Here is a 60,948-nt window from a genome sequence, read left to right on the forward strand (position 1 = left end):
GAGTCTGGGGTCTAGTCTCTGAGCTCCTTGTTATCAACCTCTGATGGGATGGGTATGATATGTGATGCAGTGAGCAACTGTTAAAGAGCGTGCTTCACTGAGACATCCCATCAGTGCACGCACACCTTTTGTACACACAACAGGACACTCAGATGCTTTTTCTTTCATTTCCTCAATACTTAATTGATTTTTTCACTGAAATTTCAGGTAGTTAACATACGGTGCCATATTGGTCTCTGGAGTAGAACTCACTTGTTCATCATTTACATACAACACTCAGTGCTCATCACAACAGGTGCCCTCCTTAATCCCCATCACACATTTAACCGATCCCCCCTCACCTCCCCTCTATCAACCCTCAATTTGTTCTCTATTGATAGCTTGTTTCCCTCTCTCCTTTTTCTTCTCTTTTCCCCTTCCCATATGTTCATCTGCTTTCTTTCTTAATTTCCACATATGACTGAGATCATATGGTATTTGTTTTTCTCTGATTGACTTATTTCACTTAGCATTTTTATTGTATTTTACTGAAGTACTGGCTCAAGATGAAATGGACAAAGAAAAGAAATCAGTCCTTCCTGCAGGTGATCTGTGAAGCACTGACTGAGAAGCTGTGCTCTTTCCTGAGACGTTAAGAAATCTTGCTCTTTTCTACAGCCTTGGGGAGGCAGGAGTGAGAGAGAGTAAAGACACAGTTCCATACCATGACCTGGTTTTCTTTTGGTGGGTTTCTCTCCTTGTACAGGTTTCCCAGCTTTTAGCTTTGTCTTTCTCCTTAGAATCATTGTTTTTGGCTCTTTAGCTTTTTTTTAATCCTTCCTGTGTATTAATTTCTCCTGTTTGCTTTTAGAGGTTTTAGTGAGTTTCAAGAAAGAATATATGTGTTGAGACTCAAAAAGTTAATTTTAGCATTTACAAAATAGATTCCACAACAAAATCCATGTCAGTATGGCTAGAAATATAATAGTGAAGTATTTGAAATCAACCCAATGAAACCATGAGAAGACCTGTACACATCAAATAAATCATGAGCATGCATACTAAGATGGCTTAATTACAAAATTAAGATAACATCTATAATATACTCTTATAAATAAAAATATTTCATAGGAAAAATAGAAAAGTGTAAAATGCAGTGGATTCTAAAAATAGAACTTGTACCAGTCACAGTCTGTCACTAACACACATAAAAAACTATAAATAACTAATGGAACTTTTAAAATATTAGCAAGGAAATAATTATAAATAAACTATAAAACAAATAACTATAAATAAATATAAATAAACAAATACTTGTTTCTAAAAACCATTTGGTCAATAAATGGCAACTGGAAACACAATATGAGGAAATAAGAAAGAACAGAGTGTTTTAATGGGGATGGCCTAATCCGTACTTACAGAGATATGTGGTGTTTTAAAATGCCTTCATTTGTCAATGACTAAGAATGAGAGTAATATAAAAAGACTTAATCTAAAATCTGAAAAATGGGAGACAAAAAAAGAATAGAGGTAACAACTTTTAAATATAAGAGCATTATTGATGATTATACATTTGATTTCTTTAGGGATTCATTTATTTGAGAGAGAGAATGAGGAAGAAGGCACAAGTGGGGGGAGGAACTGAGGGAGAGGGAGAAACTGACTCCTTACTGAGCACAGAACTGGACATGAAGCTTGATCCCAGAACCCTGAGATCAAGACCTGAGCCTGAGACAGATGCTTACCCAACTGAGCCACCCAGGTGCCCTCGATGATTACACACTTTAATTTGAAAATCTAAATAAACTTAACAGGAGAGAAGTAGTCTCATTTTGCATTCAAGAGAATACTGATGGGCTCTAGCATGTGCAGAGGGCCTAAGCAAGAAAACGAGGTGTCTGAATTTCAGGTCATGTAGATCTGGGGAAAGGTCTCAGTGGTCGTAACCACCTCAAACATCTGTGAGCCAAGATTGGAGTCAGTGGATGATACGAGAGACAGAGAGGATGATAATCATAGAATGACGAGCATGCACCACAGCAAAGGGAAAGCAGCAGGTACCGGGTCAGTGAAGGTGGGGTCCATGAGGAGTACTGAGGAAGGACCTTCTGTACAGGAGACATATGGGGCAAGATGATCACCAGAGTCAGTCTCTCATAAAGTACCGGCCTGATGACCACTCTGAACTGGGTCGCTCCCTCTTCTGAACACATTCCATGTGGAACGCCAAGGAGACCTTTCCTCCAGCCTTTCTCCAGGGACTGGATGGTGGGTTATTTTCCCCACTCACTCACATAGCATACCTCTATGTTCCATAACAAGTAATTTAAAGGGGTAGTTGGAAAAGGCACCTAGAGGGATCATATTCAGAGAATTGGAAGACTTGAAAGGTCCTGATAAAGATGCACAAAGCTCTGATTACCATGAGCTACGCTCTGTGCAGTTGTATATTTTACACGTATTTTCTTTCAAGTTATGCATAAGATACAAACAAAAACCCTGTGAAATAAAAAAGGAAAATTATACTACCTTTATGTAACACATGTTAAATTCTAGATTAAGAGACCAAACATGACTTCCTAAAAGTCATGACTTAACGAGTATGTAACACATGTTAAATTCTAGATTAAGAGACCAAACATGACTTCCTAAAAGTCATGACTTAACGAGTGTCAGGCTGAAACCTTCTGATTCCTTAGTGCATTATGACTTCCATGTCATCTCTCATGTCATCTAAGCCACCTTCAGACTCAAGCACCTCCTTTTAAGCTGGACATAACTTTAAAGAAAGAGCACAATCACAGCTTGGGACAAATGAGCACAAGAATGAGCCGGAGATACAGGTTTTTAAGAGCCTTTGAGAACCCCAAGTCAAGAGGAGGAAAGGATAAGGAGGAGAGCTGCAGATGCTATGCTATCCCCCTTTCATCCTTACACCAGCCTTGAAAAGACACATTGTCTTTTCCTATTGCCTGCCTTATGTAAGAGAACATTTAGACCCTGCAATATCACACAAGTGGTCCAAGGCTGCACATTATACTGACAGATATTCACAGACGCTATCATGACTTGAACACTTAGTGACATATTCCACTCAACGTGTGGGGACTGTTGAAAACAGTCCAACTATAAAGTCTTAAGAGAAACCACAGTCTTCCCAATCATTTTCTGAATGGCCAGCTGTACATCTTTGTTCCTAAGCCTGTATACCATAGGGTTCAACAGTGGGGTGATGATGGTGTAGGTCACTGTCACCAGCCTGTCTTTACCTGATGAGGATTTGGCTGAGGGCCGCAGGTAGATGGAGGAGGCACAGCCATAGTGGACGATGACCACAATAAGATGGGAGGCACAGGTGGAGAAGGCTTTTTGCTTGCCATCAGCAGATGGGATCTTCAGGATGGTGCGGACAATGAAGCCATAAGAGATGTAGATGAAGATCAAGGGCACAAGAAGCACCAGGACACCACAGATGAAGATGACCAGCTCATTGATGTAGGTTTCAGCACAGGCAAGTCGGATGACTGGGGAGATGTCACAGAAATAGTGGTTGACCTTGTTGGAGCCACAGAAGGGAGGCTGAAGACCAATGTCATTGCCACCAGAGATATCAGGAAGCCACTGACAATACAAGTTGCTGCCAGCTGTGCACACACCCTCCAGCTCATGAGAACAGGGTAGCGCAAAGGCTGGCAGATGGCAGTGTAGCGGTCATAACCCATAACTCCCAGAAGCAGGCAGTTCGTGATCCCGAAGCCAAGGAAGAACACCTGTGTGGCACAGCTGATGAAGGAGAGTGTCCTGAGGACAGAGAGCAGGTTAATAAGCATCTTGGGCAGGATAACAATTGTGTAGAAGACTTCCGAGGTGGACAGGACACAGAGAAAGAAGTACATGGGCGTGTGGAGGCTGCGTTCTAGGCGGATGACGGAGATGATGGTGGAGTTTCCACTCAGGATGATCAAGTAGAGGCCAAGAAAGAGCACAAAGAGCACAGGCTGCAATTCGCCAAAGCTGAAGAAACCGAGCAGCAGGAACTCAGTGACCCGAGAAGAATTGGCCATGGAGGGTGGACTCCTAGGGACAAAGCCAGTGTGATCTCGTCCAGAGATCTTGGGATGGAGGGATCAGAGAGACTTTCCTTCCTAACGTAGCTGCGTTGTTGGCTGTTGTGAGTGAGAACAGGTGGCAGGAAAGAGAAAGAAAAGCATCACAAATTGACCAAAAATTTTCTTTAATTAATATGGCACCCATGGTGCCATTTTTTCCGTAATAATCGTAGCAATGAGTTTGGGGTAAGTGTTCGCACGAAGGGAATGGTATTTGCTCACATAAAGCCTATCTTCTAGCCCCCACTCCACTCCTCCAGATTTACTCAGCCTCCACTTAAGTCTTAGGTAATCTAATATTTTTTTAAAAACTTTATCTTAACTAGGATTTCCTGTGGGCATAGTTTTATCCCTATTGCTAATACATATTTTCCATATGCAACAGCTCCAGTGTCTGAGGATTCACCTCTGAGGATATGCCCTCTTTTGACACATTCCTCATGTAGGGAAACAGCCTTGATTGTCTTGGTGTCTCTGCCATTGTCAGCGTGCAGCTCCTGATTATTACTAACCCTTTACCTCATTCCCATGCCCTCACTCCTGCATTATCTACAAAGTTGAGGCAATCTCACTCTGTGTCTCACACTTTTTCCAAATGTACCTTTCTGCTCATAACTAATGGTGTATTCCTTCACATGTGCTTTAGCATGGAGAACCTTTGAACAATTGTGTCATTGTTATCCTACCTTCTAAATCTGGGAATCATCCATGCCTTATGCTGTGGTTGTTGTCTTTTTCTCCTTGTAATGGGACCTTCTGCAGATTCTCAGTTAAAGCAAGAAGTGCACATTGAGTCCCCCCTATAACTTCTAAACTGTCACTTTCTCTTGGGTTCCTTAGAATCTCATTGGTCACTAGCCTTAAGCGTTTGTCTTCAACTTCACAACTTCTCAATCACCAGACATACTGCAGTGTCTCGTCTACACCACGTGCCTGAAAGCTTGCTGAAGAAATAAGTGACCTATAATCCCAGGGTTTCTTCTAAATTATTTCCGACCACCCCAGAGGTTTGAGTCCTGAGTTTTTCCAAACTTGTTCCCTTAATATTCATATACCATGTAATTTTAGCCCTCTGCTTCAACATGTTGGGATAAAACAATCTCTCTAATGTCATTCTCTACATGCAGACACAAAAGATCCCTTAATAATTTCTGCTTTTCTGGGGCACCTGAGTGGTGCAGGTGGTTAAATGGCCACTCAGGTCATGATCCCAGGGACCTTGATGGAGCCCTGTGTCAGGCTCCTGCTCAGCAGGGCAGCTGGTTTCTCCCTCTCCCTCTGCCCCTCCCTCATTTGTGATCTCTGTCTATCACTCACTCTCTCCTAAATAAATAAAATCTTTTTTAAAAAGAATATTTGCTTTTCTGACTATTTCATGGTTTCCTCCATTGTATCAACTAGCCAAACTTTTGCATTTCAATTGAAATAGCACTCTGTGAGTCTAAAAGACTTTTGCAAATAACATCACTTCCTCTATCAGTGCTTACTCTTTTGCTTAGACTAAGGTAAAGCCCAATTTGAAATGGGACCAAAATCAAGAGCTTTCAGTCCTATTCTGGCCTGAAGTGCCTGTCTCCAAACTTTATATGTAAGGAATACACACCGTGCATTGGACTGGAGCAAAGTCCTCACCAGTGCTCCTCCAGAGATGTCATCTCCACCTTTCCAGTGTCCTGGTCTCTGTCCTTTGAGTTTGTTCTTTTATAGGACCTTCCCTGGGAAGAGCAGTGACCTGTTATGCAGGGAGGGTTGGGGTTTGGGAAGGTAAGAAAGGCCCTTTTTCTGGGTGACCCTTATATGACCCTCCCCCACAGCACTCACAAGTCATTACCTACTTTTTCAGAGTCAGCCTTGGAACCTATGCAGGAGTGAAATTTGAAAACAAATTCAGTATAAAAAACTTTGGCTCTCCTGAACCCAATTGGGGATGCTGCATAAACTACTTGGTGAACAGTAGAGCTTAGGATGGAGGATGCTCCGGAGTCAGAGAAAACGGTTTGGAAAATAAGGAGTGGAGGCGATAAATAAAAGGGAAAATTGGGCAATTTAATTGTCTTCTTAACAAGTGGATAAAGTAAATTGATTTTTCATTACATTGCTTAATGACTTCAACAGTGCAGGTGAACCTAGTTCCTTAAGCTGGTTAAAAAGACAGCTAATTTTTAAATCCCAATCACCTTTACAGCATCCTTTCTAAATCTCCATCACCCAAGAATTAACTGAAACACCTACAGTTCTATCCATACTTTGCCTTTTAAGGCTTTATGCTGAGAAAGTGCATGTGTAGGAGACAGAGATATTGGGGAGAGGAGAAAGAGATAGAAAGAGAGGGAGAAAGGGGAAGGAGAGAAAGAGAGACAGTGAAATGGGGAGACAGGGAGAGGGAAAGGGAAAGGGAGAGAGAGAGACAGAGAGAAGAATGGAGAGAGATTTGGAGAGAGATAGGATGGGGGGAGAGGTTGGGAAGGAGACAGAGGTAAGAGAGGAAGAGAGAAAGAGAAAGAGAGAGATGTAGAAGGAATTATCAGCCTCTGTATTCTGTGCCCTTCATCAGGGCTCATTAAACATTTACTTTTTTTTTTAAAGACAAAGTTACTGAACTTTCTCTAATATGTACAGGGAGAGTTTGCTGTTTCTAAATATTTAATAATTAGTATGTTTCAAGCTTGTTTCCTATGTCTTTATCAAATTCTCAACTTCGTATATCCAAATTATATTTTCTTGATTGTATCTCTAGTATTCTTGAAAAACTCAGGAATAAAGACCATACCTTATTCCCCATGCATCCTCACCCTTCATCAAATATTTAAATTAATGAGATATAAATGCTTGAGGAATAAATAAGCCCATGAATGATTTAGAAATGATCCCAAATAGTTCCCTTTACAGCAGCCAGGTTCCCTGTGCATCACCATGTGCCTATAAGGGGAAACAATGGCTGAGTCTCTATCCATTCCATGTTCTCTATACACTTCATTGTCTTTCTATCTGTTTATCTATCTATCTATCTATCAATCATCTATCATCTATCTATCATCTATCTATCGAAGGGAGGAACAGCAGATGGATAGAGTAAAAGAGAATCCTAAGAAGACTCCCTGCTGAGTGTGGAGGCAGACACAAGATTCCATTCCAAGACCCTGAAATCATGACCTAAGCCAAAACAAGAGTCAGATGCTTAACTTACTGAGCCACCAATGATGCACCCTCATTTTTTCCTTTCTATACCTAATTCTGTACTCCTCCTATGAAGCAATGGAGTTTATTCTGTGTCCTTGCCTTCTTGATGACCTCCATCTGTACCCCCACTGATTCCACCATCCAGTTGTCCCTTCTGACATATCATATTCCCCACTTCTGATAAGTAGATAACTGACACATGAGAAAACTCAAAATGTAAATTTTGCCATACAAGAAATGCTTGGATGGTCATTATTCTTCTCAATTAGGAAATCAAAATCCTTAAATCAAAATAAAAATTTTATAATCCTTCAAATCATAGAGCTTTATGCAGTGACATGCAGTCCTCTTTATTTTCAGACACTTCTGCAACGCTTCTATGCAGTTTTCTAGGTGAGATTTGCCAAAATTGTCTTGACAAAAAGAAAGAAGAACCAGAGTTCTCCTTTCAACTTTTTCCTTACATAAGGAAACTGCCTACATGACTCCACAGAAAACTATCACCTGTGCCTCTTCTCCGTGGACAGTTTAGCTAACATCTCAATGAGCATCATCAAGGGTGCTTTTCCATCCTGCCCTGGCATGACCTCAATGCCTTGTTGGTAACCGAGATCCCTTCCTCCATAGGGAGCTAATTACCATATTGTGCCCAATGCTTGTCCATAATTTCCCCAATTAGCAAGTAGACACACTCAGAGAGTTTGTTGGCCAAAGAGAAGACCATTTCTCATACACCATGGGGATTAGTCAGTTTTCCCTTCAACATTCTCTGGGGAAATCATTGAACGCTGGAAGTTTTCTGGGTATCATTTGTTAAACCAAATGACAATGGAAGGGCCCTCCTTAGAGCTTCCCTGTCTAATGACTCTAAATTTTCATCCTCAGGTTGGAAGAAAATGTGAATTTTGCATTCTCATTTCTGACATCTGTAAGAGGGGAAGTAGAAATAAAGGACAAAAATATTGGAATGGCAGAGGCAGCATAAGTGTTTCAGACTCATGGGAAACATACTTATTCCTAGAATAGAATGTGAGCATGATTAGTACTTGTTCAATAAATATATTAAAATATTTTAATAATAAACATATAATTAATAAATTAAAGTTAAATAAAAATGAGGTTATGGAGGAAAATGAGGAGATGCCCTAATATAGGTAGGTTTTAGCTGAGTCATCTCCTTTGGTAGAAGGTCCTCCTGCTTTCAGATTGCATATGTATTTCCTCTCCCAGTGACTGAAGACACTAGGGCCAAAAATAGGGCAAATGCTAGACACTGATGGATATGATTCAAAAGGCTAAAAGGAGAAAGATGGGAAATCATGCCCAGCACTCACAAACCAAACGAGCAAGTAAAGGATCTTGATATTTGACATTTTAACATTCAGACCTAAATGGGTCCTTGGGTGGCTCCATCGGTTAAGCTTCCAACTTATGGATTTGGTTAAGATCATGATTTCATTGTCATGATTTCATGTGTCATGCGACTGAGACCCTAATTGGGTTGTGCACTCAGTGGCAGTCTTGGCTTGAAGTCTCTCCTTCAACCCCTCTCTTACAGGCATGGGAGTGTATGTGTGAGGGTGCATGCTCTCTCTAGAATAAATAATTTTAAAATCTCAAAAAAAATGATTCAGACCAGGAGTATAAAATGAACAATAAAAGACAGTAAGAAAAAGTTATTTTAATGCTAATTACTATAATTATCAATGAAATTATAATCGATATGCACTTATATCCCCTCAAATAACAGAGGTGCCACCTTCATAAGAAAGAAAATATAGAATGTTTGCAAAGAGACACACTAATGAGTAACTTTCATAAACCACTCTGCTCAATCAGGTCAGGAAGAAAAATATAGTTAAGAATATAGAAGGTCTAAGGCTCATAAAGTGAAGCATATATGGTGAGTATTTATTGGAATTGTGTTCTAATGAAAGAGGACACATGTTCTTTTCACGGCACATGATGTATGTATGAATATTGGCTGTGTATCAGGTCTCAATAAAAACTGGAACCAAGGTCACAAAGTGGTTAAGAATACAAACAATCATCCTTAATCCCAGAAAAATAAGCTATTAATGAGGACCAAAGTAAAGAAAATTTTAAAATCTATTAAGTAATTGTTGGGTCAAAAGGAAAATACAAAGCAAAATGCAATAAGTTTCACTAGATAATATCAAATACAATACATGTAGCGAAAATAGTTGGGTTAAGTTTAAAGCAGAGATGAGAGGATATTTCATGTATGTATAAGCATATATAATATATCTTAAGTATATATACATACAATACTTTAAAAATTAGTTTGTAGAAAACATCAATATGTTAAATAGAACAGCAAACTAAAGGAAATTTCATAAGAAAACTAACACAATATACAGAAAACTATTTTATATATACAGTAGAAAACATCAATTTTACAGTAGAAAACATCAATATATACAGTAGAAAACATCAATATGTTAAATAGAACAGCAAACTAAAGGAAATTTCATAAGAAAACTAACACAATATATAGAAACTATTTTATTTACATAAAAATAGTAAATAAAAATAGTACAAAAATAAAATAAAAACATGATAATAAAAATAGTACAAAAAATAGTAAATAAAAATAGTACAAAATTTAAATAGTACAAAAATAAAATAAAAACATGATAAGGGAAAAAAAAACTAGAATGCATCCATTCATTCACATCTACCTTAAGCTCTTCGACAACAACAGACAAAACAAACTACCACAATATGAACCGGAAAAATATTTAAAGCATAACTGTACATGGCATACAATGCCATAAAAGAAACTTTTCTAAGAAATTTTCAAATGTCAGAATACATCATACATATTCCACAAAGAATTTTGAAAGCCTAGATGAATCAATAATCTTGTAGAACACTAAATTCCATATTTGATCCACTAAAAATAAAATAGTTATAGAAGTCAATTTTCTTAGAAGAAAGAGAGGACATTACCGCAGGGTCATGCCTCAGAAAAGACTGTGCCTGGATTATTTCACAGAATTTCAACACATCTACAAACATGAGATGATGCAACCCAACATATAATAACAATTCAATAAACCCTTCTTTAAGTAAAAGAGAAAACCGCCTTTCAAATTTCAACTCACATACCATAAAAACACTTGTGGCTATGTCAATAAAATATAAAAACTTTGAATGTTTAGAAAAAATAAGTCACTGCAGGAAAACATTAGAGACTGAGCTTAAAGATAATGACAGATTCTCTGAGTAGTCATAAACAACACTTTGACTGTATAACATGAAATATTTACTTCCTACAAAAGTGCAGTTAAAGATCTTAGAAAACAAACAATTGGGAAATTTCTCGAAAGCATCAGAATGTTGTAGTGGCTCTGTGTTTTAGTAGGTTGAGTGTCTGATTCTTGGTTTCAGATTAAGGCATGATCTCAGGATTTGGGATCAAGTCTCAGGTCAGACTCTACTCTGGAAAGAATCTGCTGGTCCCTTTCCCTCTGCTTCTCTTCTCTCTCTCTAATGTGAATAAATATAAAATGTTAAAAAATTATTGAAATGTTAATAAAAAATTAGGAAAAGCTGACAGAGGAAATAACTAAAACACTAAAGAAGGAGAGACTATAGGCATACAACTGATACAATCAAAGTGACATAAAAGGCATACATTCACTGACCAGTTAAAAATTCATGGTAACAAATTAATTTAGTGAAGAGGATACGAAGTCTGGCCCATTACTCTTCGAAAGACTGCCTTGAATTCCTGGTTTCTCAGGCTGTAAATCATTGGATTGAAGAGTGGAGTGAGGATGGTATAGGACACAGATATGAGCGTGTCCTGACTTGAAGAGAAGCTGGATTTGAGCCTTAAGTAGATGAAAGAGGCACAACCGTAATGCACAGTAACCACAATGAGGTGGGAGGCACAGGTGGAGAAGGCCTTGTACCTGAGTGAGTGTTGTTCGTTTTCCACACATTTGTGAATTTTCACTTTTTCTTATTGTTTCTGATTTCTCGTTTAATTCCATTGAAATCAGAAAAAAATTTTGGAATGATTTTGTCCTTCAATTTATTAAGAATTATTTTGAGACATACTGAATGATCTATCTGGGAGGATTTTCCACATGCACTGGAAAAGAAAGTGTATCCTTGGCAGTGAGGTACAAAGTTTTATACGCAGGCCCCCTGGTCCTATGGTGTTACTCCATTCTTCTGTTTCCCTGCCAACATTCTGTCTGAAAAGATCCTTTTACGGAGGGTGAGGCACTGAAGTCTCATGTCATTATGTCATTGCTGTCTGCTTCTCACTTCAAATCTGTCAATATTTGTTTTTTCTATTTTGGTGATTTAATGTAAGATGAACATTTTTTATAATTGTGATATCTTCCTGTTAAATTGACACTTTTATCATATACAATGACGTTTTTTTCATTTTTTTTGGTAGATATATTTTTTATTGGAGTTCAATTTGCCAAGATATAGCATAACACTCAGTGCTCATCCCATCAAGTGCCCCTTTTTTGATTTGTAGTCAGTGTTGGTTTTGTGGGGAGAACCAGCCCTGTCCTATTGTTGGTTATTAATTTAATGGATTATCTTTTTCCACATCTTTACCTTTAGTCTATGAGCATCATAAAAGTTACAGAAAGTGTCATAGAGACAGGATATTGTTGGTTATTCTCTTTATGTTTTTGTTGTTGTTTTTTGTTTTTGTTTTTTCATTCAACCAGTCTGCCTTTTCTATGGGACGACTTATTTCCTAGACATTTAAAGTAACTAGGCAAGGACTTATTCTTGCCCTTCAGTTCATTGTTTTCTGACAGTTTTGTAGTTGGGTTCTTCCTTCTTTTCTTCCTCTCTTGCTGTCTTCCTATGGGTACTAATCTTTATGGAAAACAGGGTCACAACTACACTACTGGGGGTGGGGGGGAAGAGTACATCTGGAACCTAGGAGGGATGGTAGGGCATGTTTCATTACTTCACATACAAAGGCACATTTTGATGGAAACAAACTCACTTAATGAAAATTGCCAATGGCTAGAGCCTTAGGAAATGTACCCAAGTTCAAAAGAATGTTCAATAGGTGAAAAAAAAAAAAAAAAACACAAATAGCAATGACAGTCTTATAATGAATTCCAGAAAAGAGGATTGCGGTAGTTCTGTTTTATTTTCTTGGTTGCTTAATTACATATATCTTTTCACTTTGAACCATTTCCCTCCTCTCTTAATATGCTAGGCTCTATTACATGTGTTCCTTCATAATTCAATCATGAAAGAAGACCATCAAAGATCTTAACGTAGGGCACTCTGTGTCTCCTTTTTAGGAAGATGGATGCAGATACTCATTGTGTGAGGCATATTAGCATCATATTAATTACTACTGTTTGAAAATGTGAAGTTGAAAAGAAAGGCATGTATGGATGTTGATCATCCAAGCATGAAAATTGTGTTGGTCATACTTTGTTGAGGGTACATATACATACACTAAGGGTCTCTCTGCTGTACTCTACTATAAGGACAGAAATCATCAAAATCCTGGCATCTGTCCAGATTCCTTGTGTCAGGGAGCAACTATTCCCCTCTCCTCCAAGGTCTAACTAGCTGGATTAAGAAATGGACATGATGCAGGTTAACAGGAGAAAGTCAGTTAAAATTAGCAGGTGACCATAGGGAGAATTCCCATAGACATGGAATTCCAAACACAGTCAAGAAAAATGGGGTATATATGTCTTTCTGATCTAAGGAGAAGGGTGGGGCTCTGGGAGCAGGGGAAAGAAATGGACTTCATAGGGCAGGAGTAGATGTTTGGTAATTAGATGTTTGCCCTACCGTGCAAATGCCTCACTCAGATGAAATGTATATGCTAATAACCCTTATTTTGGGAAACACCCCCAATTTGGATTCTTCTGTGTGGTGAAGGGAAGATAAAAGTTTGTCTTGAGCTTAGATGCTTGATGTGGCATGGACCTGCTGCGATCCTCTGGGGGAGAGTCTTGCCAAACTGGGTCTAATCTATGTTTGACCAAGAAGGGCAATTGTCCTAGAGTGCAAGAGTGTGGCTGGCCAGACAACCAGTGTCTGTGTTGGTTGCCCTCAGCAAGTGTCTCTGTGCTTTTGCTGAGGGTGGGTGAAGGAAATGACACCTCTCAGCAACTTTGTCCCTGGAGAGACAAGTCTGCAAATTCATCTTTTCACACATTTGCTCCAAAAAAGAGTGGACAGTCTCTCTCTGTGCACCTTAGGTGATCCTCAGATCACACCATCTGCCCTCTGGTGACCAGCTGCTTTCTCTGCAGGAAGACAGCTGCACACTTGGAGCTCTATCCCAGCTTCACTGAGGGATCTATGGAGTTCTATCCCAGCCATGCTGAGGAATCCTAAACTCCAGTCTTTGAGAGCCACTAGTTGCAAACTCTAGAATTGAGCCTCCTGCTGTGCTCCTTCCTGAGACATTAACCAATCCTGCTCTTTCCACAGCCTCAGGGGAACCTGATGAGAGGAGGAGGTGCAGACACAGTTCTGGGCTGTGACCTGGTTTGCTTTTGGTGGGTTTCCCTCCTTCTACAGGCTTCCCAGCTTTAGCTTCGTCTTTCTCCTTAGAATCATTGTTTTAGGCTCTATAACTTTTTTTTTCATCCTTCCTGTGTATTCCCTTCTCCTGTTTGCTTCTTGATGAGTACGTCTGTGTTTATTGTTTTAGTGGGTTTCAGGAAAGAATATATATTTGTTGAGACCCAAAAGGTTTATTTAGCATTTACAAAATAGATTCCACAACAAAATGTATAAGGCAATATTGCTAGAAGTATAACAGTGAAGTATTTGAAATCAGCACAATGAACCCATGACTACTTGTACATAAAACAAATCATGAACTCCCATACTAAAATGGCTTAAACACAGAATTTAAATAACATCCATTGTATGATATGATTTTAATCCAACTAAAAGTATTTCATAGGGGAAACATTTGTAAAAAGGACAAAATGCAATGGATTCTAATGGTTAAGAAAGAAAATGATATAAAAATATTTGATCCAAAAACCTGCAAAATGAGAGAAAAAGGAGGAATACAGGTAATAATTTTTAAATATAAGAACATTATTGATGATTATACCCTTATTTTTCTAAGATATATTTATTTGAGGGAAAGTGAACCAGAGAGAGAGAATAAGCAAGGGGAGAAGCAGAGGGAGTGGGAAAAGCAGACACTCCACTGAGCAGGGAGCCTGATGAGGGGCTTGATCCCAGAGCCCTGAGATCAAGACCTGAGCCTGAGACAGGTGCTTACCCTACTGAGCAAAAAAGACGTCCTCAAGGATTACACACTTTAATTTGAAAATCTAAATAAACTTAACAGAGAGAAGTAGTCTCACTTTGCCTTCAAAGAGAATACTGGTGGGCTCTAGCATGTGCAGAGGGTCTAAGCAAGAAGATGAGGTGTCTGAAATTCAGGTCATGTAGATCTGGGGAAAGGTCTTAGTTGTCCTAACCACCTCAAACACCTGTGAGCCAAGATTAGAAAGAGTGGAGGATATGAGAGACAGAGAGGGTGATAATCATAGAATGACGAGCATGTGCCACAGCAAAGGGAAAGCACCAGACCCCCACCAGTGAAGGTGGGGTCCATGAGGGGTACTGAGGAAGGACCTTCTGTACAGGGGACATGTGGGGCAAGATGATCACCAGAGTCAGTCTCTCGTAAAGTACCTGCCTGATGACCACATTGAACTGGGTCCCTCCCTCTTCTGAATACATTCCATGTGGAAGGGCATGGAGACCTTTCCTCCAGCCTTTCTCCAGGGACTGGATGGTGGGTTATTTTCCCCATTCACTCAGGTAGCATATCTGTAAGTTCCATAACAAGTAGTTTAAGGGGTAGTTAGAGAAGGCACCTAGATGGATCATTTTCAGAGATTTGGAAGAATTAAAAGGTCCTTACGAAGATGCACAAAGCCTTGATTACCATGAGCTACACTCTGTGCAGTTGTACATTTTACACGTATTTTCTTTCAAGTTATTCATTAAATACAAACAAAATCTCTGTGACATAAAAAAGGAAAATTATACTATCTTTATGTAACATATTTTAAAATTTAGATTAAGGGAACCATAACTTTCTTAAAGTCATGACTTAACAAGGGTCAGGCTGAAACCTTCTGATTCCTTAGTGCAGTATGACTTCCATGTCATCCCTCACATCTAAGTCACCTTCAGACTCAAGCATGTCCTTTTAAGCTGGTCAAAACGTTAAAGAAAGAGGACAATCACAGCTTGGGGCAAATGAGCGAAAGAATGAGCAGGAGATACAGGTTTTTAAGAGCCTTTTGAGAACCCCAAGTCAAGAGGAGGAAAGGAGGAAGAGGAGAGCTGCAGATGCATTCTATCCCCCTTTCATCCTTACACCAGCATTGTTTTTTCCTGTTGCCTGCTTTACCTAAGAGAACATTTAGACCCTGAAACATCACACAAGTGGTCCAAGGCCACACGTTATACTGACATTTATTCGCAGACTATCATGACTTGAACACTTAGTGACACATTCCACTCAAACGTATGGGGACTATTGAAATCTGTCCAATTATAAAGTCTTAAGAGCAACCGCAGTCCTCCCAATCACTTTCCGAATGGCCACCTGTACATCTTTGTTCCTAAGGCTGTATACCATAGGGTTCAACAGTGGGGTGACGATGGTGTAGGTCACTGTCACCAGCCTGTCTTTACCTGATGAGGATTTGGCTGAGGGCCGCAGGTAGACGGAGGAGGCACAGCCATAGTGAATGATGACCACAATAAGATGGGAGGCACAGGTGGAGAAGGCTTTTCGTTTGCCATCAGCAGATGGGATCTTCAGGATGGTGCGGACAATGAAGCCATAGGAGATGCAGATGAAGATCAAGGGCACAAGAAGCACCAGGACACCACAGATGAAGATGACCAGCTCATTGATGTAGGTTTCAGCACAGGCAAGTCGGATGACTGGAGAGATGTCACAGAAGTAGTGGTTGACCCTGTTGGAGCCACAGAAAGGGAGGCTGAAGACCAACGTTGTTCCCACCAGAGATACCAGGAAGCCACTGACAATGCAAGTTGCTGCCAGCTGTGCACACACCCTCCAGCTCATGAGAACAGGGTAGCGCAAAGGCTGGCAGATGGCAGTGCAGCGGTCATAACCCATAACTCCCAGAAGCAGGCAGTTCGTGATCCCGAAGCCAAGGAAGAAGAACATCTGTGTGGCACAGCTGATGAAGGAGAGTGTCCTGAGGACAGAGAGCAGGTTAATAAGCATCTTGGGCAGGATAACAATTGTGTAGAAGACTTCCGAGGTGGACAGGACACAGAGAAAGAAGTACATGGGCGTGTGGAGGCTGCGTTCCAGGCGGATGACAGAGATGATGGTGAAGTTTCCACTCAGGATGATCAAGTAGAGGCCGAGAAAGAGCACAAAGAGCACAGGCTGCAATTCGCCAAAGCTGGAGAAACCGAGCAGCAGGAACTCAGTGACCCGGGAAGAATTGGCCATGGAGGGTGGACTCCTAGGGACAAAGCCAGTGTGATCTCGTCCAGAGATCTTGGGATGGAGGGAACAGAGATACTTTCCTTCCTAACGTAGCTGCGCTGTTGGCTGGTGTGAGTGAGAACAGGTGGCAGGAAAGAGAAAGAAAAGGATCACAGGTTGACCAAAAATTAGCTTGAATTAAATGGCACCCATGGTGCCATTTTATCTGCAATGATCGTAGCAGTGAGTTTGGGGTAAGCGTTCACACGAAGGGATTGGTATTTGCTCACATAAAGCCTATCTTCTAGCCCCCACTCCATTCCTCCAGGTTTACTCAGTGTCCACTTAATTCTTAGGTAATCTAATATTATTAGAAAACTTTATATTAACAGGATTTCCTGTGGTCATAGTTTTATCCCTATTGTTAACACATATATTCCATATGCAACAGCTCCAATGTCTGAGGATTCTCCTCCCGCCCTTTTGGACACATTCCTCATGTTGGGAAACAGCCTTCATCTGTCTTGGTGTCTCTGCCATTGTCAGAAGGGTGCAGCTCCTTACATTCCTAACCCTTTACCTCATTCCCATGTCCTCACTCCTGCATTATCTACATAGTTGAGGCAATCTTCCTCTGTGTCTCACACTTTTCCCAAATGTACCTTTCTGCTCATAACTAACGGCGTATTCCTTCACATGTGCTTTAGCATGGAGAACCTTTGAATAATCGTGTCATTGTTATCCTACCTTCTAAATCTGGGAATCGTCCATGCCTTATGCTGTGGTTGTTGGTTCTTTTTCCTTATAATGGGACCTTCTGCAGATTCTCAGTTAAAGAAACAAGAGCGCATTGAGTCCCCCCTATAACTTCTGAACAGTCACTCTCTCTTGGGTTCCTTAGAATCTCATTGGTCACTAGCCTTAGGCGTTTGTCATCAACTTCACAACTTCTCAATAACCAGACATACAGCAGCGTCTCATCGACACCATGTGCCTGAAAGCTTGCTGAAAAAATAAGTGACCTATAATCCCAGGGTATCTTCTAAATTATTTTTGACCACCCCAGAGGTTTGAGTCCAGAAGTTGTCGAATCTTGTTCCCTTAATATTCATGTACCATGTAATTTTAGCCCTCTGCTTCAACATTTTGGGATAAAACAATCTCTCTAATTTCATTCTCTACATGCAGACACAAAAGATCCCTTAATAATTTCTGCTTTTCTGGGGCACCTGAGTGGTGCAGGTGGTTAAGTGTCCAGTCAGGTCATGATCCCAGGGACCTTGATGGAGCCCTGTGTCAGGCTCCTGCTCAGCAGGGCAGCCGGTTTCTCCCTCTCCCTCTGCCCCTCCCTCATTTGTGATCTCTGTCTATCACTCACTCTCTCCTAAATAAATAAAGTCTTTTTTAAAAAGAATTTTTGCTTTCTGACTATCACATGGCTTCCTCCATTGTATCAACTAGCCAAACTTTTGCATTTCAATTGAAATAGCACTCTGTGAGTCTAAAAGACTTTTGCAAATAACATCACTTCTTCTATCAGTGCTTACTCTTTTGCTTAGACTAAGGTAAAGCCCAATTTGAAATGGGACCAAAATCAAGAGATTTCAGTCCTATTCTGGCCTGAAGTACCCGTCTCTAAAAACTTTATATGTAAGGAATACACACCATGCATTGGACTGGAGCAAAGTCCTCACCAGTGCTCCTCCAGAGATGTCATCTCCACCTTTCCAGTGTCCTGGTCTCTGTCCTTTGAGTTTGTTCTTTTATAGGACCTTCCCTGGGAAGAGCAGTGACCTGTTATGTGGAGAGGGTTGGGGTTTGGAAAGGTAAGAAAGGCCCTTTTTCTGGGTGACCCTTCTGTGACCCTCCCCCATAGCACTCACAAGATATCACCTACTTTCTTTCTGTTATCTATCTATCTATCTATCTATCTATCTATCTATCGAAGGGATGCACGACAGATAGATAGAGCAAAAGAGAATCCTAAGCAGACTCCCTGCTGAGTATGGAGGCTGACAAAAGATTCCATTCCATGACCCTGAAGTGGGGTGCTTAACAAGTGTCAGATGCTTAACTGACAGCAACACCAGGCACCCTTCATTTTCCTTTCTAAACCTAATTCTGTACTCTCCTATGAAGCAATGGAGCTGATTCTGTGTCCTTGCCTTCTTGGTGACCTCCATCTCTACCCCACAGTTTCCACCATCCAGTTGTCCTTTCCGACCCATCAAATTTCCCACTTCTGATCATAGTGGGATAAGTAGATCACGGACTCATGAGAAAACATGACAACGTAAATTTTGACATACAAGAAATGCTTGGATGGTCATTATTCTTCTCAATTTGGAAATCAAAATCCTTAAATCAAAATAAAAATTTTATAATCCTTCAAATCATAGAGCTTGTGTGCAGTGACATGCAGTCCTCTTTATTTTCAGACACTTCTGCAACGCTTCTATGCAGTTTTCTAGGTGAGATTTGCCAAAATTGTCTTGACATAAAGAAAGAAGAACCAGAGTTCTCCTTTCAACTTTTATTAACTCAGTTTCCTTACATAAGGAAACTGCCTACATGACTCCACAGAAAACTATCACCTGTGCCTCTTCTCCGTGGACAGTTTAGCTAATGTCTCATTGAGCATCATCAAGGGTGTTTTTCTATCCTGCCCTGGCATGACCTCAGTGCCTTGTTGGTAACCGAGATCCCCTCCTCCATAGGGAGCTAATTACCATATTGTGCCCAGTACTTGTCCATAATTTCCCCAATTAGCAAGTAGAGCTATGGTAACACACTCAGAGAATTTGTTGGCCAAAGAGAAGACCATTTCTCATACACCATGGGGATTAGTCAGTTTTCCCTTCAACATTCTCTGGGGAATCATTGAACGCTGGAAGTTTTCTGGGTACCATTTGTTAATACAAACATCAATGGAAGAGCCTCCTTAGAGCTTCCCTGTCTAATGACTCTAAATTTTCATCCTCAGGTTGGAAGAAAATGTGAATTTTGCATTCTCATTTCTGACATCTGTAAGAGAGGAAGCAAATAGAAATAAAGGACAGAATATTAGAACGGCAGAGGCAGCATAAGTGTTTCAGACTCATGGGAAACATACTTGTTCCTAGAATAGAATGTGAGCATGATTAGTACTTGTTCAATACATATTTTTAAATATTTGTAATAGTAAACATATAATTAATAAATTAAAGTTAAAGAAAAATGAGGTTATGGAGAAAAATGAGGAGATGCACTAGTATGGGTAGGTTTTAGCTGAGTCATCTCCTTCAGTAGAAGGTCCTCCTGTTTTCAGATTGCATATCTATTTCCTCTCCCAGTGAGTGGAGACACTAGGGCCAAAAATAGGGCAAATGCTAGACACTGATGGAAATGATTCAAAAGATTAAAAGGAGAGAGAAGGGAAATCATACCCAGCATTCACAAACCAAACGAGAAAGGGAAAGATTTTGATATTTGACATTTTAACATTCAGACCTAAAGGGGTATTTGTGGGGCTTCATCAGTTAAGCTTCCAACTTATGGTTTTGGCTAAGGTCATGATTTCATGGTCATGATTTCATGTGTCATGTGATCGAGACCCTAATTGGGCTGTGCACTCAGTGGGAGTCTTGGCTTGAAGTCTCTCCCTCAACCCCGCCCTTACAGGCATGGGAGTGTATGTGTGAGGGTGCATGCTCTCTCTGGAATAAATAATTTTTAAAATCTTTAAAAAAAGGATACAGACCAGGAGTTTTAAATGAACAACAAAAGACAGTAAGAAAAAATCATTTTAATGCTAATGACTATAATTCACAGTGAAATTATAATCAATATGAATTTACATCCCCTCAAATGACAGAGGTGCAACCTTCAAAGAAAGAAAGTATAAAATGTTTGCAAGGAGACACACTAATAACTAATAAATTTCCTAAACCACTCTGCTCAAACAGGTCACGATGGAAAATATAGTTAAGAATATAGAAGGCCTAAAGCTCATAAAGTGAAGCATATCTGGTGAGTATTTACTGGAATTGTGTTCTAATGAAAGAGGACACATGTTCTTTTCACAGCACATGAAGTATGTATGAATATTGGCTGTGTATCAGGTCACAATAAAAACTGGAACTAAGGTCACAAAGTGGTTCAGAATGCAAACAATCATCCTTAATCCCAGTGTAATAAGCTATTAATAAGGACCATAGTAAAAAAAAATTTTAATCTATTAAATAATTTTGGGTTAATAGGAAAATACAAAGCAAAAGGAAGTAAGTTTCACTAGATAATATCAAATACAATATGTGTAGCAAAAATATTTGGTTTTCTTTAAAGCAGAGAACAGAGGATATTTCATTTATATATAAGTAATATATATATCTTAAGTATATATATTTAAAAAATTAGTTTGTAGAAAGCATCAGTATGTAAAATAGAACAGCAAACTAAAGGAAAATTCATAAGAAAAGTAACACAATATACAGATAAAAACAAAAAATGCAAAAAATAATAGTACAAAAATACAAATAAAATTAAAAACATTATTGGGGGTAGAAAACTAGAATGCATCCATTCATTCACACATGCATTAAGTTCTTTGACAACAACAGACAAAACAAACTCCCACAATATAAACCAGAAAAAATAAATTTTAAGCACAAATATACATAGCATATGATGCCATAGGAAAGAAACCTTTTTAAGAAATTTTCAAATGTCAAATATATTGTACATATTTTACAAAGAATTTTGAAAGTCTAGATGAATTCAATAATCTTGTAGAACACTAAATTCTGAATTTGATCCACTAAAAATAAAATAGTTATAGAAGTCAATTTTCTTAGAAAAAAAGAGAGGACATTACCGCAGGACCATGCCTCAGAAAAGATACTGTGCCTGGATTATTTCACGGAATTTCAACATTTCTACAAACATGAGATGATGCAACCCAACGTATAGTAGCAATTCAATAAATACTTCTTTAAGTAAAAGAGAAAAACTTCTTTCAAACTTCAACTCATGTAACATAAAAAACACTTGTGGCTATATCAATAAAATATAAAAACTTTGAATGTTTAGAAAAAATAAATCACTGAAGGAAAAACTTAAAGACTGAGCTTAAAGATAATGACAGATTCTCTGAGTAGTAATAAACAATTTGACTGTATAACATGAAATATTTACTTCCTACAAAAGTACAGTTAAAGATCTTAGAAAACAAACAATTGGGAAATATCTCAAAAGCATCAGAATGTTGTAGCAGCTGGGTGTGTCCTTAGGTTGAGGGTCTGATTCTTGGTTTCAGATTAAGGCATGATCTCAGGATTTGGGATCAAGTCTCACATCAGACTCTATTCTGGATGAAATCTCCTAGTCACTATCCCTCTGCTTCTCTTCCACTCTAAGATGAATAAATATAAAATGTTAAAAAATTATTGAAATGTTAATACAAAATTAGGAAAAGCTGATAGAGGAAATAACTAAAACGCTAAAGTAGGAGAGACTATAGGCATACAACTGATACAATCAAAGTGACATAAAAGGCATACATTCACTGACCAGTTAAAAATTCATGGTAACAAATTAATTTAGTGAAGAGGATATGAAGTCTGGCCCATTACTCTTCGAAAGGCCCATTACTCTTAAATTCCTGGTTTCTCAGGCTGTAAATCATTGGATTGAAGAGTGGAGTGAGGATGGTGTAGGACACAGATATGAGCGTGTCCTGACTTGAAGAGTAGCTGGATTTGGGCCTTAAGTAGATGAAAGAGGCACAACCGTAATGCACAGTAACCACAGTGAGGTGGGAGGCACAGGTGGAGAAGGCCTTGTACCTGCCAGTGGAGGATGGGATCTTCAAAATGGCAGAAATGATGCGGATGTAGGAGACCAGGATAAGGAGGAGGGGGACAACCAACACACACACACCAATCATGAATATGACCAACTGACTGAGGCGCGAGTGATGGGACGCCACCTTGAGGACAGGAGAGATGTCACAGAAGTAGTGATGCACCTGGTTGGAGGAGCTGAAGGGCATGTGAAACACCAGGGAGGTGACAACCTGGGCGATAGTCAAGCCACAGGCACAGGCAGCAGCCACGAGTCCCACACACACCCGGGGTCCCATGAGCTCTGTGTAGCGCAGAGGGTTACAGATGGCCACGTAGCGGTCATACCCCATGGCTGCCAGCAGGAAGGAGTGAGAGCAGCCGAGGAAGAGGAAGGTGAACATCTGGATGGCACAGCCCACGAAGGAGATGGTCTTCTTCTGGGCCAGCAGGTCCACCAGCATCTTGGGGACGATGACAAAGGTGTAGCAGGTCTCGGAGCAGGAGAGGACGGCCAGGAAGAAGTACATGGGGGTGTGCAGGGCTCTGTCCAGCATGAATGTGGAAATGATGATGGCATTGGTGCCCAGAGTGAACAGGTAGAGGGTCAGGAAGGCGACGAAGAGCAGCCGCTGCAGCCCGGCCAGAGAAGAGAAGCCAAGGAAGATGAACTCCCTCACCAGGGTCTCATTACCCCGCTCCATGCAGAGCACCCCTAGAGAGGAGACCCCAGGACAGAGACAGAGGCCAGGATACAGGAAGGGGAGCAGGAATGGGCGGGACAATCACACAGGGTCTGCAGGCCGCCCAGGCCTTCATGCCTCCCCAGAAAGGTCTGTGAAGAAAAGACCTAAGGCTCCATAGACAACACAGGACCTGACGGTCAATGGGGAGGCTTTCCCGAAGGCCACGACCATGGTCTCTAGCCAAGGATTACGCATCTGTCTCACTGGTTTCACTCACATCTCACTGAGGGATTCCTGTGTTGTCTTGCTCACTACAAGCCTAAGGAAACTAGCTCTGCAAAACGGAAAAAAATAGGTGCAATTCCAGCCGTCTGCACTGGGTCAGAATGTGCAATGAAGAATGAGTGGTGTTTGGAAACCACATGGGACCTCGGTGTAGCCAACTGTAAAATAGGAAGGGAGAGGAAGAGTTAGGTTTAGGTGACCTCCAACAAACGTGGGAAGGACATCATGACCACATCAGTTCTTCATGTCAACAACCTATGGCAATAACCCAAACACCAAGGAAGCAACACCATTAGTGTCATGTCTGAGAGACTGACTAAGAGGAGGGAGGGACCCTCCTGGAGGCTCCACACTGGCAGCCTTGCCAAAGAGTGGAAGGCCAGAAAACACCAGTTTCAGGACAAATGTCCCCGGTTCCACAAAGAGGAAGCACCAGGGAGGTAGAAAGAGACTCATTACCTTGGTGGCATTTGCAGCTCACCTCCCTTTTCTGATTGTGCCTCTGAAAAACTCCAGGAACAGAGTTTTCCAAAAATAGCTCAGATCTCATCAAAGAGCATTTGAAAGACTGGGGGGCAATTGGTAGGTTTTCCAGGTACTCGATACTCCGCCGTTTGTCAGACTTGATGTCTCTTCGATATTGTTATACCAACAAGATGATTATGTCAATGCTGTAAGATTCCCTTTGCACTTTCTGTTACTAAACACGGTCTAAACCCTGCTAGAAAGCAGGGTTTCCAGAGTCACTCTTAGGAATCACATCAGATAATTTTGCATAGATGTAACTCCAAATTGTCCAAGTCTACGAAGTAACAACAGTGTTTTCTATGCAAAGTCACTTAGCTTTTATTTATTGGTTGCATCCGGTCTTTATTGACACACTTTTCTGTGTATTTATACACTTATGTCATCTTATAAGGAATCATTTGCACCTTCTACTAAATTTTTCCATTTTTACATTCTTCTAGCCAATAGCAAACTTAGATTTTAGATATACAATAAATATTGCTAACTGTCATTTCTTCTTTGAAAATTTTTGTGTGCTGTGGGGGAGAGAGAGAGGGCCCATAAGTGGTAGGAGCACAGGAACGGAGAGAGATATTACCCAGATTCTGTGATAAGCATAGGGTCTCAGACTTTGTCTGACCCCAGGACCCTGAGATCATGACCTCAGCCAAAACCTAGAGTCAGATGCTTACCCTACTGCATCAGCCAGGTGCCCCTAATGATGAGAAAGTTCTGAAACTCATTGTATTCATCCCTAGAAACAGGGAGATAATTTTTTTTCTTCTTCCTTACTACCTCGAGACGGGTCCTAGACTCAATACTTATAGTTATTCATGTACTTGAAGTTAATATGAAATACACAGGCTGGTTTTAAAGTGCTTTAACAAATAATAGGCATTTTCATTATGTACCTGCAAAGATATTTCTGTTAAATGTAAGCTATGATTGTACGATGTCGATCTCCATAGATACATCTGCATGTGGATAATAGCCGTATGTTTTCCATATTTAGAAAAACAAACCAGTGTTTTTACGTAAAACTCTCACAAGGAAAATGGTTTTCTGTCTGTTACGACCCAGAGCTACATCTAAATTTATCCTTGTAGCTCATCTTTGTCTTAGCTCTTTCCACTGACTTTTCTCATCTCCTTACACATAATCCACATCTAACAGCCCCTCCCCTCACTTTGCGGGTATGACATGAGGAGTAGACCACAGAGGCTGGAAGTCTCTGGGTTCTGAAGGAACACCTGGATCTACGCAAACCCAAAATAATTATCTAAATTATTTTTCACTCCGACCCATGACACAGCTGACTGGATTGTGAGATTGGTGTATCTGCCCTTCTTGTGGTGTCTGAGAACCCACAAGCACCATCAAGCTGAGGAGGCAGCCCTCGTCTGCTCAAGAAAACATCGGGACGAGCACAGTGAGCTCAAACTCTACTACACATAGAAAGATGTAAGAGCAGAAACATGAATAAGATCTTCCTGCCCAATGCCCAAGACCATCAACTTAAGGTCAAAGACCCCTGCATTTGACAGGACAAGATTTCTATGTTAAGTCTAGCTTTGGGTGACTTTGAGCAAGACACTTCATTTAAGGCACACATAAGTGAAGCTATTCCATCTCCTTACTCTAAAACTAAATTGGCTCGGGTCCGTAAGGACTGTAATAAACTGGCCAGATGTGTGGGAAAGTCCTTCATCAGAAAGGCCTTGAACACTAGCTTGCAGGAGACCTGGCTTAGGGCACCAGTGGAGTACTGGCGCCAAGAGTCTTTCAGTTCAGGAAGTTGAAGACTCTCTAAATGATGATCCCGGAAGGGCCCTTATCTGCTAGAACCTGTGGGGGGCATTCAGGTTAATACTCGAAGAGATGGCACTTGCACACCTGAGTTTTCTGACCCCTTACATGCCCTGTTGGGATAGTATGTACACGGAATTTAAATAGTAACTCAGGAGAAGAGGGTACTGGGTACCTGCCAAAGGGAACAAAACTAAATATTTAACACTTTGGAGATATTCAGCTATTTATCTGAGGAAAAGCATCAATCAGTAAAGGGAGACAAATTCTGTAGGCAGCATCAAAAAGCAAAGAAGTAAAATTTCTATCTTTCTAGGTGCACACAAAGACCATGAACATGCATATTGAAATGAGTCTGAGCATGAGATGTCGATTATAAATCAAAAGAGATTCCACGAGTACCCAGTAGGGAGAAAAGTGGACATTCAGGATCTGTTTCTGTTCACCAAGGAGTCAAGCAACCAAAAAGACACGAAAAGAAAATCTAGCTGGGAAGAAAGCTGATGCAGTCTGAGCATCCTGATTCAGAGAACTCTATGGCCCACACCCAAACACTCCTCAGATCTTGAGTTAAAAGTGTCCCCTGGTTCTCTTCTCAACCCTGCCTCTACTGCACCTGCCATCACTGATCTCCTGGAGGGGCTCCTCATCCACAACACGACCCATCACTCAGGCCCATCGGCCACACAGCCCTAGACCCCACCACTACCTGCTGTTCAGCAAGTACCCACAGGGCTTTCCTCCTTTCAATTCAGACAGAAGGAGCTATTCAGTGTCTGGGATCCCTTGCCACGTGGATTCTCAGCCAAAGCTCAGAAACTGACCAAAGGACAGCAGGAGGCAGGGAATGTGCCCTGGAGTAGACGCTCTCATCTGCATCAACAGAGGAAGCCTCTGCCTCCATCAGGCCCATGGGCCCCTCCAGCCAAACTCACGGTGTGTGGAGGAGCTGGTGACCAGCAAGCAGTGAAGTTATTAGAAAGGTGTACTGTGGTGGTTGGACTCCTGAGGCTGCATCTGCTCCTGGAGACGTTATCTTGGGGTTAATTAGAAGTCAGGTCTACTTTGGAGAATTAATGTCACCAGGTTCTCAAAGGCAGCCTTTTCTGAGGAACCTGGGGAGAAAGAGCCAGGAGCATAGTTAGCCAGTGCCCGCATTGGAAGCTGCATCCACAGGTAGTGGATTCTCTGGGAAACCTGAGCACAATTGGAACCGTGTTGTACAGGCCACGTGGGGATTTTTCACTGAATTTGAAGTCAGGAAATTTGTATACATCCAGGGTTTCTCAACTTGAGTGTTTCTAAGAGTCAAAAGAGGGCTTAATTACAAATCCATCATCTCAGGTTCTTGTCCATAGAAATTCTAATCAGTGACTCTAAGCTGCTCTGCAAAAACCTACATCTTAACAAGCATCTTCAGCGAGGTTGAGTTCTATCATTGGCTGCCTTGCTGTCGACAAGCATCTCCTAGTCGAGTGACTAACCCTGAAGTTCTCACTTTCATCCAAGCAAATCCAAAATGAGGATCAATCCAGTCCAAATCACAGCATGGACGGTGAGGGCAACCTGACAGTCAAATTTCTGAGGTTTATGTGAAAGAACAGGATACTCTTGAAACAGATGGGTAATGTAGAGACTCAGTGTTCCCAGGAGTAAGGGGCCTCAATGATAATAATAATAAGAAGAAGTGTGCTGTGGGAGCAAGAAGTGATAAGAGTACAGAGAGACACAGAGGAGAACTCAAAAATTCAATTGTGTGCTTTTAGCAACAGAAGTGACCTCACATGTCAGTAAGAAAAGTGTGATTATTTACTAAATAATAGTGGGAAACGGGCTGCCCCTGTGTGCCCCTCACCTGAAGGACGTGTCCTCGGGGAATAAAGACATGGCCTCCTGAAGGCTCAGTAGTAGTGCTCAGAGCCCGACCTCCCCTGAGGAGCCCTGTGCGTCTAGCCCACCCACAAACAGTGCCCTGTGCCCATTCTCCAGCACCAGCATGACTGAGTCTGGGCATCAGTGTGAGAGGAGTTGGATCCCACTCCTTCCATTTCACCCTGACTGACACAGAAGGTTGAGCTTGGTGGTTTAGAGGTGTTATTTCTCCCAGGAGTGTTGCCTCTGCCTGGAAACACAAAACTGGAGATGGAGGCTTGGCCTTGGCCACCTCAGTCTACCTTGTTGTACTGCACACGTGATGTGCAGCCGGAAAGGGTCTTGTTGCACGAGCCAGGGTCATTAACTTTCCTTTCTTTTTTTTGAATGACTGATTGCTAAAGGATTGATTTCATTTTTCTGAAAACATTTCCTTGATATGAAAATTTATATTTAGCTTGTAGATCTATTCATTATAGATACATCATTTTTGTGAGTCTCCTTTACCATGAGGATCACAGATAAATATTTCAATGAAAGTGTAGACCTTTGAAACGTTGACTTTTTCTAAGCTTTTACATTTTTAATGACAGAGATTATTATCATTTGCTTTCCACCTAAGGCTATGACTCTCTTGAAGACAGAGCTGATCAGATTTTTACTTCATTTAAACATTTTAGGCATTTTATTTTTTTATTTTAAACTGTTTTCCAACTTTGTAAAATTGTACATATTTAAGGCATATAATATGACAGTTTGATACATGTACATATCATGAAATGATTACCACAATAAAGCTGATTATCATTCCAATCTCCTCACCTTGTTATGATCAGAGTGTGAAGAGAGAACCCGTAGGACACCCTGACCAGCACATTCCACGTACACAATACAAAGCTCTTAACTGCACTTACCATGCTGTGCATTTGACCTCTGGGACTCATCCCTCCTTCGTCACCAACTGTTCTCCCCTGTTCCCCTGACCATCATCCCTACATTTCCTCTCCCTGCAGCCCCTGGCCACCACCATTCTAGGCTCTGCTTTTATGAATTTGACTCTTTAGGTTTCACATCAATATGTGTTTTTTGGTGGATGGTTTGTGTCACACACCACCATTCCCCCTTGTTGGCAGGCATGGGCGATTTCCTAACTTCTCATATTTGGATGATATTCTATTTTCTATAAATTCCTTCTATACCCAATCTGTTAAGAGTATTATTCATGAATGGGAGTCGAGCTTTGTCTAATGCACTTTCTGCAAAGTAGTCCCTGATTCTCCTTTCTGAATCTGAGGCATGCGCTGAAATGACGCTTCTTTCAGTTTTAATTTTATTTATTTGAGTCTTCTTTCTTCAATTAGTAGGGTGAAGCTTTTTTAGATTTTGGTCTCATTTTGATTTCAAAAAAAGTACCCCTTTGTTGATCTTTCTTGAAATTGTTTTTCTAGTGTCTACATTTACTCTAATTGTTATTATTCGGCTCATGTAAACTTGGGACTTAGTTTATGCTTTTTTGTTGTTTTTCCTGAAGGCATAATTTCAGGTTGTGTGTGAGAACTTTTTTATTTTTTTGGAATTCATAGCTATAAACTTTCCTCTTAATTCTGCTTTGACTCCATCCCATTAGTCTAAATAAGCTGTATTTTCACTTTTGTTTGTATCAAGACATTCTTTAAGTTTCTTTTGGTTTTCCCCTTTGACCCAATGATTGTTAGTGAGTGTTGTTTGTTTTCCACACATTTGTGAATTTTCGCTTTTTCTTATTGTTTCTGATTTCTTGTTTAATTCCACTGAAATCAGAAAAAAATTTGGAATGATTTTGTCCTTGAATTTATTAAGAATTGTTTTGAGACATACCGAATGATCTATCTGGGAGGATTTTCCACATGCACTGGAAAAGAAAGTGTATCCTTGGCAGTGAGGTACAAAGTTTTATACGCAGGCCCCCTGGTCCTATGGTGTTGCTCCATTCTTCTGTTTCCCTGCCAACATTCTGTCTGAAAAGATCCTTTTACGGAGGGTGAGGCACTGAAGTCTCATGTCATTATGTCATTGCTGTCTGTTTCTCACTTCAGATCTGTCAATATTTGTTTTTTCTATTTTGGTGATTTAATGTAAGACGAACATTTTTTATAATTGTGATATCTTCCTGTTAAATTGACACTTTTATCATATACAATGACTTTTTACCTTCTAACAGTTTTTTTCATTTTTTTTGGTAGATATATTTTTTATTGGAGTTCAATTTGCCAAGATATAGCATAACACTCAGTGCTCATCCCATCAAGTGCCCCCTTTTTTTATTTGTAGTCAGTTTTGGCTTTGTGGAGAGAACCAGCCCTGTCCTATTGTTGGTTATTAATTTAATGGATTATTTTTTTCCACCTCTTTACCTTTAGTCTATGAGCATCCTAAAAGTTACAGAAAGTGTCATAGAGACAGGATATTGTTGGTTCTTCTCTTTTTGCTTTTGTTGTTGTTGTTTTTGTTTTTGTTTTTTCATTCAACCAGTCTGCCTTTTCTTTAGGACGACTTATTTCCTAGACATTTAAAGTAACTAGGCAAGGACTTATTCTTGCCCTTCAGTTCATTGTTTTCTGACAGTTTTGTAGTTGGGTTCTTCCTTCTTTTCTTCCTCTCTTGCTGTCTTCCTATGGGTACTAATCTTTATGGAAAATAGGGTCACCACTACACTACTGAGGGGGGGGGGAAGAGTACATCTGGAATCTAGGAGGGATGGTAGGGCATGTTTCATTACTTCACATACAAAGGCACATTTTGATGGAAACAAACTCACTTAATCAAAGTTCCCAATGGCTAGAGCCTTAGGAAATGTGGTAGCTAAGTTCAAAAGAATGTTCAATAGGTGAAAAAAAACACACAAATAGCAATGACAGTCTTGTAATGAATTCTAGAAATGAGGATTGCAGTAGTTGTGTTTTATTTTCTTGGTTGCTTAATTACATATATCTTTTCACGTTGAACCATTTCCCTCCTTTCTTAATATGCTAGGCTCTATAAGATGTGTTGTTCATAATTAAAACTTGAAAGAAGACCATCAGAGATTTTAACGTGGGGCACTCTGTGTTCCCTTTTTAGGAAGATGGATGCAGATACTCATTGTGTGAGACATATTAGCATCATATTAATTACTTCTGTTTGAAAATGTAAAGTTGAAAAGAAAGGCATGTATGGATGTTGATCATCCAAGCATGAAAATTGTGTTGGTCATATTTTGTTGATAGTGCATATACATACATTAAGGGTCTCTCTGCTATACTCTTTTGTAAGGACAGAAATTGTCAAAATCCTGGAGTCTGTCCAGATTCCTTGTGTCAGGGAGCAACTATTCCCCTCTCCTCCAAGGTCTAACTAGCTGGATTAAGAAATGGACATGGTTAACAGGATAAAATCAGTTAAAATTAGCAGGTGACCATACGGAGAATCCCCATAGACATGGAATTCCAAACACAGTCAAGAAAAATGGGGTATATATGTCTTTCTGATCTAAGGAGAAGGGTGGGGCTCTGGGAGCAGGGGAAAGAAATGGACTTCATAGGGCAGGAGTAGATGTTTGGTAATTAGATGTTTGCCCTACCATGTAGATGCGTCACTCAGATGACATGTATATGCTAATAACCCTTATTTTGGGAAACACCCCCAATTTGGATTCTTCTGTGTGGTGAAGGGAAGATAAAAGTTTGTCTTGAGCTTAGATGCTTGATGTGGCATGGACCTGCTGCGATCCTCTGGGGGAGAGTCTTGCCAAACTGGGTCTAATCTATGTTTGACCAAGAAGGGCAATTGTCCTAGAGTGCAAGAGTGTGGCAGGAGAAGCAAAGCAGGCCAGAGAACCAGTGTCAGTGTTGGTTGCCCTCAGCAAGTGTCTCTGTGCTTTTGCTGAGGGTGGGTGAAGGAAATGACACCTCTCAGCTCCTTTGTCCCTGGAGGGACAAGTCTGCAAATTCATCCTTTCACACATGTGCTCCAAAAACGAGTGGACATTCTCTCTCTGTGCACCTTAGGTGATCCTCAGATCACGCCATCTGCCCCTTGGTGACCAGCGCTTTTCTCCGCAGGAAGACAGCTGCACACTTGGAGCTCTCTCCCAGCTACACTGAGGGATCTATGGAGTTCTATCCCAGCCATGCTGAGGAATCCTAAACTCCAGTCTTTGAGAGCCACTAGTTGCAAAACTCATGAATTCAGCCTCCTGCTGTGCTCCTTCCTGAGACATTAGCCAATCCTGCTCTTTCCACAGCCTCAGGGGGCCTGATGAGAGGAGGAGGTGCAGACACAGTTCTGGGCTGTGACCTGGTTTGCTTTTGGTGGGTTTCCCTCCTTGTACAGGCTTCCCAGCCTTTAGCTTTGTTTTTCTCCTTAGAATCATTGTTTAAGGCTCTATAGCTTTTTTTTCATCCTTCCTGTGTATTCTCTTCTCCTGTTTACTTCTTGATGAATACGTCTGTGTTTATTGTTTTGGTGGGTTTCAGGAAAGAATATATGTGTTGAGACCCAAAAGGTTTATTTAGCATTTACAAATCTATTACAAAATAGATTCCACAACAAAATGTATAAGTCAGTATTGCTAGAAGTATAACAGTGAAGTATTTGAAATCAGCACAATGAACCCATGACGACTTGTACATAAAACAAATCATGAACTCCCGTACTCAAATGGCTTAATCACAGAATTCAAATAACATCCATTGTATGATATGATTTAAATCCAAATAAAATTATATCATAGCGAAAACATTTGGAAAAAGGACAAAATGCAATGGATTCTAAGAATAGAACTTGTACCAGTCACATTCTGTTCCTGACAAACACATAAACCTATAAATAAGTAACAAAAGTTACTTATATATTACCAAGGAAATATCTATAATAAATAAACAATTATTTATTCCAAAAAATATTTTGTCAATAAGTGATATTGGAAACACGTTTGGAAGGAAATTAAAAAGATCAGAATGAATTAACAGAGATGGCCCATGCCATACTTCCAGAGATAGGCAGCGCTTTAAATGCCTGAAGTATTCAATAGTTAAGAATGAAAATGATATAAAAATATTTGATCCAAAAACCTGAAAAATGAGAGAAAAAGGAGGAATACAGGTAATAATTTTTAAATATAAGAGCATTATTGATGATTATACCCTTATTTTTCTAAGATATATTTATTTGAGGAAAAAGTGAATCAGAGAGAGCATAAGCAAGGGGAGCAGCAGAGGGAGAGGGAGAAGCAGACTCTCCACTGAGCAGGGAGCCTGATGTGGGGCTTGATCCCAGAGCCCTGAGATCATGACCTGAGCCTGAGTGAGATAGGTCCATCAGAGAAGGACAAACATTATATGGTCTCATTCATTTGGAGAATATAAATAATAGTGAAAGGGAATAGAAGGGAAGGGAGAAAAAATGGGTAGGAAATATCAGAAAGAGAGACAGAACATGAAGATTCCTAACTCTGGGAAACTAACTAAGGATGGTGGAAGGGGAGAAGGGCGGGGGGTGGGGGTGACTGGGTGACGGGCACTGAGGGGGGCACTTGACTGAATGACAACTGGGTGTTATTCTGTATGTTGGCAAATTGTACACCAATAAAAAATAAATTTATTATTAAAAAAAAGACCTAAGCCTGAGAAAAATGCTTACCCAACTGAGCCACTCAGGCACCCTCGATGATACACACTTTAATTTGGAAATCTAAATAAACTTAACAGAGAGAAGTAGTCTCATTTTACATTCAAGAGAACACTGGTGGGCTCTAGCACGTGCAGAGGGCCTAAGCAAGAAGACGGGTTTTTAAGAGCCTTTTGAGAACCCCAAGTCAAGAGGAGGAAAGGAGGAAGAGGAGAGCTGCAGATGCATTCTATCCCCCTTTCATCCTTACACCAGCATTGTTTTTTCCTGTTGCCTGCTTTACCTAAGAGAACATTTAGACCCTGAAACATCACACAAGTGGTCCAAGGCCACACGTTATACTGACATTTATTCACAGACTATCATGATGTGAACACTTAGTGACACATTCCACTCAAACGTATGGGGACTATCGAAAACTGTCCAACTATAAAGTCTTAAGAGCAACCGCAGTCCTCCCAATCACTTTCCGAATGGCCAGCTGTACATCTTTGTTCCTAAGGCTGTATACCATAGGGTTCAACAGTGGGGTGACGATGGTGTAGGTCACTGTCACCAGCCTGTCTTTACCTGATGAGGATTTGGCTGAGGGCCGCAGGTAGACGGAGGAGGCACAGCCATAGTGGACGATGACCACAATAAGATGGGAGGCACAGGTGGAGAAGGCTTTTCGTTTGCCATCAGCAGATGGGATCTTCAGGATGGTGCGGACAATGAAGCCATAAGAGATGCAGATGAAGATCAAGGGCACAACAAGCACCAGGACACCACAGATGAAGATGACCAGCTCATTGATGTAGGTTTCAGCACAGGCAAGTCGGATGACTGGAGAGATGTCACAGAAGTAGTGGTTGACCCTGTTGGAGCCACAGAAAGGGAGGCTGAAGACCAACGTTGTTCCCACCAGAGATATCAGGAAGCCACTGACAATACAAGTTGCTGCCAGCTGTGCACACACCCTCCAGCTCATGAGAACAGGGTAGCGCAAAGGCTGGCAGATGGCCGTGTAGCGGTCATAACCCATAACTCCCAGAAGCAGGCAGTTCGTGACAGCAAAACCAAGGAAGAAGAACATCTGTGTGGCACAGCTGATGAAGGAGAGTGTCCTGAGGACAGAGAGCAGGTTAATAAGCATCTTGGGCAGGATAACAATTGTGTAGAAGACTTCTGAGGTGGACAGGACACAGAGAAAGAAGTACATGGGCGTGTGGAGGCTGCGTTCCAGGCGGATGACAGAGATGATGGTGAAGTTTCCACTCAGGATGATCAAGTAGAGGCCGAGAAAGAGCACAAAGAGCACAGGCTGCAATTCGCCAAAGCTGGAGAAACCGAGCAGCAGGAACTCAGTGACCCGGGAAGAATTGGCCATGGAGGGTGGACTCCTAGGGACAAAGCCAGTGTGAGCACGTCCAGAGATCTTGGGATGGAGGAATCAGACTTTCTTCCTAACGTAGCTGCGCTGTCTGGCTGGTGTGAAAGAGAAACAACTGGCAGGAAGGAGAAAAAAAAGGATCACAAATTGACCAAAAATTGGTTGAATTAATATGGCACCTATGGTGCCATTTTCTCTGGCAATGATCTTAGCAGTGAATTTGGGGTAAGTGTTCACATGAAGGGAATGGTATTTGCTCACATAAAGCCTATCTTCTAGCCCCCAATCCACTCCTCCAGGTTTACTCAGTCTCCACTTAATTCTTAGGTATTAATATTAAAAAAAAAAAAACCTTTATCTTAACTAGGATTTCCTATGGTCATAGATTTATCCCTATTGCTAACACATATATTCCATATGCAACAGCACCAATGTCTGAGGATTGTCCTCCTGCCCTCTTTTGACACATTCCTCATGTAGGGAAACAGCCTTGATCTGTCTTGGTGTCTCTGCTGTCATCAGAAGCGTGCAGCTCCTTATCAGTTCTAACCCTTTACCCCATTCCCATGCCCTCACTCCTGCATTATCTACCAAGTTGAGGCAATCTTCCTCTGAGTCTCACACTTTTCCCAAATATACCTTTCTGCTCATATCTAACGGTGTATTCCTTCACATGTGCTTTAGCATGGAGAACCTTTGAACAATCGTGTCATTGTTATCCTACCTTCTAAATCTGGGAATCGTCAGTGCTTTAAGCTTGGTTGTTGTTTCTTTCTAATTGTAATGGGACCTTCTGCAGATTCTCAGTTAAAGCAACAAGCGCACATTGAGTCCCCGTATAACTTCTAAGCTGTCACTTTCTCTTGGGTTCCTCAGAATCTCATTGGTCACTAGCCTTAAGCGTTTGTCTTCAACTTCACAACTTGTCAGTCACCAGATATAGCAGCGTCTTGTCTACACCACGTGCCTGAAAACTTACTGAAGAAATAAGTGACCTATAATTCCAGGGTATCTTCTAACTTATTTTCAACCACCCCAGAGGTTTGATTCCTGAGTTTTTCCAAACTTGTTCCCTTAATATTCATGTACCATGTAATTTTAGCCCTCTGCTTCAACATTTTGGGATAAAATAATCTCTCTAATGTCATTCTTTACACACAGAGACAAAAGATCCTTAAAATTTCTGCTTTTCTCGTGTACCTGAGTGGTGCAGGTGGTTAAGTGTCCAGTCAGGTGATGATCCCAGTGACCTTGATGGAGCCCTGTGTCAGGCTCCTGCTCAGGAGGGCAGCTGGTTTCTCCCTCTCCCTCTGCCCCACCCTCATTTGTGATCTCTGTTTATCACTCACTCTTTCCGAAGTAAATAAAATCTTTTAAAAAAATAATTGCTGATTTTCTGACTATCACATGTTTTCCTCCATTATATCAACTAGCCAAACTTTTAAATTTCAGTTGAAATAGCATTCTGTGAGTCTAAAAGACTTTTGCAATTAACATTACTTCTTCTATCAGTGCTTACTCTTTTGCTTAGACTAAGGTAAAGCCCAATTTGAAATGGGACCAAAATCAAAGGCTTTCAGTCTTATTCTAGCCTCTTTGAAGTGCCCATCTCTAAACTTTACATATAATGAATACACACCTTGCATTGGACTGGAACAAAGTCCTCACCAGTGCTCCTCCAGAGATGTCATCTCCACCTTTCCAGTGTCCTGGTCTCTGTCCTTTGAGTTTCTTCTTTTATAGGAACATCCCCGGGAAGAGCAGTGACATGTTATGCAGGGAGAGTTGGGGTTTGTGAAGGAAAGAAAGGCCCTGTTACTGGGTGACCCTTGTGTGACTCTCCCCCCCAGCACTCACAAGACATCACCTACTTTCTATCTGTTACTATCTATCTATCTATCTATCTATCTATCTATCTATCTATCTATTGAAGGGAGGAACAGCAGATGGGTAGAGCCAAAGAGAATCCTAAGCAGACTCCCTGCTTAGCGTGGAGGCTGACACAGGATTCCATTCCAATACCCTGAAATCATGACCTAAGCCAAAACAAGAGTCAGATTCTTAACTGACTGAGCCACTCAGACACCCCTCATTTTTTCCTTTCTATATCTAATTCTGTACCGCTCCTATTAAGCAATGAAGCATATTCTGTGTCTTTGCCTTTTAGTGACCTCCATATCTACCCCACAGTTTCCACCATCCAGTGTCCCTTCTGATATTTCATAATTCCCACTTCTGATCATAGTGGGATAAGTAGATCACTGACCAATGAGAAAACTCAACAACGTATATTTGGACATACAGGAAATGCTTGGATGGTCATTATTCTTCTCAATTAGGAAATCAAAATCTCTAAATGAAAATAAAAACTTTATAATCCTTCAAATCATAGAGCTTGTGTGCAGTGACATGCAGTCCTCTTTATTTTCAGACACTTCTGCAACGCTTCTATGCAGTTTTCTAGGTGAGATTTGCCAAAATAGTCTTGACATAAAGAAAGAAGAACCAGCATTCTCCTTTCAACTTTTATAAACTCAGTTTCCTTACATACAGAAACTGTCTACATGACTCCACAGAAAACTATCACCTGTGCCTCTTCTCCGTGGATAGTTTGGCTAATATCTCAATGAGCATCATCAAGGGTGCTTTTCCATCCTGCCCTGGCATGACCTCAGTGCCTTGTTGGTAACCGAGATCCCTTCCTCCATAGGGAGCTAATTACCATATTGTGCCCAATGCTTGTCCATAATTTCCCCAATTAGCAAGTAGAGCTATGGTAACACACTCAGAGAATTTGTTGGCCAAAGAGAAGACCGTTTCTCATACACCATGGGGATTAGTCAGTTTTCCCTTCAACATTCTCTGGGGAATCATTGAATGCTGGAAGTTTTCTGGGTATCATTTTTAAGCCAAATGACAATGGAAGGGCCTCCTTAGAGCTTCCCTGCCTAAAGACTGTAAATTTTCATCCTCAGGTTGGAAGAAAATGTGAATTTTGCATTCTCATTTCTGACATCTGTAAGAGAGGAAGCAAGTAGAAATAAAGGACAGAATATTAGAACGGCAGAGGCAGCATAAGTGTATGAGACTCATGGGAAACATACTTGATCCTAGAATAGAATGTAAGCATGATTAGTACTTGTTCAATAAATATATTAAAATATTTTTAATAATAAACATATAATTAATAAATTAAAGTTAAATAATAATGAGGTTATGGAGAAAAATGAGGAGATGCACTAGTATGGGTAGGTTTTAGCTGAGTCATCTCCTTTGGTAGAAGGTCCTCCTGCTTTCAGATTGCATATCTATTTCCTCTCCCAGTGACTGAAGACACTAGGGCCAAAAATAGGGCAAATGCTAGACACTGATGGAAATGATTCAAAAGGCTAAAAGGAGAAAGATGGGAAATCATGCCCAGCACTCACAAACCAAACGAGCAAGGGAAGGATCTTGATATTTGACATTTTAACATTCAGACCAAAAAGGGTGTTTGTGGGGCTCCATCAGTTACGCTTCCAACTTATGGTTTGGCTAAGGTCATGATTTCATGGTCATGATTTCATGTGCCATGCGATCGAGACCTTAATTGGGCTGTGCACTCAGTGGGTGTCCTGGCTTGAAGTCTCTCCCTCAGCCCCTCCCTTACAGGCATGGGGAGTGTATGTGTGAGGGTGCATGTTCTCTCTAGATAAATAATTTTTAAAATCTTTAAAAAAAGGATACAGACCAGGAGTATTAAATGAACAACAAAAGACAGTGAGAAAAAATCATTTTAATGCTAATGACTATAATTCACAGCGAAATTATAATTAATATGAATTTACATCCCCTCAAATGACAGAGGTGCAACCTTCATAAGACAGAAAGTATAAAATGTTTGCAAGGAGACACACTAATAATTAATAACTTTCATAAACCCCTCTGCTCAAACTGGTCAGGAAGAAAAATATAGCTAAAATACAAAAAGCCTAAGGCTCATACTAGCGAAGCATATCTGGTGAGCATTTATTGGAATTGTGTTCTAATGAAAGAGGACACATGTTCTTTTCAAGGCACATGAAGTATGTATGAATATTGGCTGTGTATCAGTTCACAATAAAAACTGGAACCAAGGTCACAAAGTGGTTTTGAATGCAAACAATCATCCTTAATCCAGGGTAATAAGTTATCAATGAAGACCAAAGTAAAGAGAATTTTAAAATCTATTAAGTAATTGTTGGGTTAAAAGGGAAATACAAAGCAAAATGCACTAAGTTTCACTAGATAATATCAAATACAATATGTGTAACAAAAATTTTGGGTTAAGTTTAAAGCAGGGACGAGAGGATATTTCATATATATAAGTAATATATACATATATATACCGTAAGTATATATATATATATATATATATATATACACATACATATATATATATACTTAAAAATTAGTTTGTAGAAAGTATCAGTATGTTAAATAGAACAACTAAAGAAAAATTCACAAGAAAAGTAACACAATATACAGATAAAAACAAAAAATGCAAAAAATAATAGTATGAAAATACAAATAAAATTAAAAACATGATACGGCAAAAATACGAGAATGCATCCATTCATTCACACATACATTAAGCTCTTAGACAACAACAGACAAAACAAACTACCACAATATGAACCAGAAAAAAAATTTAAAGCACAAATATACATGTCATATGATGCCATTGGAAAGAAACGTTTCCAAGAAATATTCAAATGTCTAATATATCGTACATATTTTACAAGAATTTTGAAATTCTAGATGAATTCAATAATCTTGTAGAACACTAAATTCACCTCCAATTTGATCCACTAAAAATAAAATAGTTATAGAAGTCAATTTTCTTAGAAGAAAGAGAGGACATTACCGCAGAGGCATGCCTCAGTAAAGATACTGTGCCTGGATTATTTTACAGAATTTCAACATTTCTACAATAATGAGATGATGCAACCCAACATATAGTAGCAATTCAATAAATAATTCTTTAGATAAAAGAGAAAACCCCTTTAAACTTCAACTCACATAATACAAAAAACACTTGTGGCTATGTCAATAAAATATAAAAACTTTGAATGTTTAGAAAAATAAGTCACTGAGGGAAAACATTAGAGACTGAGCTTAAAGATAATGACAGATTCGCTGAGTAGTAACAAACAACATATGACTGTATAACATGAAATATTTATTCCTAGAGAAGTGCAGTTAAAGATTTTAGAAAACAAACAACTGGGAAATTTCTCAGAAGCATCAGAATGTTGTAGCGGCTCTGTGTTTCAGTAGGTTGAGTGTCTGATGCGTGGTTTCAGATTAAGGCATGATCTCAGGATTTGGGATCAAGTCTCACCTCAGACTTACTCTGGAAGGAATCTGCTGGTCCCTATCCCTCTGCTTCTCTTCTCTCTCTCTAAGATGAATAAATATAAAATGTTAAAAAATTATTGAAATGTTAATACAAACGTAGGAAAAGCTGCTAGAGGAAATAATTAAAACACTAAAGTAGGAGAGACTATAGGCATACAACTGATACAATCAAAGTGACATAAAAGGCATACATTCACTGACCAGTTAAAAATTCATGGTAACAAATTAATTTAGTGAAGAGGATATGAAGTCTGGCCCATTACTCTTCGAAAGGCTGCCTTGAATTCCTGGTTCCTCAGGCTGTAAATCATTGGATTGAAGAGTGGAGTGAGGATGGTGTAGGACACAGATATGAGCGTGTCCTGACTTGAAGAGTAGCTGGATTTGGGCCTTAAGTAGATGAAAGAGGCACAACCGTAATGCACAGTAACCACAGTGAGGTGGGAGGCACAGGTGGAGAAGGCCTTGTACCTGCCAGTGGAGGATGGGATCTTCAAAATGGCAGAAATGATGCGGATGTAGGAGACCAGGATAAGGAGGAGGGGGACAACCAACACACACACACCAATCATGAATATGACCAACTGACTGAGGCGCGTGTGATGGGACGCCACCTTGAGGACAGGAGAGATGTCGCAGAAGTAGTGATGCAGCTGGTTGGAGGAGCTGAAGGGCAGGTGAAACACCAGGGAGGTGACAACCTGGGCGATAGTCAAGCCACAGGCACAGGCAGCGGCCACAAGTCCCACACACACCCGGGGTCCCATGAGCTCTGTGTAGCGCAGAGGGTTACAGATGGCCACGTAGCGGTCATACCCCATGGCTGCCAGCAGGAAGGAGTGAGAGCAGCCGAGGAAGAGGAAGGTGAACATCTGGATGGCACAGCCCACGAAGGAGATGGTCTTCTTCTGGGCCAGCAGGTCCACCAGCATCTTGGGGACGATGACAAAGGTGTAGCAGGTCTCGGAGCAGGAGAGGACGGCCAGGAAGAAGTACATGGGGGTGTGCAGGGCTCTGTCCAGCACGATGGTGGAAATGATGATGGCATTGGTGCCCAGAGTGAACAGGTAGACGGTCAGGAAGGCGACGAACAGCAGCCGCTGCAGCCCGGCCAGAGAAGAGAAGCCAAGGAAGATGAACTCCCTCACCAGGGTCTCGTTGCCCCACTCCATGCAGAGCACCCCTAGAGAAGAGACCCCAGGGCAGAGACAGAGGTCAGGATACAGGAAGGGGAGCAGGAATGGGCGGAACAATCACACAGGGTCTGCAGGCAGCCCAGGCCTTCATGCCTCCCCAGAAAGGTCTGCAAAGAAAAGACCTAAGGCTCCATAGACAACACAGGACCTGATGGTCAATGGGGAGGCTCCCCCGAAGGCCACGACCATGGTCTCTAGCCAAGGATTACGCATCTGTCTCACTGGTTTCACTCATATCTCACTGAGGGATTCCTGTGTTGTCTTGCTCACTACAAGCCTAAGGAAACTAGCTCTGCAAAATGGAAAAAAATAGGTGCAATTCCAGCCGTCTGCACTGGGTCAGAATGTGCAATGAAGAATGAGTGGTATTTGGAAACCACATGGGACCTCGGTGTAGCCAACTGTAAAATAGGAAGGGAGAGGAAGAGTTAGGTTTAGGTGACCTCCAACAAACGTGGGAAGGACATCATGACCACGTCAGTTCTTCATGTCAACAACCTATGGCAGAACCCCAAACACCAAGGAAGCAACACCATTAGTGTCATGCCTGAGAGTCTGACTAAGAGGAGGGAGGGACCCTCCTGGAGGCTCCACACTGGCAGCCTTGCCAAAGAGTGAAAGGCCAGAAAACACCAGTTTAAGGATGAATGTCCCCGGTTCCACAAAGAGGAAGCACCAGAGAGGTAGAAAGAGACTCATTACCTTGGTGGCATTTGCAGCTCACCTCCCTTTTCTGATTGTGCCTCTGAAAAACTCCAAGAACAGAGTTTTCCAAAAATTGCTCAGAGTTCCTCAAAGAAAATTTGAGACTGTAAGGACTGTAATAAACTGGCCAGATGTGTGGGAAAGTCCTTAAGCAGAAGGGCTTGAACACTAGCTTGCAGAAGGAAACTCCGCTTAGGGCACCTGTGGAGTACTGACCCCAAGAGTCTTTCAGTTAAGGAAGTTGAAGACTCTCTAAATGATGATACCAGAAGGGCCCTTATCTTCTAGAACCTGTGGGTGTCTTTCAGGTTAAGGCTCAAGGAGATGGCACTTGCACCCCCGAGTTTCTGACCCCTTAGATGCCCAGTTGGGATAGTATGTACACGGAATTTAAATAGTAACTCAGGAGAGGGGGGTACAGGGTACATGCAAAAGAGAGCAAAACTAAATATTTAACACTTTGGTGATATTCAGCTATTTATCTGAGGCAAAGCATCAATCAGTAAAAGGAGACAAAGTCTGTAGGCAGCATCAAAGAGCAAAGAAGTAAAATTTCTATCTTTCTAGGTGCACATAAAAACCATGAACATGCTGTATTGAAATGAGTGTGAGCATGGGATTTCCATGATAAATCAAAAGAGATTCCACGAGTACCCAGTAGGGAGAAAAGTGGACATTCAGGATCTGTTTCTGTTCACCCATGATTCCAGCAACCAAAAAGACATGAAATGAAAATCTAGCTGGGAAAAAGCTGACCCAAACTGATCATCCTGAAATTCAGAAAACTCTATGGCCCACACCCAAACTCTCCTCAGACCTTGAGTTAAAAGTGTCCCCTGGTTCTCTTCTCAACCCTGCCTCTACTGCACCTGCCATCACTGATCTCCTGGAGGGGCTCCTCATCCACAACACGACCCATCCCTGAGGCCCACACCCCACACAGCCCTAGACCCCACCGCTACCTGCTGTTCAGCAAGTACCCACAGGGCTTTCCTCCTTTCAATTCAGACAGAAGGAGCTATTCAGTGTCTGGATCCCTTGCCATGTGGATTCTCAGCCAAAGCTCAGAAACTGACCACAGGACAGCAGGAGGCAGGGAATGAGCCCTGGAGTAGACGCTCTCATCTGCATCAACAGAGGAAGCCTCTACCTCCATCAGGCCCATGGGCCCCTCCAGCCAAAGTCACGGTGTGTGGAGGCGCTGGTGACCAGCACGCAGCGAGGTTATTAGAAAGGTGTACTGTGGTGGTTGGACTCCTGAGGCTGCATCTGCTCCTGGAGACGTTATCTTGGGGTTAATTAGAAGTCAGGTCTACTTTGGAGAATTAATGTCACCAGGTTCTCAAAGGCAGCCTTTTCTGAGGAACCTGGGGAGAAAGAGCCAGGAGCATAATTAGCCCGTGCCCGCTTTGGAAGCTGCATCCACAGGTAGTGGATTCTCTGGGAAAACTGAGCACAATTGCAACCGTGTTGTACAGGCCACGTGGGGATTTTTCACTGAATTTTAAGTCAGGAAATTGTATACATCCAGCGGTTCTCAACTGGAGTGTTTCTAAGAGTCAAAAGAGGACTTAATTACAAATCCATCATCTCAGGTTCTTGTCCATAGAAATTCTAATCAGTGACTCTAAGCTGCTCTGCAGAAACCTACATCTTAACAAGCATCTTCAGCGAGGTTGAGTTCTATCATTGGCTGCCTTGCTGTCGACAAGCATCTCCTAGTCGAGTGACTAACCCTGAAGTTCTCACTTTCATCCAAGCAAATCCAAAATGAGGATCAATCCAGTCCAAATTACAGCATGGACGGTGAGAGCAACCTGACAGTCAAATTTCTGAGATTTATGTGAAAGAACAGGATACTCTTGAAACAGATGGGTAATGTAGAGACTCAGTGTTCCCAGGAGTAAGGGGCCTCAGTAATAATAATATTTGAAGAAGAAGTGTGCTGTGGGAGCAAGAAGAGATAAGGAGTACAGAGAGACACAGAGGAGAAATCAAAAATTCAATTGTGTGCTTTTAGCAACAGAAGTGACCTCACATGTCAGTAAGAAAAGTGTGATTATTTACTAAATAATAGTGGGAAACGGGCTGCCCCTGTGTGCCCCTCACCTGAAGGACGTGTCCTAAGGGAATAAAGAAATGGCCTCCTGAAGGCTCAGTAGTAGCGCTCAGAGCCCGACCTCCCCTGAGGAGCCCTGTGCGTCTAGCCCACCCGCAAACAGTGCCCTGTGCCCATTCTCCAGCACCAGCATGACTGAGCCTGGGCATCAGTGTGAGAGGAGTTGGATCCCACTCCTTCCATTTCACCCTGACTGACACAGAAGGTTGAGCTTGGTGGTTTAGAGGTGTTATTTCTCCCAGGAGTGTCGCTTCTGCCTGGAAACACAGAACTGGAGATGGAGGCTTGGCCTTGGCCACCTCAGTCTACCTTGTTGTACTGCACACGTGATGTGCAGCCGGAAAGGGTCTTGTTGCACGAGCCAGGGTCATTAACTTTCCTTTCTTTTTTTTGAATGACTGATTGCTAAAGGATTGATTTCATTTTTCTGAAAACATTTCCTTGATATGAAAATTTATATTTAGCTTGTAGATCTATTCATTATAGATACATCATTTTTGTGAGTCTCCTTTACCATGAGGATCACAGATAAATATTTCAATGAAAGTGTAGACCTTTGAAACGTTGACTTTTTCTAAGCTTTTACATTTTTAATGACAGAGATTATTATCATTTGCTTTCCACCTAAGGCTATGACTCTCTTGAAGACAGAGCTGATCAGATTTTTACTTCATTTAAACATTTTAGGCATTTTATTTTTTTATTTTAAACTGTTTTCCAACTTTGTAAAATTGTACATATTTAAGGCATATAATATGACAGTTTGATACATGTACATATCATGAAATGATTACCACAATAAAGCTGATTATCATTCCAATCTCCTCACCTTGTTATGATCAGAGTGTGAAGAGAGAACCCGTAGGACACCCTGACCAGCACATTCCACGTACACAATACAAAGCTCTTAACTGCACTTACCATGCTGTGCATTTGACCTCTGGGACTCATCCCTCCTTCGTCACCAACTGTTCTCCCCTGTTCCCCTGACCATCATCCCTACATTTCCTCTCCCTGCAGCCCCTGGCCACCACCATTCTAGGCTCTGCTTTTATGAATTTGACTCTTTAGGTTTCACATCAATATGTGTTTTTTGGTGGATGGTTTGTGTCACACACCACCATTCCCCCTTGTTGGCAGGCATGGGCGATTTCCTAACTTCTCATATTTGGATGATATTCTATTTTCTATAAATTCCTTCTATACCCAATCTGTTAAGAGTATTATTCATGAATGGGAGTCGAGCTTTGTCTAATGCACTTTCTGCAAAGTAGTCCCTGATTCTCCTTTCTGAATCTGAGGCATGCGCTGAAATGACGCTTCTTTCAGTTTTAATTTTATTTATTTGAGTCTTCTTTCTTCAATTAGTAGGGTGAAGCTTTTTTAGATTTTGGTCTCATTTTGATTTCAAAAAAAGTACCCCTTTGTTGATCTTTCTTGAAATTGTTTTTCTAGTGTCTACATTTACTCTAATTGTTATTATTCGGCTCATGTAAACTTGGGACTTAGTTTATGCTTTTTTGTTGTTTTTCCTGAAGGCATAATTTCAGGTTGTGTGTGAGAACTTTTTTATTTTTTTGGAATTCATAGCTATAAACTTTCCTCTTAATTCTGCTTTGACTCCATCCCATTAGTCTAAATAAGCTGTATTTTCACTTTTGTTTGTATCAAGACATTCTTTAAGTTTCTTTTGGTTTTCCCCTTTGACCCAATGATTGTTAGTGAGTGTTGTTTGTTTTCCACACATTTGTGAATTTTCGCTTTTTCTTATTGTTTCTGATTTCTTGTTTAATTCCACTGAAATCAGAAAAAAATTTGGAATGATTTTGTCCTTGAATTTATTAAGAATTGTTTTGAGACATACCGAATGATCTATCTGGGAGGATTTTCCACATGCACTGGAAAAGAAAGTGTATCCTTGGCAGTGAGGTACAAAGTTTTATACGCAGGCCCCCTGGTCCTATGGTGTTGCTCCATTCTTCTGTTTCCCTGCCAACATTCTGTCTGAAAAGATCCTTTTACGGAGGGTGAGGCACTGAAGTCTCATGTCATTATGTCATTGCTGTCTGTTTCTCACTTCAGATCTGTCAATATTTGTTTTTTCTATTTTGGTGATTTAATGTAAGACGAACATTTTTTATAATTGTGATATCTTCCTGTTAAATTGACACTTTTATCATATACAATGACTTTTTACCTTCTAACAGTTTTTTTCATTTTTTTTGGTAGATATATTTTTTATTGGAGTTCAATTTGCCAAGATATAGCATAACACTCAGTGCTCATCCCATCAAGTGCCCCCTTTTTTTATTTGTAGTCAGTTTTGGCTTTGTGGAGAGAACCAGCCCTGTCCTATTGTTGGTTATTAATTTAATGGATTATTTTTTTCCACCTCTTTACCTTTAGTCTATGAGCATCCTAAAAGTTACAGAAAGTGTCATAGAGACAGGATATTGTTGGTTCTTCTCTTTTTGCTTTTGTTGTTGTTGTTTTTGTTTTTGTTTTTTCATTCAACCAGTCTGCCTTTTCTTTAGGACGACTTATTTCCTAGACATTTAAAGTAACTAGGCAAGGACTTATTCTTGCCCTTCAGTTCATTGTTTTCTGACAGTTTTGTAGTTGGGTTCTTCCTTCTTTTCTTCCTCTCTTGCTGTCTTCCTATGGGTACTAATCTTTATGGAAAATAGGGTCACCACTACACTACTGAGGGGGGGGGGAAGAGTACATCTGGAATCTAGGAGGGATGGTAGGGCATGTTTCATTACTTCACATACAAAGGCACATTTTGATGGAAACAAACTCACTTAATCAAAGTTCCCAATGGCTAGAGCCTTAGGAAATGTGGTAGCTAAGTTCAAAAGAATGTTCAATAGGTGAAAAAAAACACACAAATAGCAATGACAGTCTTGTAATGAATTCTAGAAATGAGGATTGCAGTAGTTGTGTTTTATTTTCTTGGTTGCTTAATTACATATATCTTTTCACGTTGAACCATTTCCCTCCTTTCTTAATATGCTAGGCTCTATAAGATGTGTTGTTCATAATTAAAACTTGAAAGAAGACCATCAGAGATTTTAACGTGGGGCACTCTGTGTTCCCTTTTTAGGAAGATGGATGCAGATACTCATTGTGTGAGACATATTAGCATCATATTAATTACTTCTGTTTGAAAATGTAAAGTTGAAAAGAAAGGCATGTATGGATGTTGATCATCCAAGCATGAAAATTGTGTTGGTCATATTTTGTTGATAGTGCATATACATACATTAAGGGTCTCTCTGCTATACTCTTTTGTAAGGACAGAAATTGTCAAAATCCTGGAGTCTGTCCAGATTCCTTGTGTCAGGGAGCAACTATTCCCCTCTCCTCCAAGGTCTAACTAGCTGGATTAAGAAATGGACATGGTTAACAGGATAAAATCAGTTAAAATTAGCAGGTGACCATACGGAGAATCCCCATAGACATGGAATTCCAAACACAGTCAAGAAAAATGGGGTATATATGTCTTTCTGATCTAAGGAGAAGGGTGGGGCTCTGGGAGCAGGGGAAAGAAATGGACTTCATAGGGCAGGAGTAGATGTTTGGTAATTAGATGTTTGCCCTACCATGTAGATGCGTCACTCAGATGACATGTATATGCTAATAACCCTTATTTTGGGAAACACCCCCAATTTGGATTCTTCTGTGTGGTGAAGGGAAGATAAAAGTTTGTCTTGAGCTTAGATGCTTGATGTGGCATGGACCTGCTGCGATCCTCTGGGGGAGAGTCTTGCCAAACTGGGTCTAATCTATGTTTGACCAAGAAGGGCAATTGTCCTAGAGTGCAAGAGTGTGGCAGGAGAAGCAAAGCAGGCCAGAGAACCAGTGTCAGTGTTGGTTGCCCTCAGCAAGTGTCTCTGTGCTTTTGCTGAGGGTGGGTGAAGGAAATGACACCTCTCAGCTCCTTTGTCCCTGGAGGGACAAGTCTGCAAATTCATCCTTTCACACATGTGCTCCAAAAACGAGTGGACATTCTCTCTCTGTGCACCTTAGGTGATCCTCAGATCACGCCATCTGCCCCTTGGTGACCAGCGCTTTTCTCCGCAGGAAGACAGCTGCACACTTGGAGCTCTCTCCCAGCTACACTGAGGGATCTATGGAGTTCTATCCCAGCCATGCTGAGGAATCCTAAACTCCAGTCTTTGAGAGCCACTAGTTGCAAAACTCATGAATTCAGCCTCCTGCTGTGCTCCTTCCTGAGACATTAGCCAATCCTGCTCTTTCCACAGCCTCAGGGGGCCTGATGAGAGGAGGAGGTGCAGACACAGTTCTGGGCTGTGACCTGGTTTGCTTTTGGTGGGTTTCCCTCCTTGTACAGGCTTCCCAGCCTTTAGCTTTGTTTTTCTCCTTAGAATCATTGTTTAAGGCTCTATAGCTTTTTTTTCATCCTTCCTGTGTATTCTCTTCTCCTGTTTACTTCTTGATGAATACGTCTGTGTTTATTGTTTTGGTGGGTTTCAGGAAAGAATATATGTGTTGAGACCCAAAAGGTTTATTTAGCATTTACAAATCTATTACAAAATAGATTCCACAACAAAATGTATAAGTCAGTATTGCTAGAAGTATAACAGTGAAGTATTTGAAATCAGCACAATGAACCCATGACGACTTGTACATAAAACAAATCATGAACTCCCGTACTCAAATGGCTTAATCACAGAATTCAAATAACATCCATTGTATGATATGATTTAAATCCAAATAAAATTATATCATAGCGAAAACATTTGGAAAAAGGACAAAATGCAATGGATTCTAAGAATAGAACTTGTACCAGTCACATTCTGTTCCTGACAAACACATAAACCTATAAATAAGTAACAAAAGTTACTTATATATTACCAAGGAAATATCTATAATAAATAAACAATTATTTATTCCAAAAAATATTTTGTCAATAAGTGATATTGGAAACACGTTTGGAAGGAAATTAAAAAGATCAGAATGAATTAACAGAGATGGCCCATGCCATACTTCCAGAGATAGGCAGCGCTTTAAATGCCTGAAGTATTCAATAGTTAAGAATGAAAATGATATAAAAATATTTGATCCAAAAACCTGAAAAATGAGAGAAAAAGGAGGAATACAGGTAATAATTTTTAAATATAAGAGCATTATTGATGATTATACCCTTATTTTTCTAAGATATATTTATTTGAGGAAAAAGTGAATCAGAGAGAGCATAAGCAAGGGGAGCAGCAGAGGGAGAGGGAGAAGCAGACTCTCCACTGAGCAGGGAGCCTGATGTGGGGCTTGATCCCAGAGCCCTGAGATCATGACCTGAGCCTGAGTGAGATAGGTCCATCAGAGAAGGACAAACATTATATGGTCTCATTCATTTGGAGAATATAAATAATAGTGAAAGGGAATAGAAGGGAAGGGAGAAAAAATGGGTAGGAAATATCAGAAAGAGAGACAGAACATGAAGATTCCTAACTCTGGGAAACTAACTAAGGATGGTGGAAGGGGAGAAGGGCGGGGGGTGGGGGTGACTGGGTGACGGGCACTGAGGGGGGCACTTGACTGAATGACAACTGGGTGTTATTCTGTATGTTGGCAAATTGTACACCAATAAAAAATAAATTTATTATTAAAAAAAAGACCTAAGCCTGAGAAAAATGCTTACCCAACTGAGCCACTCAGGCACCCTCGATGATACACACTTTAATTTGGAAATCTAAATAAACTTAACAGAGAGAAGTAGTCTCATTTTACATTCAAGAGAACACTGGTGGGCTCTAGCACGTGCAGAGGGCCTAAGCAAGAAGACGGGTTTTTAAGAGCCTTTTGAGAACCCCAAGTCAAGAGGAGGAAAGGAGGAAGAGGAGAGCTGCAGATGCATTCTATCCCCCTTTCATCCTTACACCAGCATTGTTTTTTCCTGTTGCCTGCTTTACCTAAGAGAACATTTAGACCCTGAAACATCACACAAGTGGTCCAAGGCCACACGTTATACTGACATTTATTCACAGACTATCATGATGTGAACACTTAGTGACACATTCCACTCAAACGTATGGGGACTATCGAAAACTGTCCAACTATAAAGTCTTAAGAGCAACCGCAGTCCTCCCAATCACTTTCCGAATGGCCAGCTGTACATCTTTGTTCCTAAGGCTGTATACCATAGGGTTCAACAGTGGGGTGACGATGGTGTAGGTCACTGTCACCAGCCTGTCTTTACCTGATGAGGATTTGGCTGAGGGCCGCAGGTAGACGGAGGAGGCACAGCCATAGTGGACGATGACCACAATAAGATGGGAGGCACAGGTGGAGAAGGCTTTTCGTTTGCCATCAGCAGATGGGATCTTCAGGATGGTGCGGACAATGAAGCCATAAGAGATGCAGATGAAGATCAAGGGCACAACAAGCACCAGGACACCACAGATGAAGATGACCAGCTCATTGATGTAGGTTTCAGCACAGGCAAGTCGGATGACTGGAGAGATGTCACAGAAGTAGTGGTTGACCCTGTTGGAGCCACAGAAAGGGAGGCTGAAGACCAACGTTGTTCCCACCAGAGATATCAGGAAGCCACTGACAATACAAGTTGCTGCCAGCTGTGCACACACCCTCCAGCTCATGAGAACAGGGTAGCGCAAAGGCTGGCAGATGGCCGTGTAGCGGTCATAACCCATAACTCCCAGAAGCAGGCAGTTCGTGACAGCAAAACCAAGGAAGAAGAACATCTGTGTGGCACAGCTGATGAAGGAGAGTGTCCTGAGGACAGAGAGCAGGTTAATAAGCATCTTGGGCAGGATAACAATTGTGTAGAAGACTTCTGAGGTGGACAGGACACAGAGAAAGAAGTACATGGGCGTGTGGAGGCTGCGTTCCAGGCGGATGACAGAGATGATGGTGAAGTTTCCACTCAGGATGATCAAGTAGAGGCCGAGAAAGAGCACAAAGAGCACAGGCTGCAATTCGCCAAAGCTGGAGAAACCGAGCAGCAGGAACTCAGTGACCCGGGAAGAATTGGCCATGGAGGGTGGACTCCTAGGGACAAAGCCAGTGTGAGCACGTCCAGAGATCTTGGGATGGAGGAATCAGACTTTCTTCCTAACGTAGCTGCGCTGTCTGGCTGGTGTGAAAGAGAAACAACTGGCAGGAAGGAGAAAAAAAAGGATCACAAATTGACCAAAAATTGGTTGAATTAATATGGCACCTATGGTGCCATTTTCTCTGGCAATGATCTTAGCAGTGAATTTGGGGTAAGTGTTCACATGAAGGGAATGGTATTTGCTCACATAAAGCCTATCTTCTAGCCCCCAATCCACTCCTCCAGGTTTACTCAGTCTCCACTTAATTCTTAGGTATTAATATTAAAAAAAAAAAAACCTTTATCTTAACTAGGATTTCCTATGGTCATAGATTTATCCCTATTGCTAACACATATATTCCATATGCAACAGCACCAATGTCTGAGGATTGTCCTCCTGCCCTCTTTTGACACATTCCTCATGTAGGGAAACAGCCTTGATCTGTCTTGGTGTCTCTGCTGTCATCAGAAGCGTGCAGCTCCTTATCAGTTCTAACCCTTTACCCCATTCCCATGCCCTCACTCCTGCATTATCTACCAAGTTGAGGCAATCTTCCTCTGAGTCTCACACTTTTCCCAAATATACCTTTCTGCTCATATCTAACGGTGTATTCCTTCACATGTGCTTTAGCATGGAGAACCTTTGAACAATCGTGTCATTGTTATCCTACCTTCTAAATCTGGGAATCGTCAGTGCTTTAAGCTTGGTTGTTGTTTCTTTCTAATTGTAATGGGACCTTCTGCAGATTCTCAGTTAAAGCAACAAGCGCACATTGAGTCCCCGTATAACTTCTAAGCTGTCACTTTCTCTTGGGTTCCTCAGAATCTCATTGGTCACTAGCCTTAAGCGTTTGTCTTCAACTTCACAACTTGTCAGTCACCAGATATAGCAGCGTCTTGTCTACACCACGTGCCTGAAAACTTACTGAAGAAATAAGTGACCTATAATTCCAGGGTATCTTCTAACTTATTTTCAACCACCCCAGAGGTTTGATTCCTGAGTTTTTCCAAACTTGTTCCCTTAATATTCATGTACCATGTAATTTTAGCCCTCTGCTTCAACATTTTGGGATAAAATAATCTCTCTAATGTCATTCTTTACACACAGAGACAAAAGATCCTTAAAATTTCTGCTTTTCTCGTGTACCTGAGTGGTGCAGGTGGTTAAGTGTCCAGTCAGGTGATGATCCCAGTGACCTTGATGGAGCCCTGTGTCAGGCTCCTGCTCAGGAGGGCAGCTGGTTTCTCCCTCTCCCTCTGCCCCACCCTCATTTGTGATCTCTGTTTATCACTCACTCTTTCCGAAGTAAATAAAATCTTTTAAAAAAATAATTGCTGATTTTCTGACTATCACATGTTTTCCTCCATTATATCAACTAGCCAAACTTTTAAATTTCAGTTGAAATAGCATTCTGTGAGTCTAAAAGACTTTTGCAATTAACATTACTTCTTCTATCAGTGCTTACTCTTTTGCTTAGACTAAGGTAAAGCCCAATTTGAAATGGGACCAAAATCAAAGGCTTTCAGTCTTATTCTAGCCTCTTTGAAGTGCCCATCTCTAAACTTTACATATAATGAATACACACCTTGCATTGGACTGGAACAAAGTCCTCACCAGTGCTCCTCCAGAGATGTCATCTCCACCTTTCCAGTGTCCTGGTCTCTGTCCTTTGAGTTTCTTCTTTTATAGGAACATCCCCGGGAAGAGCAGTGACATGTTATGCAGGGAGAGTTGGGGTTTGTGAAGGAAAGAAAGGCCCTGTTACTGGGTGACCCTTGTGTGACTCTCCCCCCCAGCACTCACAAGACATCACCTACTTTCTATCTGTTACTATCTATCTATCTATCTATCTATCTATCTATCTATCTATCTATTGAAGGGAGGAACAGCAGATGGGTAGAGCCAAAGAGAATCCTAAGCAGACTCCCTGCTTAGCGTGGAGGCTGACACAGGATTCCATTCCAATACCCTGAAATCATGACCTAAGCCAAAACAAGAGTCAGATTCTTAACTGACTGAGCCACTCAGACACCCCTCATTTTTTCCTTTCTATATCTAATTCTGTACCGCTCCTATTAAGCAATGAAGCATATTCTGTGTCTTTGCCTTTTAGTGACCTCCATATCTACCCCACAGTTTCCACCATCCAGTGTCCCTTCTGATATTTCATAATTCCCACTTCTGATCATAGTGGGATAAGTAGATCACTGACCAATGAGAAAACTCAACAACGTATATTTGGACATACAGGAAATGCTTGGATGGTCATTATTCTTCTCAATTAGGAAATCAAAATCTCTAAATGAAAATAAAAACTTTATAATCCTTCAAATCATAGAGCTTGTGTGCAGTGACATGCAGTCCTCTTTATTTTCAGACACTTCTGCAACGCTTCTATGCAGTTTTCTAGGTGAGATTTGCCAAAATAGTCTTGACATAAAGAAAGAAGAACCAGCATTCTCCTTTCAACTTTTATAAACTCAGTTTCCTTACATACAGAAACTGTCTACATGACTCCACAGAAAACTATCACCTGTGCCTCTTCTCCGTGGATAGTTTGGCTAATATCTCAATGAGCATCATCAAGGGTGCTTTTCCATCCTGCCCTGGCATGACCTCAGTGCCTTGTTGGTAACCGAGATCCCTTCCTCCATAGGGAGCTAATTACCATATTGTGCCCAATGCTTGTCCATAATTTCCCCAATTAGCAAGTAGAGCTATGGTAACACACTCAGAGAATTTGTTGGCCAAAGAGAAGACCGTTTCTCATACACCATGGGGATTAGTCAGTTTTCCCTTCAACATTCTCTGGGGAATCATTGAATGCTGGAAGTTTTCTGGGTATCATTTTTAAGCCAAATGACAATGGAAGGGCCTCCTTAGAGCTTCCCTGCCTAAAGACTGTAAATTTTCATCCTCAGGTTGGAAGAAAATGTGAATTTTGCATTCTCATTTCTGACATCTGTAAGAGAGGAAGCAAGTAGAAATAAAGGACAGAATATTAGAACGGCAGAGGCAGCATAAGTGTATGAGACTCATGGGAAACATACTTGATCCTAGAATAGAATGTAAGCATGATTAGTACTTGTTCAATAAATATATTAAAATATTTTTAATAATAAACATATAATTAATAAATTAAAGTTAAATAATAATGAGGTTATGGAGAAAAATGAGGAGATGCACTAGTATGGGTAGGTTTTAGCTGAGTCATCTCCTTTGGTAGAAGGTCCTCCTGCTTTCAGATTGCATATCTATTTCCTCTCCCAGTGACTGAAGACACTAGGGCCAAAAATAGGGCAAATGCTAGACACTGATGGAAATGATTCAAAAGGCTAAAAGGAGAAAGATGGGAAATCATGCCCAGCACTCACAAACCAAACGAGCAAGGGAAGGATCTTGATATTTGACATTTTAACATTCAGACCAAAAAGGGTGTTTGTGGGGCTCCATCAGTTACGCTTCCAACTTATGGTTTGGCTAAGGTCATGATTTCATGGTCATGATTTCATGTGCCATGCGATCGAGACCTTAATTGGGCTGTGCACTCAGTGGGTGTCCTGGCTTGAAGTCTCTCCCTCAGCCCCTCCCTTACAGGCATGGGGAGTGTATGTGTGAGGGTGCATGTTCTCTCTAGATAAATAATTTTTAAAATCTTTAAAAAAAGGATACAGACCAGGAGTATTAAATGAACAACAAAAGACAGTGAGAAAAAATCATTTTAATGCTAATGACTATAATTCACAGCGAAATTATAATTAATATGAATTTACATCCCCTCAAATGACAGAGGTGCAACCTTCATAAGACAGAAAGTATAAAATGTTTGCAAGGAGACACACTAATAATTAATAACTTTCATAAACCCCTCTGCTCAAACTGGTCAGGAAGAAAAATATAGCTAAAATACAAAAAGCCTAAGGCTCATACTAGCGAAGCATATCTGGTGAGCATTTATTGGAATTGTGTTCTAATGAAAGAGGACACATGTTCTTTTCAAGGCACATGAAGTATGTATGAATATTGGCTGTGTATCAGTTCACAATAAAAACTGGAACCAAGGTCACAAAGTGGTTTTGAATGCAAACAATCATCCTTAATCCAGGGTAATAAGTTATCAATGAAGACCAAAGTAAAGAGAATTTTAAAATCTATTAAGTAATTGTTGGGTTAAAAGGGAAATACAAAGCAAAATGCACTAAGTTTCACTAGATAATATCAAATACAATATGTGTAACAAAAATTTTGGGTTAAGTTTAAAGCAGGGACGAGAGGATATTTCATATATATAAGTAATATATACATATATATACCGTAAGTATATATATATATATATATATATATATATATACACATACATATATATATATACTTAAAAATTAGTTTGTAGAAAGTATCAGTATGTTAAATAGAACAACTAAAGAAAAATTCACAAGAAAAGTAACACAATATACAGATAAAAACAAAAAATGCAAAAAATAATAGTATGAAAATACAAATAAAATTAAAAACATGATACGGCAAAAATACGAGAATGCATCCATTCATTCACACATACATTAAGCTCTTAGACAACAACAGACAAAACAAACTACCACAATATGAACCAGAAAAAAAATTTAAAGCACAAATATACATGTCATATGATGCCATTGGAAAGAAACGTTTCCAAGAAATATTCAAATGTCTAATATATCGTACATATTTTACAAGAATTTTGAAATTCTAGATGAATTCAATAATCTTGTAGAACACTAAATTCACCTCCAATTTGATCCACTAAAAATAAAATAGTTATAGAAGTCAATTTTCTTAGAAGAAAGAGAGGACATTACCGCAGAGGCATGCCTCAGTAAAGATACTGTGCCTGGATTATTTTACAGAATTTCAACATTTCTACAATAATGAGATGATGCAACCCAACATATAGTAGCAATTCAATAAATAATTCTTTAGATAAAAGAGAAAACCCCTTTAAACTTCAACTCACATAATACAAAAAACACTTGTGGCTATGTCAATAAAATATAAAAACTTTGAATGTTTAGAAAAATAAGTCACTGAGGGAAAACATTAGAGACTGAGCTTAAAGATAATGACAGATTCGCTGAGTAGTAACAAACAACATATGACTGTATAACATGAAATATTTATTCCTAGAGAAGTGCAGTTAAAGATTTTAGAAAACAAACAACTGGGAAATTTCTCAGAAGCATCAGAATGTTGTAGCGGCTCTGTGTTTCAGTAGGTTGAGTGTCTGATGCGTGGTTTCAGATTAAGGCATGATCTCAGGATTTGGGATCAAGTCTCACCTCAGACTTACTCTGGAAGGAATCTGCTGGTCCCTATCCCTCTGCTTCTCTTCTCTCTCTCTAAGATGAATAAATATAAAATGTTAAAAAATTATTGAAATGTTAATACAAACGTAGGAAAAGCTGCTAGAGGAAATAATTAAAACACTAAAGTAGGAGAGACTATAGGCATACAACTGATACAATCAAAGTGACATAAAAGGCATACATTCACTGACCAGTTAAAAATTCATGGTAACAAATTAATTTAGTGAAGAGGATATGAAGTCTGGCCCATTACTCTTCGAAAGGCTGCCTTGAATTCCTGGTTCCTCAGGCTGTAAATCATTGGATTGAAGAGTGGAGTGAGGATGGTGTAGGACACAGATATGAGCGTGTCCTGACTTGAAGAGTAGCTGGATTTGGGCCTTAAGTAGATGAAAGAGGCACAACCGTAATGCACAGTAACCACAGTGAGGTGGGAGGCACAGGTGGAGAAGGCCTTGTACCTGCCAGTGGAGGATGGGATCTTCAAAATGGCAGAAATGATGCGGATGTAGGAGACCAGGATAAGGAGGAGGGGGACAACCAACACACACACACCAATCATGAATATGACCAACTGACTGAGGCGCGTGTGATGGGACGCCACCTTGAGGACAGGAGAGATGTCGCAGAAGTAGTGATGCAGCTGGTTGGAGGAGCTGAAGGGCAGGTGAAACACCAGGGAGGTGACAACCTGGGCGATAGTCAAGCCACAGGCACAGGCAGCGGCCACAAGTCCCACACACACCCGGGGTCCCATGAGCTCTGTGTAGCGCAGAGGGTTACAGATGGCCACGTAGCGGTCATACCCCATGGCTGCCAGCAGGAAGGAGTGAGAGCAGCCGAGGAAGAGGAAGGTGAACATCTGGATGGCACAGCCCACGAAGGAGATGGTCTTCTTCTGGGCCAGCAGGTCCACCAGCATCTTGGGGACGATGACAAAGGTGTAGCAGGTCTCGGAGCAGGAGAGGACGGCCAGGAAGAAGTACATGGGGGTGTGCAGGGCTCTGTCCAGCACGATGGTGGAAATGATGATGGCATTGGTGCCCAGAGTGAACAGGTAGACGGTCAGGAAGGCGACGAACAGCAGCCGCTGCAGCCCGGCCAGAGAAGAGAAGCCAAGGAAGATGAACTCCCTCACCAGGGTCTCGTTGCCCCACTCCATGCAGAGCACCCCTAGAGAAGAGACCCCAGGGCAGAGACAGAGGTCAGGATACAGGAAGGGGAGCAGGAATGGGCGGAACAATCACACAGGGTCTGCAGGCAGCCCAGGCCTTCATGCCTCCCCAGAAAGGTCTGCAAAGAAAAGACCTAAGGCTCCATAGACAACACAGGACCTGATGGTCAATGGGGAGGCTCCCCCGAAGGCCACGACCATGGTCTCTAGCCAAGGATTACGCATCTGTCTCACTGGTTTCACTCATATCTCACTGAGGGATTCCTGTGTTGTCTTGCTCACTACAAGCCTAAGGAAACTAGCTCTGCAAAATGGAAAAAAATAGGTGCAATTCCAGCCGTCTGCACTGGGTCAGAATGTGCAATGAAGAATGAGTGGTATTTGGAAACCACATGGGACCTCGGTGTAGCCAACTGTAAAATAGGAAGGGAGAGGAAGAGTTAGGTTTAGGTGACCTCCAACAAACGTGGGAAGGACATCATGACCACGTCAGTTCTTCATGTCAACAACCTATGGCAGAACCCCAAACACCAAGGAAGCAACACCATTAGTGTCATGCCTGAGAGTCTGACTAAGAGGAGGGAGGGACCCTCCTGGAGGCTCCACACTGGCAGCCTTGCCAAAGAGTGAAAGGCCAGAAAACACCAGTTTAAGGATGAATGTCCCCGGTTCCACAAAGAGGAAGCACCAGAGAGGTAGAAAGAGACTCATTACCTTGGTGGCATTTGCAGCTCACCTCCCTTTTCTGATTGTGCCTCTGAAAAACTCCAAGAACAGAGTTTTCCAAAAATTGCTCAGAGTTCCTCAAAGAAAATTTGAGACTGTAAGGACTGTAATAAACTGGCCAGATGTGTGGGAAAGTCCTTAAGCAGAAGGGCTTGAACACTAGCTTGCAGAAGGAAACTCCGCTTAGGGCACCTGTGGAGTACTGACCCCAAGAGTCTTTCAGTTAAGGAAGTTGAAGACTCTCTAAATGATGATACCAGAAGGGCCCTTATCTTCTAGAACCTGTGGGTGTCTTTCAGGTTAAGGCTCAAGGAGATGGCACTTGCACCCCCGAGTTTCTGACCCCTTAGATGCCCAGTTGGGATAGTATGTACACGGAATTTAAATAGTAACTCAGGAGAGGGGGGTACAGGGTACATGCAAAAGAGAGCAAAACTAAATATTTAACACTTTGGTGATATTCAGCTATTTATCTGAGGCAAAGCATCAATCAGTAAAAGGAGACAAAGTCTGTAGGCAGCATCAAAGAGCAAAGAAGTAAAATTTCTATCTTTCTAGGTGCACATAAAAACCATGAACATGCTGTATTGAAATGAGTGTGAGCATGGGATTTCCATGATAAATCAAAAGAGATTCCACGAGTACCCAGTAGGGAGAAAAGTGGACATTCAGGATCTGTTTCTGTTCACCCATGATTCCAGCAACCAAAAAGACATGAAATGAAAATCTAGCTGGGAAAAAGCTGACCCAAACTGATCATCCTGAAATTCAGAAAACTCTATGGCCCACACCCAAACTCTCCTCAGACCTTGAGTTAAAAGTGTCCCCTGGTTCTCTTCTCAACCCTGCCTCTACTGCACCTGCCATCACTGATCTCCTGGAGGGGCTCCTCATCCACAACACGACCCATCCCTGAGGCCCACACCCCACACAGCCCTAGACCCCACCGCTACCTGCTGTTCAGCAAGTACCCACAGGGCTTTCCTCCTTTCAATTCAGACAGAAGGAGCTATTCAGTGTCTGGATCCCTTGCCATGTGGATTCTCAGCCAAAGCTCAGAAACTGACCACAGGACAGCAGGAGGCAGGGAATGAGCCCTGGAGTAGACGCTCTCATCTGCATCAACAGAGGAAGCCTCTACCTCCATCAGGCCCATGGGCCCCTCCAGCCAAAGTCACGGTGTGTGGAGGCGCTGGTGACCAGCACGCAGCGAGGTTATTAGAAAGGTGTACTGTGGTGGTTGGACTCCTGAGGCTGCATCTGCTCCTGGAGACGTTATCTTGGGGTTAATTAGAAGTCAGGTCTACTTTGGAGAATTAATGTCACCAGGTTCTCAAAGGCAGCCTTTTCTGAGGAACCTGGGGAGAAAGAGCCAGGAGCATAATTAGCCCGTGCCCGCTTTGGAAGCTGCATCCACAGGTAGTGGATTCTCTGGGAAAACTGAGCACAATTGCAACCGTGTTGTACAGGCCACGTGGGGATTTTTCACTGAATTTTAAGTCAGGAAATTGTATACATCCAGCGGTTCTCAACTGGAGTGTTTCTAAGAGTCAAAAGAGGACTTAATTACAAATCCATCATCTCAGGTTCTTGTCCATAGAAATTCTAATCAGTGACTCTAAGCTGCTCTGCAGAAACCTACATCTTAACAAGCATCTTCAGCGAGGTTGAGTTCTATCATTGGCTGCCTTGCTGTCGACAAGCATCTCCTAGTCGAGTGACTAACCCTGAAGTTCTCACTTTCATCCAAGCAAATCCAAAATGAGGATCAATCCAGTCCAAATTACAGCATGGACGGTGAGAGCAACCTGACAGTCAAATTTCTGAGATTTATGTGAAAGAACAGGATACTCTTGAAACAGATGGGTAATGTAGAGACTCAGTGTTCCCAGGAGTAAGGGGCCTCAGTAATAATAATATTTGAAGAAGAAGTGTGCTGTGGGAGCAAGAAGAGATAAGGAGTACAGAGAGACACAGAGGAGAAATCAAAAATTCAATTGTGTGCTTTTAGCAACAGAAGTGACCTCACATGTCAGTAAGAAAAGTGTGATTATTTACTAAATAATAGTGGGAAACGGGCTGCCCCTGTGTGCCCCTCACCTGAAGGACGTGTCCTAAGGGAATAAAGAAATGGCCTCCTGAAGGCTCAGTAGTAGCGCTCAGAGCCCGACCTCCCCTGAGGAGCCCTGTGCGTCTAGCCCACCCGCAAACAGTGCCCTGTGCCCATTCTCCAGCACCAGCATGACTGAGCCTGGGCATCAGTGTGAGAGGAGTTGGATCCCACTCCTTCCATTTCACCCTGACTGACACAGAAGGTTGAGCTTGGTGGTTTAGAGGTGTTATTTCTCCCAGGAGTGTCGCTTCTGCCTGGAAACACAGAACTGGAGATGGAGGCTTGGCCTTGGCCACCTCAGTCTACCTTGTTGTACTGAACATGTGATGTGCAGCCGGAAATGGTCTTACTGCGCGAGTCAGGGTCC

General features: G+C 41.2%; 6 protein-coding genes and 1 pseudogene across 6 annotated transcripts; all 7 read right to left on the bottom strand.

Annotated features, from left to right (window-relative positions):
- Nucleotides 1-3,105: 3,105 nt before the first annotated feature.
- On the bottom strand, nt 3,106-4,043 carry LOC112910117 (olfactory receptor 10R2-like; annotated as a pseudogene).
- Nucleotides 4,044-15,840: 11,797 nt separating this feature from the next.
- On the bottom strand, nt 15,841-16,782 carry LOC112910118 (olfactory receptor 10R2-like). The gene has a single exon (XM_025986372.2). It carries the CDS (start codon nt 16,780-16,782, stop codon nt 15,841-15,843), a length of 942 nt encoding a protein of 313 aa, XP_025842157.2.
- Nucleotides 16,783-22,363: 5,581 nt separating this feature from the next.
- LOC112910138 (olfactory receptor 10K1-like) lies at nt 22,364-23,281 on the bottom strand. The gene has a single exon (XM_025986394.2). The coding sequence runs from the start codon at nt 23,279-23,281 to the stop codon at nt 22,364-22,366; it is 918 nt and encodes a 305-aa protein (XP_025842179.2).
- A 10,525-nt stretch (nt 23,282-33,806) lies between these two features.
- LOC112910120 (olfactory receptor 10R2-like) lies at nt 33,807-34,748 on the bottom strand. The gene has a single exon (XM_025986373.2). The coding sequence runs from the start codon at nt 34,746-34,748 to the stop codon at nt 33,807-33,809; it is 942 nt and encodes a 313-aa protein (XP_025842158.2).
- A 5,612-nt stretch (nt 34,749-40,360) lies between these two features.
- Nucleotides 40,361-41,302, bottom strand: LOC112910137 (olfactory receptor 10K1-like). The gene has a single exon (XM_025986393.1). It carries the CDS (start codon nt 41,300-41,302, stop codon nt 40,361-40,363), a length of 942 nt encoding a protein of 313 aa, XP_025842178.1.
- Nucleotides 41,303-50,230: 8,928 nt separating this feature from the next.
- LOC140599087 (olfactory receptor 10R2-like) lies at nt 50,231-51,172 on the bottom strand. Its single transcript, XM_072759783.1, has one exon. It carries the CDS (start codon nt 51,170-51,172, stop codon nt 50,231-50,233), a length of 942 nt encoding a protein of 313 aa, XP_072615884.1.
- A 5,616-nt stretch (nt 51,173-56,788) lies between these two features.
- On the bottom strand, nt 56,789-57,730 carry LOC140599088 (olfactory receptor 10K1-like). Its single transcript, XM_072759784.1, has one exon. The coding sequence runs from the start codon at nt 57,728-57,730 to the stop codon at nt 56,789-56,791; it is 942 nt and encodes a 313-aa protein (XP_072615885.1).
- Between the last annotated feature and the right edge of the window lie 3,218 nt (nt 57,731-60,948).

This window comes from Vulpes vulpes, chromosome 5, assembly GCF_048418805.1.
Source record: "Vulpes vulpes isolate BD-2025 chromosome 5, VulVul3, whole genome shotgun sequence".
NCBI lineage: Eukaryota > Metazoa > Chordata > Mammalia > Carnivora > Canidae > Vulpes > Vulpes vulpes.

What these genes read in the sequence shown, in the direction of transcription:
- LOC112910138 (XM_025986394.2), bottom strand. Translation starts at nt 23,281, where the DNA reads ATGGAGCGGGGTAATGAGACCCTGGTGAGGGAGTTCATCTTCCTTGGC.
- LOC140599087 (XM_072759783.1), bottom strand. Translation starts at nt 51,172, where the DNA reads ATGGCCAATTCTTCCCGGGTCACTGAGTTCCTGCTGCTCGGTTTCTCC.
- LOC112910137 (XM_025986393.1), bottom strand. Translation starts at nt 41,302, where the DNA reads ATGGAGTGGGGCAACGAGACCCTGGTGAGGGAGTTCATCTTCCTTGGC.
- LOC112910118 (XM_025986372.2), bottom strand. Translation starts at nt 16,782, where the DNA reads ATGGCCAATTCTTCCCGGGTCACTGAGTTCCTGCTGCTCGGTTTCTCC.
- LOC112910120 (XM_025986373.2), bottom strand. Translation starts at nt 34,748, where the DNA reads ATGGCCAATTCTTCCCGGGTCACTGAGTTCCTGCTGCTCGGTTTCTCC.
- LOC140599088 (XM_072759784.1), bottom strand. Translation starts at nt 57,730, where the DNA reads ATGGAGTGGGGCAACGAGACCCTGGTGAGGGAGTTCATCTTCCTTGGC.